This window comes from Azolla caroliniana, unplaced genomic scaffold (genome assembly GCF_043228905.1).
Source record: "Azolla caroliniana isolate FFs.n. ecotype wild unplaced genomic scaffold, voAzoCaro1.0.p SCAF_17, whole genome shotgun sequence".
Classification (NCBI taxonomy): domain Eukaryota; kingdom Viridiplantae; phylum Streptophyta; class Polypodiopsida; order Salviniales; family Salviniaceae; genus Azolla; species Azolla caroliniana.
The window spans coordinates 13,701,409-13,773,497 of record NW_028230452.1 but is presented as its reverse complement, the minus strand read 5'-3'; the positions used below and the strand labels follow the sequence as shown (position 1 = coordinate 13,773,497).

At 44.2% G+C, this 72,089-nt stretch overlaps 3 protein-coding genes across 3 annotated transcripts; 2 read left to right on the top strand and 1 right to left on the bottom strand.

Annotated features, from left to right (window-relative positions):
• Nucleotides 1-40,366: 40,366 nt before the first annotated feature.
• Nucleotides 40,367-46,607, top strand: LOC147853207 (subtilisin-like protease SBT5.3). The gene is made up of 11 exons (XM_087333586.1): nucleotides 40,367-40,809; nucleotides 40,976-41,070; nucleotides 41,222-41,319; nucleotides 41,428-41,595; nucleotides 41,851-41,962; nucleotides 42,089-42,629; nucleotides 43,373-43,467; nucleotides 43,597-43,842; nucleotides 44,008-44,125; nucleotides 45,203-45,416; nucleotides 45,776-46,607. The coding sequence occupies exons 1-11, from the start codon at nucleotides 40,693-40,695 to the stop codon at nucleotides 46,363-46,365; spliced, it is 2,394 nt and encodes a 797-aa protein (XP_087189712.1). The 5' UTR covers nucleotides 40,367-40,692; the 3' UTR covers nucleotides 46,366-46,607.
• Nucleotides 46,608-62,097: 15,490 nt separating this feature from the next.
• On the top strand, nucleotides 62,098-64,386 carry LOC147853206 (pentatricopeptide repeat-containing protein At4g21300-like). The gene has a single exon (XM_087332845.1). The coding sequence runs from the start codon at nucleotides 62,098-62,100 to the stop codon at nucleotides 64,384-64,386; it is 2,289 nt and encodes a 762-aa protein (XP_087188971.1).
• A 1,727-nt stretch (nucleotides 64,387-66,113) lies between these two features.
• LOC147853205 (uncharacterized) lies at nucleotides 66,114-68,212 on the bottom strand. The gene is made up of 3 exons (XM_087333631.1): nucleotides 67,595-68,212; nucleotides 67,068-67,197; nucleotides 66,114-66,939 (listed from the first exon to the last, which is right to left on the bottom strand). Exons 1-3 carry the CDS (start codon nucleotides 68,135-68,137, stop codon nucleotides 66,308-66,310), a joined length of 1,305 nt encoding a protein of 434 aa, XP_087189757.1. The 5' UTR covers nucleotides 68,138-68,212; the 3' UTR covers nucleotides 66,114-66,307.
• Between the last annotated feature and the right edge of the window lie 3,877 nt (nucleotides 68,213-72,089).

Here is a 72,089-nt window from a genome sequence, read left to right as displayed (position 1 = left end):
TGGGGAGGTATCCTGCTATAACAGGTTTGGAGATGAGATGGAATTTTTTTGGGTTTGGCCATGGTAAAGGTGAACATGATGGTGCAGGTGCTGTTATAAAGCGGGCACTTACCCATGAACAACTAAAGGCAAATGGTGTGCAGATGAATTGTGCAGCACATGTAGTTGAATTTTTAAGAGCTAATATGTCAACGAGTGCAACTAGTGTTTATTCCTCGCAGGTCTAAGATATCAAACGTGAATTTTGGGAAGTGAAGATAGATGAAGTAAATAGGGAGAAGACCTGGGAGTGCCAAGGAATTCCCGAATTGCGATCTCTCCATGTTGTTCGCGGTTATTCTAGGTTGGATGGTCATTGTATTGCGGTTATAGAATTTACTTGTTTTGGCTTCCATTACGTGCAGGGAAATTGGAGGTATTGTTTAAACGAAGCATATATTCAGAATTGGGAGTATCATACATTGAACGATAAGGAAGCAGTTGATGGGGAAACAGAAAAGAATGCTGACTTCACATATCAAGGACGTGGAGATACTTTGAGTGATGTCTTAAATGTTGGGGATAATTTTGCTGTAAATGCAGAAGAAGGCAATTCAGAGGGTGTTGATTTCTATATATTGAAATGCACGGTTAGTAAATAGTGTGCAACGCAGAATATATTAGATGCTTGGGGAAATGTTGTATCTATCGGGACATTCTACATCGAAGTTATTTTTTATGCAAGACTAGATGATTACGATTATGTGTATAGGCTATTAGAAGACAAACCAGTGGCGTACATGTACTCTCATTTGGTCAGGTGCATCAATGTCCCAATGTTGCAATACAATAGCTACTCAAGTTTATACATAGTTAGTGCTAATGTGTATGAAAGTATTTACAATAGTATGCCATGGAATTTGTAGCTACAAGTAGCAATTACCAATTTTCTTGTAAAACAAACAAAGCACATGTATTGCAAATAAACAGTTTAATGGACCTGTTTGGGAGTTTTTTTTTTCATATACAGTCTACTTTTTGTGCTTCTTCTATCAATCTTCTATTTGATATACTGTTTAATAATATCGTTTAGGGTTCTTCTTTCTGAGATACAGATTTACTCAAGTGAACCATGTACAAGTTAAAATAGTTTGCATAATTTTAAGAAAAAGCACTATCATGAAATCAGCAATCCTGAACATACTCTTAAAATTACACAGTACATAAGTTACTCAAAACAAGCAATTTAATTCTTCATTGATTAAGTGGTAGAAAATTACATATTTATAACATCCCATTGCCAATGTCTTGAAATGGTCTATAAATAGCTAAGATGTTGCTGGTCAGTGGAACTTCTCTACATATATGATCTGCATACTGAGCATGGTATGGAGTCCACAACCATGTAGATAGTTGGCAGCTCAATGTTTTCACCAAATAGTGTTCAGGCATTTCATCGGGTAGAATGAGACAGCATATGTGAATTCTGAAGCAATGTCGGAAATGTTCTATATCCAGAATCAACGTATTGTCGGCATTATAATCTGGTCAAGCGTCCCAAAAATAAGAAAGTCTTGAATCTTGCAACATCATTCTGCTCACAATTCTCTCGTGTCCACTGACCCTTAAAATGTTGTCGCCACTTCAGGAAGAATCTTTCTATACACTTCCACACATTTGTACGTGGTTTTTCGCTCCAAATAAACAAATCAAAATATTGCACAACCCACTCCAGAAATTGATTTGCATCTCTCCTTAGTGTCATATATCACACACTCATCAGGACTTTATCAAGCTCCAAGATCAAGGCTCTTCTTTCGACTTCTAATGGTTTAGGTTTCCATTCCTGTAACTGAGGCTCTGTTACACCAATTATTGGTAGCACACGATCAAGGTCAATCAACTCAAGTTCTGTTGGCACAATTGGTGTCCTTTCCCTCTTCAAACCCTTGGTCGATTGTGTTGGGCCTGGCTTCACATTCTGGTACTCTTGTGTTGTCGACTTAGTCATTGGCTCAGTGCATGTAGATACTGATCTGGTCGATACCAGCCCACTGGTATCACATGATGCATCTACCTACAAAATCAGATCATCTCTGCAACATGCTTAATCAACTTGCGTGACCAGATCATTTGTGTCAGTTGCTACATCTACTTTCAAGCTGTGTCCCTCTAAACACGTAGCAACATCAACAATTTTGTTGAGAGACAAGCTCAACATCGGCCGGATCGGCTGAGCAAACCGAGGACCGGATCGGTTGGGACCGATCGGTTAGGCCGGACCGGTGCGTATAACGGATGCGTAAACTGGTACGCAAACCGGTGCGTAGGAAGGCTGTATCGGTGTGTAAACCGAAAGGCCGTTAGAAAGATATTCCTCGTAAGGAATAATTTTGGGAGTAAGAGTCGAGGCTCATTTCTGAGCAGTCAAGTATTGTCAGTACTTGTGTCAGCCCGATTGTCAGGGCTTGTATAAAAGTGCTCACTGAGCACATCCTATGTATAGCTTGAGTATTACTTTTTTGAATTAAGTTATGTGTTTACTCTCTCTATCTCTCCCATGCGTACTGTTCAAACCTAAGCTCTCCATTAAACCTGCGTTTTCTGTTGTTCAGTTTTCTATATTGCTTCCGCACGCAATTCTTTTCATGGTATCAGAGCGCGAGGGTTAAGAACCTCTGTAGCCAACTTTGCTTGAAGGGAAAACCAACGAAGAAGAACAAGAAAACCGATGGACAGAGGAATGGCTAGCTCGCTTCCAACGGAGAAGCTCGACAGAACCAACTACGCATCTTGGTCCTACAAGATGCACCAGTACCTACTCGGACACAGTTACTGGAGCTATGTCGATGGAGCAAATGACACAGCACCCGATTCGACACACAAAGACTTCCCAGCGTGGGAACAATCGGCGAGCAGAGTGTTGTACTGTTTCGCGTCTTGTGTGGGCGAATAGCTGTTAAGCTACGTTCGGGATGCAAAAACGCCAAAGGGTGCGTGGGAAAATCTGAAGAAGATTTTCGCCGCGAGCACCACAGCCAAGAAGCTTCAGCTCTGACAGGAGTTGAGCAACCTACGGCAACGCGATTTGTCGGTGGCTAACTATACCTCGAGGATTAAGGACATATGCAACTCCTTAGCTTCCATCGATGTGAACATCGAGGAAAGCGAGACGGTCCAGGTCTGTCTCAGGGGTTTGGCGTCAAAGTTCGGTGCGTTCCAAACTGTTGTGTGTACCCGAGAGAATACGTCGTCCTTTTTCGACTAACAATCGATGCTCCTGGTAGAGGAGAACCACGCGGGAGCGTCAACAAGATGTTGTACGCAGAGGGAGATAGGCCCCGTGGTCGTGGCGGACGAGGCGAGTCGCTACGCAATGGAGGCGGCCGACGGGATCAAGGAAGAAGGCACCGAAGTGATGCCGACAGCAACTCTGGACCCTCCGGAAATAGGGGGAGTCGAGGCGACGAGAACCGGCAAAGGAAATCCGCCGCGGAGTGTTGGTACTGTGGCAAGAAAGGCCATAGGGAAAGCGAGTGCTGGAAAAAGCGGGCCGAGTCGGAGAGGACCGGTTCCGGATCTGGTTCTGGACATACTGACAAAGGAAACCAGCAACGATCGCACTACGCCGAAGGATCCGGAGAAGCCGGAAAAGGGTCAGTCTTCGTGACGAGACACGAAGCAAACTCAATGAAGCAATCCGCCCCGAAATCGGACGAGGTGTGGTACGTCGACTCCAGCGCGTCAAACCACAGGACGTGCTATGAGGAGTGGTTCTCATACCTTGAGAAACCAACACAACCAGGAGTAGTCGCAACCGGAGACGACACTCCGCATCTGATTGCGAATGTCGGTGAAGTTCCCTTGAGCCATGTCGGGCAGAAAGGGAAACTTATGAACGTGTTACACGTCCCGACCATCACGAAGAATCTGGTGTTGGTCGGGCAGATCGTCGACCAGGGGATGCAGGTTCGGTTTAGACACCTCGGGTGCTTCATTGAGGAAGAAGGCCGTATTATTGCGCAAGGGCGCAAAGATGGGAGGATGTTCATCCGCGACTCTACTGACGGTGGCACCGCAATGTTCACGAAGGGACAAAAATTCAAGTCGGACATCGACTTATGGCACAAGCGGATAGGCCACGTCAACTACCAACGACTCCAAGACCTGCAATCAAAACGAGTGGTGTTTGGATTGCCCAAATTTAGTGGCCGAAAGGCCCAAATTTGTGAAGCCTGCCAGCTTAGGAAGTAACACTGACTTCCCTTCCCCAACGAGCGTAATCGGAGCCGGAACAAGCTCGACTTAATACACTCCGATGTGTGGGGGGCAGCACAAAATGTTAGTCTTGGTGGGAGTTGATATTTCGTCTCCTTCATCGACGACTATACACAACACGCATGGATCTACCTCATCGAGAGGAAGAGCGAAGTCTTTGACTGTTTCTGGGACCTTAAAGGATTCGTGGAAACGGAAATAGGAAGAAAGATCAAGTGCCTACAGTCGGATGGCAGAAAAGAATACTTTTCCGGTCAATTCAACGCTTATCTACAACAGATGGGAATTCGGCGCGAATTCAGTTGTAGATACACGCCAGAGCAAAACGGCGTGGCCGAGAGGAAAAATCGGTCGGTTGTGGAAGCGGCACGGGCAATGCTGGAAGAGAAGAGCTTGCCCAAGTTCTATTGGGCTGAGGCGGTAAGGACCGCTGTATACATCCAGAATCGGATCGGAGATAAAGTGTCGGCGCATGAGCTATATTTCGGAACGAACCGAACTTGCGACACCTACGAGTTTTCGGTAGCATTGCGTATGTGCATGTGCCAAAGGAGAAAAGGAGGAAGTTGGACGCTAAAGCCGAGAAGTGTATCTTGGTCGGCTATTCGGACGAGCAGAAGGGTTATAAGTGCTATAACCCGCGTACCAAACAAGCGTGCGTGAGCCGCGACGTGTTTGATGAGTCCGCGTCCTAGTACTTGCTTCCGACTCCGGACCTCACCTCCAATCCGAGTTCTTGTTAGACGACAGTGCTCGGCCACAACCGAGAAATGGGATCAACTCACAGAAAAAAACAGGAAATAGGAAATGCACAAAACAATAGAGAGAAAGGTACACTGGATGTTTTACGTGGAAAACCCTAACTGGGAAAAACCACGGGAGTTCTCAAACTCCAACTATCACTATGAACAGAGATGTACAATGGTGAAGCTTCAAGGCAACAACCTTGAGCTCATGTCTTCGCCACAGGCGGCGGTAATACACAGAGGCAACGACCTCTTCGTCTCTCTCTCTCTCTCTCTCTCGGCTGCTCTCACTTCTCATGAAAAATTGAGCAACAACATAAAACTGTTTGCCCTAAGTCATATTTATACATATATGACTTTCGGGCTATTTACAAATATAGCCTCAAGGGCTCTTAGCAAACATATTCACAAATATGTCCCTGCATCCGGATCTCTCTCCGGGTACATTCGTCATCCGGCTCCGTAGCCGGGGTCTTCATCATCCGGATCCGTATCCGGGTACTCTTCATCCGGCTTCATGCCGGGTACTCTTCATCATCCGGATCCGCATCCGGGTACTCTTCATCCGGCTTCATGCCGGGTACTCTTCATCATCCGGTTCCGTAACCGCAACCGGGCTTGCCGTCATTCATCTCCGGACATCCCATCCGGAGGGACCGTAATCCCAACAAACTCCCCCTTCACTTCGGCATGGGATGTCTCTCCAATCCGATCCTCTTCCGGCATGCTTCCAGCTTGTCGGGTGTGAGCACCTTGGTCAGCATATCCGACCCGTTCTCGTCCGTGTGGACCTTCGTCAGCACGAACTCCTTGTCTTCTATCCTTTCCCGGATCCAGTGGTATCTTCGCTGGATGTGCTTCGTCCGGGAGTGATAGGCCGCGTTCTTCGCAAGGTGGATGGCACTCTGACTGTCGCAGTAGAGTCGGTACTCCTCCTGCCGGATACCGAGCTCTCTAATGAAGTCCTTCATCCATATTATTTCCTTGCCGGCTTCAACAGCCGCCATGTACTCCGCCTCCGTGGTTGACAACGCAACCGTCTTCTGCAGCCTCGACTGCCACGAAACGGCTCCCCCTGCATAGGTCATCACATACCCTGATGTGGACCGGCTGGTATCTGCATCAGCCGACATATCCGAATCGGTGAAGCCGTCGAGTTCGGGCTTACCGGAGCCGAATCGGAGGCACACGTTTGCAGTGCCCTTCAGGTATCGGAGTATCCACTTGACCGCGTTCCAGTGCTCTTTGCCAGGGTTGCTCATGTACCGGCTCACCACTCCGACTGCATATCCTATGTCCGGTCTCGTACACACCATGGCGTACATCAAGCTCCCGACGGCTGAGGCATATGGCACTTTCATCATATCCTCCTTTTCAGCCTTTGTCTTGGGACTTTGCTTGTTGGACAGCTTGCAGTTTGCCGGGAGGGTCGATCCGACCGGTCTTGCTTCCGACATGTTGAACCGGTGAAGCACCTTTGTCACGTACTTCTCCTGTGACAACCACAACTGCTTCTTCTTCCGGTCCCGGATGATATGCATCCCTAGTATTTGCCTCGCCGGACCCAGGTCCTTCATTGAGAAGGTTCGGTGAAGCGCTTTCTTCAGCATCCGTATCTTGACCTGATCCCGTCCGACGATCAACATGTCGTCCACGTACAGGAGGAGTATTAGAGAGTCTCCTCCTTCGAACTTCTTCACAAACACGCAGTGATCAGACTGCGTTTTGTGGTACCCTTCGTCGGTCATGAAGGAGTCGAACTTCCGGTACCATTGCCGGGGAGCCTGCTTCAGTCCGTAAAGGCTCTTCTTCAACCGGCATACCAGGTGCTCCTTCCCTTTCTTCTCGAATCCTTCCGGCTGCTGCATGTAGATCTCTTCTTCGAGGTCACCGTGAAGGAATGCCGTCTTCACGTCCATCTGTTCTACCTCGAGGTCCATGCTTGCCGCAATGCTCAGCACCATCCGGATGGAGGTCATCTTCACTACCGGGGCAAATATCTCGTCGAAGTCGACGCCCTTCTTCTGCTGGAACCCCTTCACCACGATCCTGGCTTTGTATCTCGGGGGGTTTCCGGCATCTCCCGGTTTCAGCTTGAACACCCACTTGTTACGGAGTGCCCGTTTTCCTTTCGGCAACTCCACAAGTTCATATGTGTGGTTCTCATGCAGGGAATCCATCTCGTCCTGCATGGCACTTAACCACCTGCGGCTCTGGGTGTCATGCTTTGCTTCTTCAAAGCTCTCCGGCTCCCCCTCGTCGGTTAGCAGCACGTGCTCTGGTTCCGGAAATCTCCGGGGGGCCCTTCTCTCTCTTAGAGGATATCTCCGTTCCGGAGCTTCGGTAACCGGTTCTTCCGATTCTTCTTCATCCGAATCCATTTCGGGATCGGGGCCGGTTCCGGTATCATTTTCATCTTCTTCGGCCGGTTCTGTTTCTTCACCGTCTTCGGCCGGGTCCTCGAGTGCTAACCGGTCCCTTGCCGGTTGGGACTGCTCCTCGTAGAGTTGATCCTCACCGGTCGACTTGGAGCTCTTCATCTTCTTCTCCGACTCCCAGTCGGCGAGTGTCTTGTTCTCCATGAAGATGATATCTCGACTCCTGAATATCTTCTTGTCGACCGGGTCCCATACTCGGTAGCCGAACTCGTCGTCGCCGTAACCGAGGAATATGCATGGCCGGGTCTTTGGATCTAACTTTCCTCTCCGGTCCTTTGCCACATGCACGTATGCGAGACACCCGAACACCTTCAGATGCCGGTAGGACACTTCCCTACCGGTCCACACTCTCTGCGGCGTGTCTCCGTCCAAAGGTACTGAGGGTGATCTGTTTATCACGTATGTCGCCGTCGACATCGCCTCAGCCCAAAACCCCTTGGGTAATTTCGCATGCGCCAGCATACTCCGGACCCTCTCCATTATGGTCCGGTTCATCCTCTCGGCCAGCCCGTTCAGTTCCGGCGTCTTCGGCACAGTAAACTCGAGCCGGATTCCCTTCGAGCGACAGTACTCCTGGAACTGCCCCCGGTATTCCCCTCCGTTATCCGCTCGTATCGCTTTCAGCTTCTTGCCGGTTCCCTTTCCACTCTCGCGTGGAGTTCTTTGAAGACGGACAACACTTGGTCCTTTGTCTTCAACGGTGCCGTCCACAGCTTCCGGCTGTGGTCATCAATGAATGTCACGAAGTACTGGGCTCCGCCATGTGACTTCGTTTCTACCTGACACACATCAGTGTGCACCAGCTCCAATGGTGCGCTACGTCTCGTCGGTGGCCTTGAGTGGAAGGAGGTCCGGTTTTGCTTACCGGCCAGGCAGTCGGTGCACTTCTCCAGGTGCACATGCTTCACTGGAATAAGGTTGTCTTCTGCAAGCCTCTTCATCCCCTTCTCACTCATGTGGCACAGTCTTTTGTGCCACAGCTCACCGGCAGTGTCGGCTGCCACATTCAGCTCTTCCGGACATAACCGGGCATTCATCAGGTATAGTGTGTTGACCTTCCGGGCCCGAGCCACTATCAGGCTCCCCTTGCTGAACTTCATTACGCCGTTCCGGATGCTACCTGTGTAGCCTTCATCGTCTAGCCTCCCGGCCGAAATCAGGTTCAATCGAACCTCCGGAACGTGTCTGACATCCTTCAGCAGCATTTTGCATCCGGTCGGGGTTGTTAACCACACGTCTCCTATGCCGGCAATCCGGCATGTACCTTCATTTCCCATCCGGACACAGCCGTGCTCACCGGCTGTGTAGGATGAGAAGTATTTCTTCTCCGGGGTCAGGTGGAACGACGCTCCGGAATCGACCACCCAGGTCATCTCTACTCCGGCAATGTTCAGCTCCCTCTCTTCGGTAATGAGCATGATTTCTTCTTCACTTGCCGCGAGTGCCGTCGTTCCTTTCCGGTCCTGCCCTCGCCGATCCGGACCTCTCCGGTCTGTGGCTCCCCGGTATGCACCGTTTCTCTCCGGTGACTTCTTCGAATCGGTGTCGTCGGCTCCGTTGTCTTTTCGGTAATGCCGACAATTCTTCCGGAAGTGCCCCGTCTTCCCACAGTGGAAGCATGTGGGCCTTCCTCTTGACTGCGACCGGGTCCCCGACTTCTCCCGTCTTTGCGGACTCCGGTTCCGATGTCTTCCCCATTCCGATTCGGTAAGCAGCGCCTTCGAGTCGGAGGCCGGTTCTTTATCTCTCCGACGCGCTTCTTCGTTCAAAATGCTTGTCTTTACCGTTTGTAGAGACAAGTTATCTTCGGTGCAGGAGGTGCTGAGAGTCACCACCAAGTTCTCCCAGCTGTCCGGCAAAGTACACATCAGGATGATGGCTTGCATTGCATCCTCCAACGGGAACTTGATCGCCGCAAGCTGGTTCACGAATCCCATGAACGTGCTTACGTGTTCCACCATACTCTCGCCGTCCCGGTACTTGAGGTTCACTATCTTTCTCATCAGGGAGGTCCGGTTCAACGCATTCTTCCTCTCGTAGAGGCCCGACAGCTTCCTCCACATCTCATATGCGTTGGTGTCGTTCGCCACGTGTTGTAGAACGCTCACGTCGACGTATTGCCGAATGGTTGCAACGGCTTTCCGGTTCAGAAGCCTCCACTCCGTCTCAAGTACCCCCTTGGGTATTTCCGACCTGTCGATCGGTTCATACAGGTCCCGAACAATGAGCAGATCCTCCATCTTTATCTTCCAGTCGGCGTAGTTCTGCGCGTTCAGCACCATCATGCCCGGAGGCCCACTACCGCCGCCTTCCATTTTCTGTGTTACCGTCGCTCTGATACCACTTTGTTAGACGACAGTGCTCGGCCACAACCGAGAAATGGGATCAACTCACAGAAAAAAACAGGAAATAGGAAATGCACAAAACAATAGAGAGAAAGGTACACTGGATGTTTTACGTGGAAAACCCTAACTGGGAAAAACCACGGGAGTTCTCAAACTCCAACTATCACTATGAACAGAGATGTACAATGGTGAAGCTTCAAGGCAACAACCTTGAGCTCATGTCTTCGCCACAGGCGGCGGTAATACACAGAGGCAACGACCTCTTCGTCTCTCTCTCTCTCTCTCTCTCGGCTGCTCTCACTTCTCATGAAAAATTGAGCAACAACATAAAACTGTTTGCCCTAAGTCATATTTATACATATATGACTTTCGGGCTATTTACAAATATAGCCTCAAGGGCTCTTAGCAAACATATTCACAAATATGTCCCTGCATCCGGATCTCTCTCCGGGTACATTCGTCATCCGGCTCCGTAGCCGGGGTCTTCATCATCCGGATCCGTATCCGGGTACTCTTCATCCGGCTTCATGCCGGGTACTCTTCATCATCCGGATCCGCATCCGGGTACTCTTCATCCGGCTTCATGCCGGGTACTCTTCATCATCCGGTTCCGTAACCGCAACCGGGCTTGCCGTCATTCATCTCCGGACATCCCATCCGGAGGGACCGTAATCCCAACAGTTCTGACGATAAGGTCAACAAGGCCAAAATGCCTCCGGATGAGCCGGAAATCGGGACCCGCGAAGAGAGTCTGATTTCGTTTCGTTTAAGTGGACCAAACGAACGACTGAGTCGGTATGACCAGTCCGATGAAGAGTCGGCGAGTAGTGGAGACTCGGCCGTGCATTCCCCGCGCAGGAAGCCGAGGAGACGGCTTACGCGCAAAGAGAAAGGGAAGAAGAAGGTGTCGGATTCCGGCACGGATAGGAACGAGTCAGACTGACGCGAGTCCGACTCCGAGGAAAGCGGTGACGGGCCTTCAAGAGCGATGTCCACGTCAGCCGAGAAAATCTTGACATCGGCTAATGACCGATTACGCCGATCTACCCGCCAGAAGAACCCAGGTGTGCGGTTCGGATACAACGAGTACATGGTGCATCATTATTTGTACATGACCCGTGTACCGGAATGTGTGAGCCGGAGACCTCCGCAGAAGCGGCTCAGGACGCGAATTGGCGCACTGCAATGGAGGAAGAGATGCATGCACTAGCGGAAAACGAGACCTGGGACTTGGTTGACGCACCGAAGGGTGTGAAGCCGATCGGATGTAGGTGGGTGTACAAGGTCAAGTACAACACCGACGGCTCGGTCAACCGATACAAGGCTCGGTTAGTAGCGAAAGGCTACGCGCAGAAACACGGCATCGACTACGATGAGACATTTGCGCTAGTCGCGAAGATGACGACCGTCCGTGTTTTGCTCGCGGTAGGTGCGGCAAAGGGGTGGCACTTACATCATATGGATGTAAAGAATGCGTTCCTGCAAGGTGAGCTTGAGGAACAGGTGTACATTGTACAGCCCCCCGGATTTCACTCCGGAACGAACACTTTGGCAGTGTGCCGATTAAAGAAGTCCATGTACGGACTAAAGCAAGCCCCGCGTGCCTGGAACGCGAAGATCACGCATCAACTACGTCGGATGGGCTTTGCGACGTCAAAATCGGACTCCTCACTGTTCGTTCGGAAAGGTCGACTTGGGTCAGTCAGTATTTTACTCTATGTTGATGACTTGGTCATCACCGGCGCCGATCTAGGTGAAATCAACCGCGTGAAGCTCTAGCTTGCGGCATCGTTCGACATGAAGGATCTGGGGGACCTTCAATACTTTCTCAGGATCGAAATGATCTGCACCCCCCAAGGTATACTGATCAGCCAAGTGCGACGTCATTTATCCGAATCGGCACGCTTCTTCCAGCACTCACTTTCCCTATGACCTTTCTTGCCACAATACCAGCATTCCGTGTCGGCCTTTCCTTGCTGGTTCCTGGCGTCGCTTTGACTCCCCCTACTTGTGGAGGGTCCGGAACTGTTGTCGGCACTGTCTCTGTGCCTTCGGTCTTGCTCTTGCCGGCCACCTCCATTGCGTGCCGACCCGCCTCGTCCTCCACGTCCACAGGGCCATTCTGACTCCATGTACAACATCTAATTGTCCGATTGAGTGGTCTTGGACCCACTTGCGTGGTTTTCTTTGATCATCAGCATTGATTGCATGTCGAAGAAGGACGGTGGCTTCTCCCGGGTGCAGATCGTTGTCCGGATTGGCATGTACCGTTGTGCCAGACCACCGACGCAAATTTGGACCATCTCGTCTTCGTCCACCGTCACATTTATGGACCCGAGCGCATCGAAAATCTCCTTTATGTTGGTGGTGTAGTCGGTCACGGACATGTCCCTTTGCCTGATGTTCAGCTATTGCCAAAGCTGCAACTTTCGGGTCGTGATACTCCAGGCCTCCTTCAACGTCTTTGCATCCTTGATATAGCCAACCATCGTATATTGCACACAGGATGTGAGGTAGGTACTGGTGCATTTTATATGACCAGGACACTGTCGTAGTGTAATTCGCACAATACGTGAAATATGTAAAAAATATATCTGATTGTAGTACGCATCAATAAATAAAAGAAAATATTAAAAATATTGTTACATGCATAGGGCAGGATTTGAACCCTGTACCTCCATGTTAACGATTTTAAGCCTTACCATTGTACTAGCATATTATGAGTTTTAAAGTTATACTAAACTTTATCCCATGTAAATATTCTAGATATGCATGATAGAAAAAGTTATTCATGCATACACACTCGAGTTAAAAGAAAAGATGTGATAGAAAGCTAATCATGCACATGTAGTGTGCATGAAAACTAAAGTTAGAAAAAACATGATGCTTGCATGTGATAAACTTACACTCTTCCATCACTATATAAGGAAGAGAGAAAGATGTATAAGGGTTGTTGATTTTTTATAAGGGTTGATTAATACAAAATATTCGTGGGATTCACGATTTTGCCATCTAATTCTCTCTTACAATTTAAGTATCAATTAATACACTATACTCGTGGGATTCACGAGTTTCATATCTCCATCTTGCAATCTATTCGTAACAAAACTTATCTCATATTTCTTCTTTCTCCTAGTCCAAAACCTCAGCGGTTCCCACCCGACTCACGCAACGATCCAGCGCCGAAAGGCACGACAACACGTAGTTGCTCCGATCGAGCTTCTCTGTGGGAAGTGAACTCGCCATACCTTTGTCCATATCTTTCTCTATATGTCCTTACCGGGTATCAGGGTTTGTCTTCAAAACCATTTGTCGGCTGTAGAGGTTCTCAACCCTCGTGCTCTGATACCATGTCAAAGTAAACGTGCGGAAGCATTTGACATGTTACCGGCCGGCAAAGGAGTCCAGAGTGTGAAACGGAGGAGTTAATTAATTATTAGGAATGGTTGTAAGTAAGCTATTAGTGTGGACGGACGGACCGGGATCGGTATGCCGTTCCGGATCCGGACCGATCCCGAACAAGTGCGGATGGCACCGTTTTGTACTACAGACCGGAAACCTATTTAAAGGCCCGGATACAATGTAATGAGGAGCGGTTAATTAATAAAGCTTAGTGTTTTATCTCTCTATGCTAATTGTCGTTCTGCATTCATTGTTATATCTTACGCGTATGATTATTAAGGACGATCTTGCTAAGTAGCCTAATTAAGTCGGATTAATCGTTGAGTCTAATCCTATAGCCGTAACACCCCTTTGGTGAAGTGTCTTCCATAGACACCCTGTGTTAGGACATTGTCCGGCCCTAAGAGTTAACACAGTTTTTGGCGACCACGATTCCTGTTTTTGCAGCTAACGACGGCACGAATGGATGACTAGATCAACGCACGACCTGGTTACAGATCGAACTCGACGCCTTCCCGAAAGGCAAAGGAGACGTGAGGCTTTCCAGCAAGCGGCGCAGGAAATTAGAGTGGATCGCTCGTTTTCCAACGTAATCCGGAGAGTAGCGGAGGAGTCCCTCTGGTTACAGCAAACATCGCACCCGGACAACGGCAGCAGCCTAAGCAGCCTCCGGGAAACCGAATCCCTTCTCCAGGCGTTGGCAAGCGGAGAAGGCGAAGCAGAAGCCTTTTCAGCGTATGAATCGGATTCCGAAGGGGAATACAGCGTGCACACAAACTACCGTAGTAGCAACGAAACCCCGGGCGGACCGGAGCACGAAGGATCAGACACCTTACCGACACCAGAACCAGAAGTGCTAAGGCTGCAACCTCCAGAACAAGCAGAGGAAGAGCGACCTCCGACACGGGAAGTCGAGGAGGAGAGGCCTCCGTCACCAAAAGAAGAGGAAAGACCACCGACGCCGGAGAAAAACCAGGAACGACCACCAACACCACCAACCCGCGCACCGATACCGGACAACGACATGTCGTTCCAATACTCCAAGTATAGAGATGATCCGGACGTGGAAGCTCATGTTCACGCCTTTGAACAGACATGGGAAGCAAACCATGTGTCCCAGCGATTGACTCCGGAGGAAGAGGAACACTCTAAGATAGCGGAATTTGGCGTCACATTAGAAGGACCGGCAACAAGATGGCGCCAGACGCAGGACCCGTCTACCATCACCACCTTCGCACATTTAAAAGCTAAATTCTTGCATTTTTTCCCAAAAGGAGGTGGACCAGACAGTAATGGTGGGCTTATTTTATACCATCCGACAAGAGGCAGGGGAGAGCATTCCCCAGTTTGTCATCCGGTTTCAACGGATGCATAGTCAGCTTGCCCACGCACCCCCAAAGGAGGAATTACGGACTATATTCCTAAATGCGCTCCGGGAACCCCTACGCACGGTTTGCACGGTAATTGACTTCCGCACAAGTACCATCAACCAAGTCATTGACCGGGTGAGAGAGATGGAAAAGACAAGCTCCTGGCTTACACTGGGAGCACTCCAACGGGCATTACCGTCCGATGAAGACCTCCGGTTTCGGCAAGCAATACAGTGCACAACCTGCTTGAATTCTGGACACTCGGCACTAGAATGCACTATGAGGACGCAATGTATAATCTGTCAATCCAAGGGCCATACGACGGATAGGTGCGAGTATAATCTATTGAACCGGCAAGCACCGCCCATCCGACAAATAGAGCCACGCAACAACCGGGATGAAGAGGAGGAAAGTTGGCGGCGAATGGACCGCGACCGACCGGCACAGGATGTTCGGTATGGCGATCGACGGGAGAATGATGTCCGGTACGGTGATAGGCGGGATAACTACGACCGGCATGATAGATATGATCGGTACCGGGATTACAATGACGATACGAACATTACGACCGGGAGCACTCCCCCGGGTATCGTCAGCAACGGGAGGAATACGGCAGATATAACGACCAACCTCGTCAAGAGTACCGCAATAAGAAGAACTATAACAAAAAACGGCATTTCAAAAAAGGCGGCTACCCACGGGATCCGGAACAAGGAGCTTCAAGCAGCCAACCGGCCCAAAACCCCGCGCTTACCACAGGACCGGCCTCAGGTACAACAGACAATGCCGAATCCAGCAATACCCGGAAAGCCTATTGCTACTATTGCCGACAGGAAGGCCATTATAGTAATCAATGCCCGGCGAAGAGCTATGACAAATGACCGGCAGTAAATATGGTAGTCCCTGAAGTGGCAGATCTGCAGCAGGTGACCACAAGGTCGAAGGGCATGGCCAAGGAATGGGAGACGCAGGAGACCATCCGGAAGCAAGCGACGGAATGGGTGAAGAAAGGAAACGAGCAAAATGTCACAGACTTACAGCGACAAAAGGAGAACACCGTAGGGCTTGCCGGCGGCAGTCACTCCGACAACGAGACATGGCAGGCGTTGCAAGAATGCCAGATTACGCTGCCACTAGGAAGACTCCTACAGCTCGTGCCGAGATTCACGGAAGGACTGAAGACAGCTATGACGGGAGGAGAATCATCAGCGGCACCGATACTCTTCTCAAATCCGGAGGAGGGACCAATGGTGGTGGACACCAACAGTCCGGTAATTACTACCATTGTAAAAGGGAAAGAACTCCCCGGCACAGTAATAGACGGAGGCTCCAGGGTGAATGTAATAAGCCTCTGGACGTGTGATGCCCTGGGAATCCACGAGTGGGAGCCGTGTCCGTTCTGGTTACGAATGGCCGATACAAGCTCAATGCGGCCGACAGGATTAATACGAAAATTAGAAGTCACCGTTGGCGGTCATACATTTCACATCTCGGCAGTAGTGCTACAATTACAGGCACAAGGCGCATACCCGCTATTGCTGGGGCGGCCGTGGTTGAAAACGGCACATATCAAACAGAATTGGAGGAAAAATATAATTACCTTCCGACGAGGAAAAGCCAAGGTACGGGTACCAACACAGCCAAGGACGAGCACTGGCAAGGAATGTACACCGTTGTATGCATAGTGCGTCAACATGCTAGAAGGGTTAGCTGACGAAGAAGAAGCTCAGTACTTGCGGGAAAACCCGAAGATCGTACCCCTCTTCGAAATTGACATTGCCGAAGCAGTAGCACCATACTTACCGTAGCCGGAAGAGACTGAAGCAGAACCGGATAAAGACGCAATCCGAGAGTTACGGCAAGCGCAGGAAGCGTTGGAACGGGAAATGGCCGTTTCACAACGCGTAAAAGTGTCGCAACTTAAAGAGGTGAACCTAGGGACCACGGACGAAGCAAAACCGGTGCACATCACCAAGGAGATGAAGTCCGAAGACAAAACGGCGATGATCACACTTCTCACGGAATTTCGCGACGTTTTCGCCTGGTCATACGAAGACATGTGAGGGCTCAACCCTCAGTTATACCAGCATCAGATTAACTTGAGCAAGGACGCAAAACCAGTGGCACAAAGACGGTACCGAATGAATCCCAATTATGCCGCCAAAGTCAAGGAGGAAATTGACAAACTGCTAAGAGTTGGCTTTATCAGTCCGGTAAAGAAAGCGACATGGCTGAGCCCGATCGTAGTCGTACCGAAGAAGAACGGAAAAATTCGAGTTTGTGTGGACTACCGGAAACTCAATGCGGCTACGGTAACGGATGCGTTTCCACTTCCGTTCACAGATGAAGTGTTGGATGTCGTCGCCGTCCATGAGGTCTATAGCTTTCTAGACGGATTCAGCGAGTATAATCAGATCGGGATGCACCCCGACGACCAAGAGAAAACGGCTTTCGTCACCGAATGGGGGGTGTTTGTGGCCGTGGTGATGATGTTCGGACTCAAAACCACACCGGCAACATTTCAACGAATCATCATGGAAATCTTTGGTGAATATATCCCGGCTTTTATGCAGGTCTTCCTTGACGATTTCACCGTCTATAGCCGGGAGGAGGACCATTTTCAACACCTCCATCTTTGTCTAAAAAAGTGTAGAGCGTACCGGCTAAGTTTGAATCCGGCGAAGTGTGTATTTGGCGTGTCCAATGGAACCTTACTAGGACATATTGTGAGTTAGGAAGGCATTGCAGTCGACCCAGACAAAGTGAAAGCCATATTAGAAGCACTGGCGTCGGCAAAGGCAAAGGCATTGAGCCGGTTCTTAGGCTAGATCCGGTGGCACAGCCGGATGCTCCGATACTTGGCCGACCTGGCTACACCGTTGCATGCCGACGTACATCGGACACCATTCCAGTGGACCGACACTGAGGATAAGGCGTATAGGGCCCTCAAGGTACTATTGTCGCAAGCACCGGTAGTGCAGCCTCCAGATTGGAGTAAAGAATTTCATGTGTTCGTGGACACCTCCGAAATCGCAATCGGAAGCGTACTAATGCAGCTTACGGAGCCAAAGTGGTACCGGCCAGTGTACTATGCCAGCCGAAAGCTATCCCAAGTGGAACGGAACTACGCTACCACGGAACGGGAAGCTCTAGGGATGATCTACAGTGTGACAAAGTTTCGGCATTATTTATTGGGAAGGAAGTTTTCCTTCCATGTAGATCATTCGGCACTCCTCTACCTAGTGTCCAAGGCGTCACTCACCGGTAAATTGGCCCGGTGGACCTTACTGTTACAGGAATTCGAGTTCGAAATATTCCACCAACCCGGTATACAGCATGCCGTAGCGGATTATTTAAGCCGATTAGAGTCCGGAGAGACGGGCGATGGAGTAGCGGACGAGTTTCCGGATGCGGAGCTGTTTCGAGTCACTACGGAAACGGCAGCAGATGAGACGGTGGCACAGGAAGACAAGTGGCTCACAAATATGCACAAGTTTTTGAGCACAGGACTGCCTCCAGAAGAGATGAACCGGGACGAAAGGAAACGCCTGGCGGTGCAAAGCCGACATTTCTGCTTACTGCGAGACACACTTTACCACAAGGGCACGGACGGCATATGGAGACGGGTTGTGTGCAGCGATGAAAAGGACCTCATACTGAGGGAAGCCCACTGCGGAGTTGCCGGAGGTCACTATGTCGGAGATGCGACGGCCATGAAAATATGGCAAAGTGGCCTATGGTGGCCAACTACATTAAGAGATGTTGTACGGTACGCAAGAGAATGTGACCTATGCCAGCGAATGGGCCAGCCAACAAAGCAGGCTCGGATGCCACACCAGCCTATACTACCACTCGAACCATTCCAGAAGTGGGGGCTGGACTTTGTTGGACCGTTCAAACCACCGGCAATGAGAACAGGTAATCGGTACGTCATCGTCGTGACGGATTACTGCACGAAATGGGTGGAGGCCAAAGCCTTAAGAGACAACACTGCTGCGTCAACAGCAAAATTTCTATACGAATACATCTGGTGCCGTTACGAATGCCCAATCGAATTAATAAGCGACCAAGGGGGGCACTTTCTTGGCCAAGTAGTTGAAAGCCTGACGACATTCTATGCCGTTGTCCATAAACGGAGCACACCATACTATCCGCAAGCAAACGGGTTAGCTGAATCGACGAACAAAACGCTCCAGAATATCCTCCGGAAGATCGTCAACGAAAACCGAACGGATTGGGATACCAAGCTACATAGCGTGCTTTGGGCATACCGGACAGCATATGAACTGAGCATCCGAACAACACCGTTCCGGTTAGCGTTCGGACTAGAGGCGGTAATGCCGGTGGAATTCCAAGTACCCAGGTTACGGATCCAGCTACGGGAACAGTTGAACGAGAAGGAGTCGGAGGCAATACGGTTAACAGCGCTGTGTGAACTCGAGGAACAACGACTGGCAAGCATCCTGCACTTAGAATTGGAACAACGGCGACGGAAAGCATTTGTCAACCGGCACAGGAAAGGGAATGAAAAAATGTTCGCAATCGGCAAGCCAGTGTTAGTATTTCAGACCCGGATGGGCAAGATGCCGGGAAAACTACGGTTTAGATGGACCGGCCCGTATTGGCTGACACGTGAGTATAATGGGTCCTACCAGTTAGGGACACTTGCCGGCGAAGTGCTAGGTAAATGGGTCAACGGATTCCAATTGAAGCCATATAGAGGACCGATGCCCAAGAATCCATTTGAGCAAAAGATCGACACCGGTGAGGAAACGGCAACCTGTGAGGGGAACGGCAACCACCAAGACGGAGGAGACGGCAAGCCGGTAACAGGGGAGAATGAGGTGACGGCAAACCATAATGAGGCCGGTAAGGGTCCGATAGGACCAACGGACAACTAACCTCACACCACATTAAAATTTATCAAAAAAAAAAAAAAAAAAAAAAAAGTGAAGTAATCATGCAAAAGCGAGGTATGAATGGACGAAAGAGCGAGGAGCGAAAAGGTACGTAGTGGGCATTTAAGCGCCACCACAAGACATAATGCTATTTTAGTACACAACGTGCACACACTCGAAAAAGGCGCCAGAATGCACAGAGAAAAACCACTGCGCGTGGAGACCCTCTACTTTCGCGAACCCAAGAGCACAAAAGCACCAACGCGCTGGAAGATCATCAGACGAGAACCTACGCACAGAGAACCCCCGCTTTCTGAACTCTCTCTCTCTCTCAATCTCACTCTCATCACCAGCCAACCTCGCCACCACAATCCGACCTCGACACAGACATGGACCCACAAACGTTGTCGGAAGCCACTAAGAAATGGCTAAAGCAACACGGGCTCGAGGGCTTCTTGACGATTATGGAGGTACCGCCACACAAAGAAGCTGACAAGGTGATCAAAGAAATCGACACAGAGGTCATAACAGATGAGGCGATCCGTGCGTTAACAGGCCTTTCGGAGGGAGGCATATTCACGATCGACAATCCGACCTCGGAGCAACTCATCAAGTATTTTGGTGAGTACTCCCTAGCCAGCAAGGGCTACCGGACACAGGGCGGCGGAGATATGTTGTTCCGCGAGATTGCTCGTGTGCTCCACGAATACGGCCATGTGTACCCTAGACCCCCTGTCATGCCGCAGAACCGGGCAGGGATGATCATTGCCACCTATGAAGGTATCAAGGTGGATTGGCCGGTATTGATCGCAGACGGTTTGTGTGCGGCGATCGAGATCGTCAGAGGAAAAGACGGCAAAGAAGGCCGAAAAGGACGAAGGATATGCCACGCAGTAACGCAGTGGTTCACCTTGCTTGTGCCACCCGTCCAGCCCGTCCAGCCTAAGAAGCGGGGAAGAGTGGCGGACGGCACCCCAAAGACTGCTTCCAAAAGACAACAGTTGTTGGCCTCTAAGGCCACTAAGGGGAAGGCGGCGGACGCAGAACAGGCGGGAAAGGAGAGCGCCAGCCAGAAGCGGCCAACGGATGCGTAGGAGGAACCACCGGTACGGCCTGTAAAGGTTACACTCCACCAACCGGTGAATAGAGAAGCGGACCCCTTGGCGGCAAAACTCAATGCCGGGACTCAGGAAGAGGAAATAGAGGAGGAGCCTACGGAGCACCTCCAGCGACGGTCGTCGACAAGGACCGTTGAGGCAGCCGGGAAACGTTCAGACCCTCAGACGGAGGGAACACCGACTCCCCATACTGAGACTCCCACGCCAAGGGAGGAACCGGAACCGGTGCGCATGGCACCGGAATCAGAAGCCCCTGCACCACCGGCAGCACCGGCAAGTCCCATTCCGCCAGAGCCGGAAAGGTCAATACAGCCTCCCTCGGCCAACCAAGAAGAAGCACAAGGGGAACCAGGACAGCAGGGTGGTCCACGGGCAGAACGGAATTGCAACTCGGCGCAATCAGGCGGGACCACCCATCTACAAGCGAGCCCATTCGTCAAACCTCCGTGCAAGCGCAACAACAATGCACCGGTAGCCTGTGGCTCTGGTGGATAGGCGAACAGATTGTCGGAGCAGTGGGGTATATTGAGGCGGAAGAAAGAGCGCACAGCGAACGGTTGCTCATCACAACCAAACAACTACAGACGGCCCAGTCCAGAATCCGGTGCCTTGAAAAAGACTTGGATCAGGTCACGGCAGAAATGGCCAAAATGGCCTTAACGGCAACACAGATCCAATCACCGGTGACTCCGGTAAGTGTACAGAATAAAGAACCCGACCAACCTGTACATACTAATAAGACCCCGGCAACGGAAACCGTTCCAGAGAGAGATGCGGCGCAAGCCCAGGAGCTTGCGGAATTGAGAGATGAACTTGTCGCACAAGAAGCGCTAAGGAGCCGGGAACGGGAATTGAAGACAGCGGCCGAAGCAGAATTAAAGAAGACTGTTGAGAACCTCCGCCGGGCAGAGGAGAGCCTCCGGAAAGGCCATCAAGCATACGACCGGCTAATGGAGGAAAAAGACAAAGTGCTGCAGGAAAAGGACAAGTTGCGGAAGACGGCGGAAACAGAAATTGAACGGCTAAAGGAGGAGCTCCGCCAGCAGAAGGACCGCGAGGACCGTGCCCGTCGACAGATCAACGCACGGCTCAAGCAAAAGACGGATGATTTTGAGCACCTACACCGGACCGGGACTACAAATGGCTGGAAACAGAGCATAAGGAACGGGTGGCCGAGCTCCAGCAAGAAGTTGATCAGGCGGCGACGACGCTTGCCGACGAACGAGCGGAAAATACAAGAAGGTTGGACGAGGCGAAGAAGGTCCAGATGGAGCTCCAAAGGTAGCAACAGGAAGAAAAGGAGAGAGCGTCAACAGTATTGCAAAAATTACAAAGCACATATCAAAGGCAATTGATGCATTACAAGGAGCAGGTGGATGACAACCTCAAAATCATCAAGCAATTGAAGGAGGAACGGCAAGCGGCAGAGATCAAATTGCAATTGGGAACGGGCCGGATTCAGTGCATCCTCCGGGCATGGTTGAATCAGACAAAACGCTTGATTGACGAAAGCTCCGTAAGATGGTGGACAAAGTGGGCACAAAATGCGGCGGAACTCCAATTGCTACGGGCAGACGTGGCAAACCGGCGGAAGGAAGAAGATGATGTTTACACGTTGACTTCCGAGGACTTCACCGCCATACGGGACAAGCTGGCCAAAGACTTCCAAGTCCTGGCGAATGAACAGCCGGCGCAGGTCCGGCAACTCATAGCTCAGCTAGACGATGATAGGTTGGATGCTCAAATCCAGTTTGAAAGCTACGAGCGGTCCCAGGTTCGGGAAGAAAAAGCACGGGAAGCGGCAACGGTTAACCTTAGTGATGAGGAACCGTCGTCGGCTGAGGGCCAGGCCGGAACCAGTCAACCGGAGACCACTACGACGGAGGGAGCAACGACGGGAACGCCGGTGTCAGAGCAACAAACGGAGGAGCAGCCGCAACAGCCACCAAAGGACCAGTCGCAGCAGCCATCAACGGAGCAACAACAGCAACAGCAGTAACCACAACAACAACAACAACCAATTCCAGATGAACCATTGGAGACTCTCGAACAAAGCATTCTGGATATTTTGGACGAAGAATAGCAAGGGTCGGATGGTGGATTCGACGTACAAGGTATTGTCCCACGGGCGTGCCATGTGTTACCGGTCGGCAAAGGAGTCCAGAGTGTGAAATGGAGGAGTTAATTAATTATTAGGAATGGTTGTATGTAAGCTATTAGTGTGGATGGACGGACCGGGATCGGTATGCCGTTCCGGATCCGGATCGATCCCGAACAAGTGCGGATGGCACCGTTTTGTACTACAGACCGGAAACCTATTTAAAGGCCCGGATACAATGTAATGAGGAGCGGTTAATTAATAAAGCTTAGTGTTTTATCTCTCTGTGTTAATTGTCGTTCTGCATTCATTGTTATATCTTACGCGTGTGATTATTAAGGAAGATCTTGCTAAGTACCCTAATTAAGTCGGATTAATCGTTGAGTCTAATCCTATTGCCGTAACACCCCTTTGGTGAAGTGTCTTCCGTAGACACCCTGTGTTAGGCCATTGTCCGGCCCTAAGAGTTAACATGACAAACCGGCTCAGCCGGATAGCAACAGAAGATGAAATGAAAAACTCAACACACATAGAGAATACGCGTACGCGGGGGAGAGAGAGAGAGAGAGAGAGCGGAACATAAACTCTATTCAAAATAGTACACTCAATACTCTGTACATACAACGTGCTAAAGAGCACTATTTATACAAGTCCTCAAAAGGACTGACAGAAGTAGTATGTACTTCAATGCTCATACGAGTGACTGACACTAACTACGAGACAATGATTACCTAGTAGTCTAGGTTACTACTAGGCTTCCGGTTCGCACTCAAATCCGGCTCTCCGATCCGGCCGGTTGTTTCCAGATACCGATCAGGCTCGTCCTTCCGGATGCCGATCCAGCTCTCTGTTCTGGATACCGATCCTGCTCTGGCTTATTCAGCCGATTCGGATCCGGTTGAGCTTTCTTGCTCAACACGGGAAAATCAGCAACAGCCGAAAAAGCCATATGAAGGCAATTAACAAGAGCTGAATCAGCTGACTTAGGCAAAGCCGAGAAGGGTCGAGTCAAAAATGATAGAGTTGAAAGAGATAGAGTCGATTCGATTGATCCACACAATAAGGCTCAAGGGACGAACAATCGAATTAATTCAGCCAAGTCCCCTACCCGAAAGAAAGGGAGTATGGTTCGACATCGCCGAAATCCTATTGCAGGGGCAAATCATCCAAAAGGACTCTTCAAAACGGTTCAAGTAACATAGACTCACTGATAGCGCAGATCAAATAATCTGAACCAACAAATTTGACACTCAGGAGATCCGGATAAGTCCGAAGGCCGACAAAGTTTTATCAATCGAGTGTCGACTACATCAACTACACAAATGCAGGCAAACCAAGCTCTGTTGAGGATGCTATAGTTGCACCAAATGCCGACACATGGCTAGAAACCATGCAATCCAAGATGGATTTGATTAAAGAGAATAACACATGGGAGTTGGTCGAGTTACTAGCTAGAAGGAAACCATTGCCCTGCAAATGGGTCTTCATGTACAAATATGTATCCGATTTGGAGAAGCGCAAATATAAAGCCTGGTTCGTCGCCAAAGGTTTCAAATGGGAACATGGGGTCAACTACAACGAGATATTCTCGTCGATAGTCAAGGAGACCACCCTTCAGCTCCTACTTGGGGTCGTGGCGACAGAAGACCTAGAGCTCGAACAACTTACAGAAAACCTAGAGCTCGAAAAACTTGATGTTAAGACAACCTTCCTACACGGAGATCTCGACAAAGACATCTTCATGTCTCAACTAGCAAGCTTCACGGCGACAGGGGAGCAAGGTCACCTCATCTACAAGTTGAAGAAGAGCCTATATGGCCTCAAGCAAGCGTCGAGAATGTGCTATCAAAAGTTCGATACCTACATCCAGCAACTCAGCTACAGCCGATCCCAACCCATGCATGTATATTCGAAAATTGGCCGATGCGTCCCGAATCTATCTGATCTTGTATGTTGATGGCGTGCTCATTACTAGAAGTAATCAAGCAAAGATCGGAGAATTAATGCAGAGCCTTCATGACAAGTTTGTGATGAAGGAACTCGGATAAGCCCAACACATATTGGGCATGCGGATAGAGTGAAATCGGATGGCAAAGAGCCTCTGACTCTCCTAGTCCGACGACATAAAAAAGGTGCTAAGATGGTTCAACATGGAGAATGCAAAACCGGCATCAACCCCACTTCCGATGTCATTTAGACTATCAGACAGAGACTCTCCTTTGACGGAAGAGGAGAGACAGCTCACAAGCCTAATACTACACATCAATCGTAGGAAGTATTATGTACATAATGGTCGTGACCCAACCCGCCCTTGCATATGTTGTAGGGCTTGTCAACCGATACATGTCCGATTATATCCCGATACCTTGCATCAAACTAGGACAACTAGAGAGAGCTAAATAGAAAGATACCCTACACATCAGTTGTAGGAAGTATCATGTACGCAATGGTGGCGACCCAACCTTAGGGGTCGTCAGCTGGTACATGTTGAACCCATGACATAAGCATTGGGAGGTTGTCAAGAACATCTTCAAGTATTTGCTAGGAAACAAAGATGTACAACTGACTTTCAGATGGGCCAATACGACCTAAGTCAAAGGCTATACAAACTCTGACTATGCCGGCAATCCGGATAATCGAAAGTCGGCATTAGGCTATATATTCACCTATGTCGGTAGTGCCATATCATGGAGATCGAAATTACAAGATTGCACATCCCTATTGACCATAGAGGCCGAGTACATAGCCACGTCGAAAGCGGCCAAGGAAGCAATCTTGTTGCATTGAATATTGGTCGTTTTTCGGCGACAAGCCGAATTGACTATCCAGTGTCAACCATCTATTGTGATTCACAAAGTGCAATACACCTCATTCGAACCCAGTCTATCATGCGAAGATGAAACACATTGAGGTGCAGTTGCATCATATCCAAGAGCTCGTAATGGAGAAGAAGCTTGAAGTCCAGAAGATAGATACGGAGGTGAATATTACTAATTTCCTAACGAAGCCACTCTTAGAACAGCGCTTCGGAACGCTGAGGAACACAATGGGACGACAAGCGACAAAGCAAAAGAGAGCCAAACAAACAATCGCAGTTATTACCCGTAGGAATTGTACGGGGCGATATAAGGGTAAAACACTTTAAAGGAGTTGTTCGGTATGTGTAATGTATATGAGTGTGAAGATGAGTATGTGTGAGAGCTTCCAAGCAACACTCTGCCATGATTACTTCGCTACCGAAAGCGCGGAGAATGAAGTGAAGTTATGCGAGGAGGACGAAAGGTCTATGTCAAATGCCCCTTCCTACCCCCAACAAACACACAGACCCAAACTCATTAAACCTTATCAAACTTTACTCCCTCTATTTTTTATCTCTGTCACTTAGCATCATTACTATGGTTTATTCTCCCTCTTTTTCTATCCGTAGCCACACCTAGCTCTCTCTCTACTTCCTCCCCTTTTTTCTTATACTATTTAATTAATCCATCTCATATTGTCTCCCTATCTCCCTCCCTCTCCTTTCAGATCAAGCCCATTAAATCCATCTCATATTGTCTCCCTATCTCCCTCCCTCTCCTTTCAGATCAAGCCCATTAAATCCATCTCATATTCTCTCCCTATCTCCCTCCCTCTCCTTTCAGATCAAGCCCATGGATCCAACAGCCAGACAGCCCATGGATCCAATAGGCACGACCGCCGAACAGTGCCAGTCGGATGGTGACGGCCGACAAACAGCGACAGCCGGACAAACGGCGAGGACTACCGTATGATATAGTCGGTCGCCATTCATCAGCGGCCAAACCGGCTGTCGACGGAGACAGCGGATAGGGCTGGTCGGACAGAAGGTCCGACAAAGAAGGAGACAACGAAGAACAAGGATAGTAAGAAAGAAACTGAAGCCATGGAGGCGGCAGTGCCTGCTGCAAGAAGGAAAGAGAAAGAGAAGGAGAAGGAGAAGAAGAACGAGGAGGGAGAGGACGAGGATCGAGTAGAAGAACGCATCAAAAGACAAAGCAGAAAGAGAAAGGAAGAACAACAAAAGGAAGACAAGACAAAGAAGAAGGTATAGAAAGAGGAGTAAGGAGAAGAAACAGAGAGAGGACGACCACAGATAGAAAGAGAGAGAAGAAAAACATCAGGGGCATTCTACAAAATTTTAGAAACCTAAGGGCAAAGAAGATGAAATTTCAAAAGCATGAGGACTTCCAAGTGGATTTCAAAAAGTGGAGGGCAGAAAGCAGAATTTCGAAAACTCAAGGAGCAAAAAAAAAAAAAAAAAAAAAATTCAAAATTTCAATAAACTTTTGAGGGTAAAAATTTTAGAGACCAAGGGTACAAAATACAAAGCTCAATTCACATGACAAAAACCGAAAAATACACATATAGAATCATGAAAGGCCCATGTCGCAATGGAGGAGCCAATTGGTGTGTGATCCAATTGAGCAACATGCTGACCAAACGAGAAGGTTCGAGTCAAGCAATGCTCCGATCGAAGTTATCAATCGTAGAGCTAGGATCCGGTCAATAGATTTTCGATCGTTGAGACGATCGATGGAGTTCCGATCGTTAATAATTGCCATGGCGAGTGGGTTCACCGTGCGATGCATTGTCCCACAGGCATGCCATGTGTTACCTGTAGGAATTGTACGGGGCGGTATAAGGGTAAAACACATTAAAGGAGTTGTTCGGTATGTATAATGTATATGAGTGTGAAGATAAGTATGTGTGAGCACGTGCACAATTATGTGCATGTGACAAGAATGTAACGGTCTCTTTTTTGTAACGGACATATTTACCGTTACATTATGTACTATAAAAACCCCTTCTAAGGGCACATAAGGGATAGTGTTTTTTCCCCTCTCATTTGGTGTCATTTCCTATTTGTCTTTCTCTCTTGCTCTCTCTCTCTCTAACGTAACCCCCTTGGGAGGGGGGTGAAGCCTTTCTAGGCTTCACCCCCCACCCCAATAACAGCAGTAGGTAAGTCAAAAAACGGTCCAGCTAGACAAGCCGAAAAGGCAAAGTCGAAGGAGTTGGAATGCCTAAGGGCTAGAGATGCAGCACTAAGCGAGGATGTTGATTAGAGGAGACAATGGAGAGGCGAGCGAAGCCGAAGACAGAACAACGACCCAACAAGGAGCACAAGTGCTAGCGCGAGTAGGAAGCAAACAATCGACCAATGGCTGGGAATCGGAATTGGACATGAGCCGATCCGAACCAACCAACCAAATCGGACACAAGTCGATCCGATCGACTCAAACAAGCTGACCCTTACGACATACAATTCGGATGACTAGCTGAATCCGACTAGATCCTAACTTTACCTCTGCAGATTCGGCCAAATGCCGATTTCCTTGTATGTATACAATTGTAACTTTAGATTAAAATTGTGATCTAGGTTCACAGGGGAGATAACCCCAATTATTAGTATACATAGGAAGAGTAGCCCTTTTACGGGGGAGTTTGTTGGCATAAAAGGCTGACTCCTTCCAACTTGTATCCTTAAGTGTGAACATGTTCCCAAGTTAGGGCTTAAGTATATAATCTCAACAATAACATTGTAAACAAGGAAGAGAGAGATAGTTATAGAAGAGAATAAGAAGTTTCCATTAGAGCTTCAACTGATTTCTCTTGCTTCTTACTTCCTTGGACATGTTATTTGCCTGACATCTCCTTGTAGGTCCTCACATATTCTTCTGCTTATTATCTTCAACAGATAGTAAGTTAGGGTAAATTTGTATTCTTGTAGTGCGAATGCCCACCACAGGAGTCATATTGATGGGTGACTTTTGTTGATCATGGAGTGGAGTGTTGATGGTCTGTCTCGACTTGAATTGTGGTATCGTGCAAATAAAGGTGGAATTTTTGGAAGAACCAGACCACTGCCAAGAATTCCTTCTTTGTCGTTGAGTAATTTTGTTCTATTGTTGTTAGTGCTTGGTTGATGAAAGCAATAGGCTACCACTCATCTGTGTGGTCTTGTTGTAACAATATTGCAGCTATACCCGTGTTAGACACATTAGTCTACATGCAAATTGTCCGACTGAAATCAGGAAAAGCTAATGTGGTTGCATCCTTGATGAGTTGTTTGATTTGATTAAAATTGTTTACGCAAGCAGTGGACCACGTAAATTGTATTCCCTTCTTCAAAAGCATTCGAAGAGGTTGTGTGATCGTGGCCAATGTGGTACAAACCGTAATGAAAAAATCACTAGGCCTAGGAAACTTTTTAGTGTTTTGACGTTAGATGGGGTTGGATAATGTGTTATGGCCTTTATTTTTGTAGGATCCATGCTAATGTTGGTGCCTCAAATGATAAATCCCAAGAACTTCAATGAGGTCATTCACAGAGGTTGTGTGATCGTGGCCAATGTGGTACAAACCGTAATGAAAAAATCACTAGGCCTAGGAAACTTTGCAATGTTTTGATGTTAGATGGGGTTGGATAATGTGTTATGGCCTTTATTTTTGCAGGATCCATGCTAATGTTGGTGCCTCAAATGATAAATCCCAAGAACTTCAATGAGGTCACACCCCACTGACATTTTTTCCATTGTAGTTGCATTGGGTGCATCGGAGCACCTCTCCCAAGACTAGGGTGTGTCGTTGCTAATCATATGTATGGATCAGGATATCGTCGAGATAGACGAGTACCACTCCCTCTTTGACGAGGTCTTGAAAGATTGTATTTGCCATTCTTTGGAACGTGCTTCCAACATCAAATGGACCGAATGGCATTCTTTTAAATTGGAATAAACCATGTTGTGTGCGAAAAGTTGTTTTGTGTTTGTCGGCAGGGTCTAATGGGAACTGCCAGTACCCTGACGCTAGATCCAACAATGTGAAGTATCTTGACTTCTCGACTTGATCCAATAAGTCGTCGATGTGCGGCAATGGATAGAGTTCATGCTTTGTGATCTTGTTTAAGGGCCTGAAATTGATACAGAAACAAAATGTACCATCGTCTTTACAGACGAGATGTGGCTCCGAAACCCAATCGCTACTTGATGACTCGATGATGTCTTTCTCTAGCATGTCTTGTAGTGCTTGATTGATTCGATGATTATCTAACAGTGATCGTCGTCGAGGTGTTGTTCGAGGAGGTGTTGAATCAATTTTGGGAATAGCATGTTGCACCAGAAGATTGATCTTGGTTGTCTTTGTAGGCTTGTGAAATAGCTCGGGGAACTGCTGGAGGATACGGCGTCTCATAGTATGTATCGAAGTGCAGTTGTGTGCCATTCTTTATAAACCAATCGCAACCTAACGTAATTGGAAATATTTTGTGCAATAAGACGTAGAAGGAATGAAAGAAGATGTGTTGTGCAAGGTTGAATGTACAATGTGTGTCTGGCGGATTGGTATATCTTTTGCTTGTTGCAGCCCTGCAAGTGAAGTAAGTGGGTAAATTCAGTGACTTAACTAAATCTACACTAATTGAAGATATGGTGCTTCTTGAATCTAAGAGAACTTCGTGTGATGTGTGATTTATTTGTGCTATTGTGGAGCATACCATGCGTCCGGAAGAGGTTGCCGCTTGAATGTGCGGGAGATTCTCTTCCATCAACGTCCCACTTGGTTATTTCCCTATTCCATGGTGAGTGATGCAGCGTCTACCAATTGAATTTGTGCCTTCTGATGATGCCTAGGGGCTACAAACTTCCTACAATACTTTTTAACATGGTCGTACCCATTACAATAGAAACAATGTGGCTTACCATAACTATCTCTATCTGGTAATCTCTTTTTAGTGCAAAATTGTGCATTTTGGACATCTATATCCATCGGGCTAGCAGTGGGCTCAATTACTATCTTTTGAATATTGTTATTTGTAGGTGGTGTCAATTGAGATAGGTTGAAGTAATCAATTGCCTCAATTCGTTGTGTGATTTTCAAGGCCATCTGGAATGTAGTTAGGCCCTAGTCCCTAACACGGTGGTATATGTCGTGGTGTAATCGTGGAAGCAGAAAATAGAGCTTCATGGTCTCCTTCATATTGTGGTCGACACGCAGTAACAAGGGTGCAACATCCCAACAAATGATGACCGCATCGCCCCTTGTCGATTCAAGAGGCTCTCTCAAGAATAAAATTAATGTTTTTATTTTAGCACATACCACGCTTTTATATTTTTCACTTGCATGCACTACTTTCCCCCCGTGGTGGTGCTTTTCCCTTGCATGTGCTACTTTCCCCTCTTGGTGTCTAATGCTAGCAAAAAAATAATGGTAATGTCCACCATTACATTCATTATGCACATAATCTTCTATTGTCCAAGTATGGCCCAAACCTTTGACCTCCTACTTATCCACATGCTTTTACCAATTGAGTAGGCTCGATCTACCATTCAACCCTTTTAATATTCCTCGTTTAACTTAATTCCTCCTATGCATTTCCCACATAAAGACGTCAATGAGTAGAGAGGCACCTCTTTCCCTTTCATGGAAGTTTTCCATGGATCTGAGCCTTTGTGGATTCAATCCATATAGAGAGTCTCTTCCGCAAAGAATTTGGAAAGCATATGTTCACACATGATCTTCGTGTTTGCACATTTTCCTAGAATTTTCAATACAAACATTGTCAGGTTGATGGGACATATGAGTTCCCAAGTTCAGTGTTTTGTATTCAACTCCACATCCGCCAATTTTCTTCACTTGTAATTTCCCTTATGGTGCTCAAATTCACGATCCAATTTTTTTTCACAAGCCTCATGAAGATCTCAAGCCATTGACATGCCAAGCACTTCAATGTTCTAGATTTGGAATCCATCTTCCAACAAAATTCAGGCAATTTATCGTGTTGATTCTTGATTCTTGCTCAAATTTTCAAACTGAAAATTCTATTGCGATCTTTGTTTGATTGTGAATCAAATGACCCCAAGTTTATGATTCCTTCCTTTTTGTCGAATACAAGAAATTTTGATACATAATGTTTTGAGAAAATCCTCAACAACTTACATTAAACTTTTGAAAAGCTCAAGGTCAAGATACATATCAATTTAACAATATGCCCTAATACCATAATTCCTAAGGGGCAAGATTTCAAGATACATCAAGTATGAGAGACTAAGATAATGGGAAAAGAAGGATCAAAAGATTGTTGGGAGGAGATCCACAAGTTTTAATGTTGCGATTCTATCATCGACAGCCACATCGCCTCTTGTTTTCATAGTTCTCTTACATTCATCTTGATTCACTATCCAACAATAAAGCATTTGATGACAAAGTTTGGACATCTCTCAAAAATCCCCCCTTCCCCCAAACTGACGGGTTGAGATTGAGACTCCCAAGTGGAACCAAATTGTTGTTGATTGCTAATTTTGGCCAATATTAAAAAAATTGAATGTATTACATAAGACTTAAATGATTTTTTATTGTATTCAAATGCATCAAATTTATTCTTTAGAATAACAAAATCCACTATAATCTCATACGATGGTTGTCTAAATTTTGATAATATTTATGTTCCGCATGTAATGCTAATAGTAGCAAGTTGTGTGAGTGAGGTGATTCAAGCCCTAGTGAATGCATCAAGGTATGTAGACAAGTTTGAGTTCTTAAAAGTGATCACGGGGAATTCCATGAAGATTCCAATTGTATCAAAATCGGCAAACATTTGGCTTGGGAATTCTCTTCAGTGATTACATACAATACGTAATAGCATGGGTTGAACATCCCTATAATAGGGGGGAAAGTATTAAGCTATCACAAGGTTTTTCAAATTGAAATGGAAATGTGCGCTCCTTTATTGTGTTAAGCACCTCAACAAAGACCTAAGGTTGAGCAACCCTATAAGATATAATGTTTTCAATGGGATTTGTTATCGAGGTAAGGACCGTTTTCCCCCTTCAAAAACAACTCTTAGCAACCACAAGGGTTGAACACTACTACAACAGGGAAATTTGTGACATTTCCATAGCCTCAATATGGAATCAAAGAGAAAGCCTTGTGACCATCTTGATTTAATCAAAGTTAGGGTCATTTCCGAAATGGTCCCTTCACAACCTTTTCGTACAACACACACGATCTATTGAGTCACACACAATCTTAAAGAGTAAAATGTTTGTTACAATTTTTGCTCAATCATGCTAGGGCTGTTTCCCCCTTTCAAAATAACTTTGTCTCAAATTCTAGCATAGAAATGTTTGTATTACCAAAACGACATAGAAATTTTCAACTTTTTGACATAAACATTTTCAAAATTTTATAGTTTCAAAGCAAATTTTGTTATTACATTCTCTCCCAAATCTTGAAAGGTGTACAAAGTAATAATCTAATCTAAAGATACATTACATTCACCCAATGCCTCTCCCCAATTGACCTTGAAAATGGAATATTTATTCATAGCAACACGTGGATGGGCACTTTCTATTTCTCTCAATATATATATATCACATTGTGGAGCAGTTACACATGTATGAAGACTCATACTAAGTCTACACCATCCTTCTTGTTGACATTATGGATATGCACGTACTTATTTGACATGATTTTCTTGTATTGTGTCTTATGTGTTGCTAATTATTTTCTACATCACAATATGGCTCAAGATTTGCAAACTATGATAGTGCACTCGAACATTTTGCTTTGGTTGTGGGATAACTTATCAATTTTTATAAATCTAAGTTTCCCTCGTAAATATTTGTGCCACAACATTCCCTCCAATGGGCCTTGGAAAATATTTCTTGTCAATCATATTGTTCGACATATCACATACGCTATAGCATAGAATGTTTCAACAAATCAAATAGATCAAATACTTGTAAAAATTGAATATGAGTTGCAATATTGGAAATTAGATGCTTTTTCTATGCATGCAAGCATGTAGATGGTGTGATTGTTGATTTTTTTCCCAATAAAACCTAGAAAAACTTCATGTTTGATCTTCTTAATCCATTTAGCAAGCTACACACATTAAAAAATAGAGTATGTTATAGATCCTAATTTTTTTGGATGCACAAAGGAATCCCTTAGTTCAAGAAGCAATTTGCCCCTTGACTTTGTTGCTCAAATTTGGCTTGGATGCAAACTATTGACGCTTATGAACTTAGAAAGAAACTTTTTGGAACTATTGATGCTTATGGAACAAACTTAAGAAGAAACTTTTTGGAACTAGACAATGGCCTTAAGACATATAGTGTTTCTAGTCATTATAAAGATAAATTCACTATGTGGCCAATTTAACAACTTGGTGCTTGTTAGAGAAAGATGATGGAACACATCAATGGTCAAGGAAAGATAGTAATACAAGCAACACTATTAGAGTTTAATGTACTTTCTTTTTTCTTTTTTCTTTTTTCCATAAAAAATATCCTCCATTGGTATTAAAATTAAAGGAACAATATACATATATTGTCTTGCATCTGTTCAAAACTAATACAACACCTCCCTGGCATATCCATAATCTCTATAGCCTCTTTTGAGTGCATTCCATGAGACGATATTTGAAACCATAATTGTGCTAAATGTTTTCTGCACAGTTTCTACGTTTCAAGCATATCTCGAAATTAAACTAGACCATTCAAAAAGACTTCTTGCTTGTCTTATGGCAAAGACTTGTTAAGCTTCAAGCATACTTCTCAATAAGGGCACTTGTTTCTGTGGCCTCCATGTTTTGCGAGGACATTTGAACATGGAAGTTGTTCCCTTTCTCTTTCTGTATATCTCCCATGTTGCCACATGCTTTCAACATAGCAGAAAATGTCATCATATTAGGTAAGAGGCCTTGCACAAGCATTTGAAGATAGAGTTGTATAGCATCCTCATTCTTATCATGCTCAGTATAGCCCAATAACATGGCAGTCCTTTGTACCACATCTCCAACCAACAATAATCCATCAAAAAGCTCTCAGGCTTCAATTATTGGTTCACATTTACGGTACCAACACAAGGATCTTTTTCAAATCCTTCTTTTGCAGTATCACCATGTAATTCCCCTCCTCTTGTTACAGACCCTACTCCAAAACAAGCTTTCAAGAAGTAGACAAATCAAGCTTTCAATTATTGGTTCACATTTATGGTACCAACACAAGGATCTTTTTCAAATCCTTCTTTTGCAGTATCACCATGTAATTCCCCTCCTCTTGTTGCAGACTCTACTCCAAAACAAGCTTTCAAGAAGTAGACAAATCAAGCAGAGTCGAGAGAAATTTCTTCTACTTGCATTTGTTCCAGACAATAAAACACTTGCTTTTCGAGCGCATAGTCAGCATAAGATTCCATTATCAGACCATATTTGATGTACATATTGTTGAGAATCAAGCTCAACCTAGTGCAACGTGTGAACACATCCTTTGAGAATCTATGATCACTCAAAGGTCAAGAGTCACACCACTACTCTCTACACATTAACTATGTGTTCTAGAATCATATTCTATGACATATAACTAACAAACATCTGTTCTAACAACTAACAAACATAGGGCGTCTTTAGTTGACCCATATTTAGCATATCCACTAATAAGGGTATGCCACGATATCACATGTTATATTCTATGACATATAACTAACAAACATAGGGCGTCTTTAGTTGACCCATATTTAGCATATCCACTAATAAGGGTATGCCACGATATCACATGTTATATTCTATGACATATAACTAACAAACATAGGGCGTCTTTAGTTGACCCATATTTAGCATATCCACTAATAAGGGTATGCCACGATATCACATGTTATATTCTATGACATATAACTAACAAACATAGGGCGTCTTTAGTTGACCCATATTTAGCATATCCACTAATAAGGGTATGCCACGATATCACATGTTATATTCTATGACATATAACTAACAAACATAGGGCGTCTTTAGTTGACCCATATTTAGCATATCCACTAATAAGGGTATGCCACGATATCACATGTTATATTCTATGACATATAACTAACAAACATAGGGCGTCTTTAGTTGACCCATATTTAGCATATCCACTAATAAGGGTTTCCATCTATTCTAACAACTAACAAACATAGGGCGTCTTTAGTTGACCCATATTTAGCATATCCACTAATAAGGGTTTCCATCTATTCTAACAACTAACAAACATAGGGCGTCTTTAGTTGACCCATATTTAGCATATCCACTAATAAGGGTATTCCACGATATCACATGTTGACTTGGTCGATCCTCGACTACATCCCATGCTAGAGTAAGAGAGCCACATTTTGCGTACATGTCTATCAAAGCATTACCAAGAAACAGATCTCTTTCAATCTCCAAATGTAATTCTTGACCTTCATCCCAATTACCATCTTTGAGCAAGCTCTCAAGTTGCTTAGATAAGTGACAACATCATGAATAAACCCCTCCATGTGCAGATGCTCAACAAAATTAAGAGTTTCTTCACAAAACCCAATTCCACATTACCTTGATCTTGCATAAACTGAACATAATTCAATGATTTTTTATTTTGGCCATTCTCTACATATCCTCTAGTGCTTTTGCAAGGAAGCAAAAAAATATGTGACAGTATTTGGGGCAATGCCATCATTCTGAATCTATTTAAAACGGTTCAACTTTGTGGCCTTGACCGTATTTAGCATACTCACCAATAAGTGCATTCCAAGAGACTATATCTCGAATAGGAAGCTCTTGAAGCACATTTTGAGATTTTACAAACTCTCCACATTTGGCATACATATTCAATAAAGTATTTCCAAGCATAAAATCATTTTTCAGCAACCTTGACCTGAGAATCATATTATGCCTTTGTGTAAACATAGAAGCTCTATACTAGAGTTTAATGTACTTATTGAAGTCTTCATTTGCAAGAGATGTTAACAAAATTGGAAGGGTATAAATATCATAGCTAGTGTAGTTGTAGATGGCGGAAAAAATTGACTACCATGGATGCAAGACAAAGACATGGACTTGGTGTGGTTACGCTTCCTTATTGGATGAAAACATGTTTTGAGGAGACCTAATTGGCCACTACAAACCCTATTAGCCAAAAGGCATATATTGACTTCAAGTTTGAACCACGGTTATATACAATTTGTCATGGTATTTGGCATAGGCAAAAGTAATTGGTTTTATGAAAGTAACAAATAGGTGTAGATGAATTAACTAGCCATTAAGGAACATTTAATTATCGAGTGGCATCTACATTTTGGGATCCTACCTATTAGTAAGTTAGGATCAAGGAAATTTTATAAGGCCATTTTGTAGGAGGTGTGAACATTAAGCAATTAAAACCCTTCTTGGTCTACTTTGAACTTGTTCCCATACAATACTTTTTCCTATTGCCAAGTTACCCATCAACTACATTGTTAGGTCTCTTTGGCTCATGAATCCTAAAAATTATTTTGCCTCTTTGGCATTTTACAAAGGGGCCTTGAGGTGCATTCCATGTTTTTACATGGGTTTGATTTTGGGCTCTATGGATTGAATATTGTATTCATAATTAGGATTGTTTGTGGAATCAACTTCTAAACTATATCACTAGATAGGGTTTCTCTTCAATAATCCCCTTACGGTCTTCATATCTCACATGCATTTGCAAAAATGTTTGAATATTTCTTAATATGTCAATGTTAAATAATCTTTATGGGTTTTCGTCACACTTTGAGGTTTCCCACCAATAATACAATGCATTGCTCGATAAAAGGTACTTATGTATGTGAATGTGCATAAGCACTTTGGGAAAGCGCGAGATCCAAATTGTGTTAGGATGATTGCGTAAGTCATCAAGCTTATTGGATGCTTATGTCAAAAACAAAGGACCCATCACTAAATGGGGTTAGAAAAAATTGGGTCATTAAAAGTAGTTTTCCATTATGACAAAAACATTGAGGTCCAAATTTCTTCTCAAAATGCGGAATGTTAAAATTCCATTGTAAAACACCTAACATTTTGAACTTATTAAGTATTCCTATTGGTTTCTTTGCATCTTATTATGGGGTGAGGAACGAAAGCTAATGGAAAATATGTCTTTCATCAAATTAAAGGCACTAACAATCATAGAAATATCGTGACACTACAAATTTTGATGGGATAGCAAGTTTTCTAGACTAGTGTGGCCACCCTCAGTTTGAGGAAAGACGATAAATTCTTGGGTAGGTGATATCCACCTAGTAACCTACTTATCTCAATTTTACGAAATGATTTCTCTTTTCACTCCTAGTCTAATAAGAACCGTATTTTTTATTGACCTATATACAATATATATATATATATAATCATTTGAGGAAGAAAATAAAAGAAGAAATTAAACAGCCTTTTTCTAATAGGAAATGAATGTACATGTCAATGCTATAAATAGGAGGTGTAAATGAATAAAAGAGAGAGGGCTTACGGGGTGTAATAGGGGTGAAATCCATTGAGTGATGAGAAAGCATTTGATGAGTAAAACTATGATGTACATTGTCAATATGAAATCACATCGGAGGGATACTTCAACTTATGTTTCAACAGTAGTTAAACATGAAAAGGAACCAATGTATGAAGGCTCTAATATTCTTTGCTTTTTCGGTGACAATGTGTCAAAGTGACACAATTGGAAGTACATTGGAGCCCTGCTTAAATTGGACCCGAAAAACATCTAGAATTCGAGGAATAATATTATGAACCTTAGTTCAAAGTGGAGCCTTGTTGCCTTTTTCATGGTGTAGTTACACACTCACATAGAGTCGAGAAAGTACCTTACATTGATAAATGAATATTATAGTTCTCATATGTACCTAGATAATTATATATTTGAATCTTGATATAAACATGGAACATTTAAAAGATAGATTAGATACTTCGAGAATCATAAGAGATTTATGTGTAGGAAAAACTTTGTGCAAATGTGGACCATAAAGATAGAAAATAAGAATGCATATAATTGATGAAGAGTTAAGTAAAGATGAAAGAGATTGAAAATGAGGATCCAAAAACATACATGGGTATGATTGAGGGATTGTGTGGTAGAAAAAAAAAATATATTGTCAAACATTTGCATGTTCAAGTTAGATGAGAGAGCTCAAAGTCATGCAAGTAAGATACACAATGTCACTAATGTTACGTATTGATTAGGAGGTGTCGTACTGGAAGAAAATTCCTTAGCTATAGGCCTCTCCTTGTAACCGGTTAAAAGCTTGATGGCGTTTTTTGTGTGCGGCTCTTTCAATAATGTTTCCTAACAATGTTCAGCCTCCTCACGGGCTCAATACATTACCACAATAAAACAATGTACTAAGCGCATTGCTCAATGTTGCAGACGCCACAAAAGTAATGAGAAAGTGAATTTTTTGTCTCGACCTTGTTATTGATCACGCTGCTAGAGCCCTTTAACTGGATGGGTCAAATGGAAAAATAATGGGTATTCACAACATCCTTGGGACCATATGGGTTGTTGAAAAGGTAGCATATCTTAGCTTGTGTCAGCTCTATTGACATTTGTCCATTCTCAATGTAAAACTATTTTACCACATTCATGACATAAATGTTATCTAAAATGGTGCAAAAAACTATTATAATATGAAGCTTTTAACTATTTTGTGAATATAGTGGAAGCTACGAAGAAGCCAAATGTACTTAGCCCCACTACTCCTCATATGATTAAATGCAAGAAATATGTTAAAAGAGGATAGCGGCATATAGCATGAAGGATTGGAAATCTAGATTCACACTTGCTCATCATCAAATAAATATGAAAAAGTTCAAATCTAGGTCCCCACAACACTTTTCCTTGGATCGGAGAATATCCATGTTCCTAGCATCACTTATTTGTTGCATCCAGACACATTAGACTAACCAACATTGCACCCACAAACCTTGCCTAACACATTACCTTTATTGCCCATTGCTAGTTGGGTGGTGAATGCCAATCAAGTCACGTGAACACCTAGGCCACAAATTCATTTTCCAAATGACAAGAAATGCCTATGATTAACAAATCCTTTGGTAGAAGTAATCCAAAATCTTCGAAATTGTCACACACACATTGGGCTAAACCAACTCAACATAACCAACACCAGAATGTTTGCACTCCTAATGTTGCCAAGACATGATTTACCTTTTTACGAGATGTTGCTATCAGGATGGCAAGGCGAGCGAGTGTGAATCTAAGCAAATGACACTTAGGTTGTGCTCAAGACACTACAAACCCATTTTCTCCATTCGATTGGATAATTGTCCAAGTTGGACGTATCACGTGGCAAAAGTTGGTCCAATCAAGACACACACACACACACACACACACACACACACAGAAAAACCTCTAGTTTCATCATGCACATCAGGCTAAAACGAGCTCGATGAGCCATACACAAACTCACACAAACAAACAAACAAACAAACCAATGGTTGCATCAAGGACATCAGTGTTGAGTTACAAACGTTTTGTCGCTTGACACTGGCCATCGTTACGAGTCACGAGCATCGTGCAAACCAACAATCTTAGTACATAAGGGTCTTGTCCATGGGCAAGGTCATGTGAAACCCAACCACAAATCAAGGGTGTGTGTGTGTGCATGAGAGAGAGTATGGTTTTTCCTCTCTTAAAATGTCAATCCCTAAAGATAGTCTAGAGAGAGAGAGAGAGAGAGAGTATAGTTTTTCCTCTCTTAAAATGTCAATCCCTAAAGATAGTCTAGTAGAGAGGCGTTTTCTATTGATTGGATTGGAGGCGAAAATTATATTTAAGAATAGAGGAGGTGTATGTAGGCTTATGAACTAAAAAAGAACACACACACACACACATATGTATATATATATATATATAGAGAGAGAGAGAGACTGAAGAGAAGAGGAGAGAGGAAAGAAGGAGAGTGTTTTTTTGTCCTCCTTTTCCTACCCATGGTGCCAAGAAGATGATGATGAAAATGCTCCTTAATCACTCTGCCTAATTCAATCCACATCTATCCACACACACACACATACATATGCATATACATATATAATCATACATATATATATATATATACATATATACATATGTATAATCATATGATTTAATTGTGTACCGATCCTTCGTTTCGATCGCATTACGACACCGACCACCATCTTGATTGATTGATTGATTATATATTCAATCATGGCTTCCTGGTGCAGGATTCCTGTCAATGATTTCTCCGGCTCTTTCTCGGCTCTTTCGATCCTTCTCTTCTTCCTCCTTCAATCTCATCAAGCTCAACTTGTTAGAGCTCTTGAGGTCATTCTTTCATGCATTTCTCACTCTCTCTTTCTCAAATGTTATTCTCTAGATGTGAAGGTTAAGGTAATCTAAAAATGTAGGGAAAACTGAAGAGTTTTTGTTTGATTGTTGAGTGTTTTATTTTCTTTCTTCTTCTTCTTGTGTCTGTTTGTACTGTGTGCAGTCTTATGTTGTTTACATGGGCAGCCATTCTGGAGATTTAGAGCCTCAAAGTGTCCATGATTTCCATCATGGAATGCTCACCAGTGTGATGGACAGGTTAAAAAAAAACCAATACATTCTATAATCCTGCTCCACATATATCACTAGTGGATTGATTAATTCATCCATAGATTTATCCCACCACATTGTATAAATCTTTTAAATTTGCTCCCCTCATTTGTGGTATAATACCTGATTCGGTGCGCAGCGAAGAAATGGCGAGCGATTCGTTGCTGTATAGCTACACGCATTATATCAATGGATTCGCGGCCATTCTAGATCCACATCATGTCACTGCCATATCAGGTAAGGAAATTGAAATGGATCAATTAGCCCTAATGGTGATAATTAGGGTACATATAAATGATGGATCAATGATTTGGTTTTCTGTTTACTTCCTTTTTCTTCTTCCAGAGATGCCTGGGGTAATCTCCATTTTCCCAAACAGAGCCCATCAATTACACACCACTCGGTCATGGGAATTTCTGGGCCTGCAGCACCCATCAGGAGCAGTCTCTCCTCATTCTCTATGGAAGAAGGCCAAGTATGGTGATGGGGTCATTGTAGGATTGCTAGACACAGGTAAAATTTGCTAACAAAATACCCCCCCCCCCCCCCTCCCAATCAAATAAATTCCCACATACCAAAGATGGAAGAAAGAAGGGCTTAGGGTTTAGGGTTTAGGGTTTAAAGAAGAAGAAGAAATCAACAGAGAAAAGTGATTGTCAGCACAAATTCTTAGTGGCATTGTGCATGCAGTGGATTCCAAAATGGGTACAGTAATCTGAAGGGCACTGATTATGTGATCTGCTGCATTTTTTTTGTGTCCGGAGCCAGGCGTGTGGCCGGAATCAGAGAGCTTCGATGACACTGGCCTCGGCCCAATCCCGGGACGATGGAAGGGCAGCTGCGAGAGCGGGGATGATTTCAGCTCGGCGAATTGCAACCGGTAAAGAAAGAGAGTGAGATCTGTTTCCGAATTCTTCCGGACTCTTCTGGGGGGATTCTTCAATACATAAGTTCGAGAGATTTGATTGCGGATTATTCCTCCGGGGTTTTTTTTAATCGTTAATAGGAAGCTGATCGGGGCGAGGTACTTCGTGAAGGGGCTTGAGGCGGCCAACGGGCCCTTCAACGAGAGCGCGAAGGGTGACTTCCGGTCGGCACGGGACAAGGAAGGCCACGGGAGCCACACGGCATCGACCGCGGCCGGGAGCCGTGTGGCGGGCGCCAATGAGTTCGGGTTCGCACGGGGCACGGCCTCGGGCGGGGCCCCGCTCGCCCGCGTGGCCATCTACAAGGTCTGCTGGTCCCCCGGGTGCTTCGATGCCGACATCCTGGCGGCCATCGACTCGGCCCTCCACGACGGCGTGGACGTGCTGTCCATGTCATTGGGGGCGAGCCCCCCGCTCCTCGACTACTTCTCGGATGGGATCGCGATCGGGAGCTTCCACGCAACCGCCCAAGGCCGGATCGTGGTGTGCTCGGCAGGGAACGACGGCCCCAGCCCCGGGTCCATCTCCAATGTGGCCCCGTGGATTTTCACCATCGCCGCCAGTAGCATCGACCGCGACTTCCCAGCCCGTGTCTCCCTCGGCGATGGCTCCTCGTACACGGTAAAGAACAAATAAAATTGTGCTTGATCATCCACTCACCACCAGCATGGGTTGGAGGGTATTGATTTCTTTTTGGCTTCAAGCAAAATGACCACCATGGGTTGGAGGACATTGGCTTCTTTGTGCTTCAAGCAAATATGCTATCCTCACAACTTGAGGCTTATATGGATCAAAATGTGAGCCTTACTTGGGGTTTAGGCCGTTTTCAAATCCACGCCCAAACATGCTCACACTTTGGCTCTCCTTAGTTCTAATCATTTGTTAAGGCATTGTTGTTGTCAATGCCAACTCTTTGTTGTTGAAAGAGAGAGTGTGTCTCTGTGGGTCGGTGCCCGAGTTCTCATCAAATGTTCGTTGTCATAGAAACATAGTTGGGTAACCCATGTCCAATATAGTTCTCTAATTCTACGGAAAGGTTAGATTCAATGGAAGTGAGTTGTTCATCTCCACATTTTGCCTAAGCCCAGTGTAGCCGTCGGATCTCTTCTCTCATGTTTCGCTCAAACATTTTGGCCCCTCCTATATGCTAGAAGCCCATAAATGTTCTTAGATCCAGAGCCACAATGACCAAGACTAGGGGATATTGTCGTGGGTCAAAGTTTGTATGATGCCCATGGGAATGCTAGAGTGAAAATGGTTTCGTAAGACTTTGAGTGATAGAAAAGTGAGCAAGCAAGTATATTTAAACATGTTTCTTTTTTTGCTTTAACATCGTTATATTGTGCATGTTTGGGTGTGCCTAGGGTTTCAGCCTTTCAGAATATAAGCTCAAAAAGAAAATGTACGAGCTCGTGTTTGGAGGTGATGTCCAGCTAGCAACTGCCAATTTGACAGCAGGGTTGGTAACATTTTGGCAATATATTCATCAATAGCTATAATTGTGTGTAGTAATCCACGCTCGTTAATACAAATATGAGCACAAGCTTGAGTTTAGTTTGACGATATTGTTTTCGTTGGTATCATATAGACACATGTGTTTCCCTGGGTCTTTAGATCCTACCAAAGTGAAGGGCAAAATCGTTGCGTGCATTCGTGGTGTGAATGCTCGTGTTGAGAAAGGGGCGGTGGTGAAGCGAGCGGGTGGTGTTGGCCTCCTTCTCCTCAACAAGGCCTCGGATGGTAATGAGATCCTTTCGGACCCGCATGTCCTCCCTGCCTCCCATCTCAATGCTGCAGATTCCATCTCTGTTCTCGAGTACATTAATAAGAGCAGGTACATCCCAAGTACCCCTTGCTAGATTCTTAGAGAAGCTGAATGTGTCAAAACATTGTACAAAATTTGGATGCACAAGAGAGAGTGTGAGCTTTTTCTCCACATGGTAAGAATATGTTCTTATATCTTACGATCTAATCTTGTTCCGTTGGTTCCCTTTTGTAGGTCTAGTGCGCTTGCTTACATTTCTTACCCAAGGTCCGAGTTGAATGCTAAACCAGCTCCCCAAATGGCCTCCTTCTCGTCACAGGGCCCCAATACGCTTACACCCGACATACTTAAGGTGACACACCCTCATCCCCCTTTGTCTAATCTTTGCAATACTTTCACAAAAAATAGGCCGATTTTGAGGAAATTTTAAGAGGACAAGTTTAAAGCTTTAAATCACTTGACTTCTCGTGACTTGAGAGCTCTTTGCTCTCAAAATAATACAAATCCATATGTTGTTTAGATAAATTGTAACGTGTTTTCTATTGCCACGTACTTGTCTTTCTTCACACTGTACCTATGCATGATTGAACTTACCTCTTAGGTGCCATTTTTACAAAAAATATGCCTTCCAACATCACTTCCCCTCGGGAACAATGTCCAAATGGTTGGGGACCACATTTTCCAATTTAAGTCATATTTTTGTGGGCCTTCCGACGTTGTCTCACCTCATGAAATTACGTGATATGTTCCTTCTATTAATATGACATTTAATCGGAACTAACTTAGTCCCCAAAACCCCTTACATTATGAACTAATATAATAAAACCCATGGAAGTGTGGTTACCTTTTACGATTCTAAAATATTGGGGAAGTTTGATTTCTTTTGGAAAAGGCAATAGTTTCAATTTAAGCAAGACCATTTTCAACGTAAGATGTTGTATCTTGTGGAGTAAAGTCTGACAAGGTTTGGACATGCGTGCAAACCTATTTTGACTTTTCCATCAATCGACAAAGTGATCTCTTTTATTTGCACATCGAAGAAATCGACAATGGCAATCGAAACATGTAAATTTCAACACATACTTTGCAAGTGTTGTTAAAATTAATGTTGACATGCAACAGAACGCCTTGCATGTCACATCCATTGAAAGAGCTAACTTACTTTAAATCCTAGCTCCACCACTTTACACCTAATATTGTTAATTGATATTTTGAGCTATCCTAAATTGTGTTGAAATCCACATCCAGTGTTGGGTGAGACACTTTTTCGAACATTTGTTTGTATGTGGAGGTCTCATAATTGCTCTACAACACACAAGTTGGAGGGCAATTTTTTACTTATGTTTCTAGAGAGTTTCTATTGTATTCTCTAAAGTTTTAGCTATTTTTGAGAAACCACCTAATTGTGCAACCATGTTTTCGAGTGCAGCCCGACATCACAGCCCCAGGCTTGAACATTCTAGCAGCATGGACACAAGCGTCGGGCCCAACGTCGGTGCTAGAGGATCACCGGGTCGTGAAGTACAATGTGATTTCGGGCACGTCGATGTCGTGCCCTCACGTGTCAGGCATCGTGGCCCTAATGAGGGCACTCTACCCAACATGGAGCCCAGCTGCAATAAAGTCGGCACTCATGACCTCAGGTGAGCGACAATAGGCTACGTATACTACTACTACCAACTTTGTTGCTGAAGTTAGGTAGATTCGATGCTTCCAAACATGTGGTGGTTATTACACACTACCCATTAATTATTTGTACATATAGAGATAGATAAATTAATATACATACATTACTTATATGTACATATATGTTTATGTATATGAATAGAAAAGGTAAATAAAAATAGTTCTCTTTATGGGGGCAAAGTACAAAAGCCTCATTTATTGAAAAGTACCAGAAAGAAACTATAGAAAAAAAGGAAAATGTTAATGTAAATTAACTAAAGGAAACAATCAATATATATGTATATGTTTTTATTTAATATTGTGGTTTCACGTGCAGCCTCACATCATGACAACACACTCCATGCCATCCGAAATGCGTCCTTGTCACGTGCCACCCCCTTCAACTATGGGTCGGGTCATGTGAACCCCAATGCGGCGGCCGACCCGGGCCTCATTTATGACACAACCCCCACAGACTATGTCACATTCCTTCGTTGTAGCCTTGGCTACAACGCCTCGGCCCTCACCAATGTCACCGGTCAAGCTACACTGAGCAACTTCAACACATCGTCATGCCCACACCACAGGAACCACCCCATGTCCCCCTCTGATCTCAACTACCCCTCGGTGTCCCTCCAGCTCCTAGGCCGCCGTGGTGCTAGAGTGTCTCGGACGGTGACCTACGTGGGCGGGGGGCCCACTTATGAGGCATCCCTGTCGCCCATCCACGGCTTTGATGTGGAGGTCTCCCCTTCGACCCTCCACTTCACCCACCTCGACCAAACCAAGAAGTTTCGGCTCAAGTTCCGCGTGTCAAGCAAAGGGAACTATTCATCTCCATCGTCGTTGTCCACGTGGGTGTTTGGCTACCTAACGTGGACCGATGGGGTCCGACGTGTTAGCAGCCCAATTGCAGTACAACCGTGACAACTCACGACCACGTCACTTCTAATTCTTTCTCTACTTGGTACACTTTTTTTTGCCTTGTGTATTATTAATGATGTTACAAAAATTTGGAAGCGTGAAGCATTTTTTCACCATTGATCAAAGAACACCTTTTTTTTTATCATCTTCTAACCTCAAAGCAGCAAATGGGAAGATTCATTAATAATATGTAAAAGTAAAAAAGAAAACGAATCATGGATAACACAAGAAGTCTTGTTTTTGGACATCGAAACCTAGTTCTTGGGTTCATTCAATCTCGATCCTCATATCTAGATTTCGTATGTTTTCGAATTTGACTCGACGCATGTGATCAACCCCTTTCTAAGACTTTTCTTTCTATCCAAGAATGCCGTATAGTTGGGGAGACATGACCCTTTCATCAACTTTTTGCTTATCATCGCCACATGTGGATATGCATTACATGTATTTTTGGAAGATAGTGACCCATCATATGGGACCTCACTTGTGACCTGACAATATAATAACGTGCAACAACTTGTCTTTATTGTAGTGATGGAAGATGTTTCTTCAAAAGAAACTTTGTAACAAAACACATAAAGGTTTCAAGTACATGCATATGTGCCAGTGAGGTATTACTTCCTTTTATGAAATTCACATTAATAATGAGTTCAATGAAGGTAAGATGTACATGGTCCTGCATGTGAATTGCTTCATGAGTAGGGTGGTATCTTATGCTATGTAGGATTTGTCCTACATTTGACGTGGATTACTAGGACCATCCAAAAACATTAATTGTCGAAGAATTGTTTCTTCTTTTGGCTGTATATGCTAATTCATTTGTTTAAAATTGATGATGAGAACTTAGAAGCTTCATGTAGCTTTGCAATAAACCTCACCTTCTACATAAGATTTTTCCAAAAGTTGAAATATTGAGAATTTACAAGTTTTACGTATATGATGCTTTCAACATATCATACCACATATATGTATATATTATTCCAAAGAATCCTTGGAATATATATATGTGCATTGCTCGAAAGCCAATGGGTCAATCAAAAGGGAATTGGCGTATCAACTTTGGCTCGTGGCAGATGGTAGATAAAATGATACATTGGCATTTGCGTACTGAATGAGTAATGTTTTAGAGTTCCCATTAAAGAAAAAGCTAAAAAAACACTTAATGCGACTCACTTTTGGAAAAGTGCACTATTATCTCGCGTTGTACATCCATCTATAATTGGATGCCACATTATTGAGATTTTTTATTTCTAGAAAATTGGGTTCTCCTTAAGTTATGCTAAACATTGTACGCAATTAATGGTCGTGAATATTTGGACAACATGTCAATTTTAATTGCAATCACACTAAACATTATTTCTCTTTTGTGAACAACATTCACTATTACTTTCAAAATTCGTACATATAATAAAGATCATATTTCTGGTGTCATCAAACTCTCTAATCAATTTCATGAACCAGAATAAAAATACAAAGTCATTTCAATGCTTTGTTTTTCTTTTGAGGACGACAAATATAATAATTGCCACATAGAAGATTTTATATATAAATTATTGTTTCTAAGTAAACCCAACACCATATTGAAGCTACAAACCCTAGCCTAAGAGTCAATCAAAAACCTTTGACTCACTACCAAGGCATCCTATATAACCACAATGGTCTTGATACACACATTGAATTGTTAATGCGACAAACCCTAGTCTATAAGACTTGATTAAACAACTCTAACACACTATCAAAAACATTTGACATAAACATGGTGGCCCCAAAAGTTGGGAGGAATGTGAAGCCTCATGCTTCACCCAATATGTTAAACATGTTGCATTGAAATACAAAATCGTCTACATCTCGGAATGAGCATTACATCACTCACCAACCACTTAGGCATCAGAGAACTCATCTCCTTATCCACCATCCGCACACCATTGTTTCATTGGGTTTTCTTCCACTTCTTTTCCATACGAGGCTAGGCATTGGCTCCTCGATGTGGAGACTCGTCAACTATATGCATTTTTCCCACCTAAAAAAGGTTCGTGGGTCGAGGTATCATATCCACAATGAAGTTAGCTTTGTCACACCCTCTTTCGACTCCCACACACACACACCCACACGCACACACACACACACACACACACACACACACACACACACTCTCTCTCTCTCTCTCTCTCTCTCTCTCTCTCTCTCTCTCTCTCTCTCTCTCTCTCAGGTGTGGATGCCACAAGTTTTGGCCATCATCTACTTGAACTTGGAAGTCGACACCAGATGGTCATATATAATGGTTAGCCAAGTTACCGAGCTCGGAAGAGCTCACATGTTTCCCACATGGAGGAGGGGAAAGCACAATTGATTACCTAATAGGATGCCCTAAAGCTACCCACATGATTAACGCCTTCCGGGTGGCCCCATGCCCTATTGGAATTTGGTACAGATCATATCTTCCTATACTTTGAACTAAAATGTGACACCTTCGACACCACCAACTCTAGTCAACCAAACTATCACACCACAATACATTTCACACATGAGCTCTCTTACATCTACTCCCGACATGTTCAAGCCCATCTCTCCTCTCTTGATTCTTCCCTGCCTTTAGAGAAACTCACTACAAAACTCACACACATCCTTCACTCAACAACAATTAGTAGCTTCCCATACATGAAACAATCCAATCAAAGTAGAATAGGGTCTATGCCACAGAATAGGTGGTATGATGAGGATTGTAGAGACTTGTATAGACAACTTAAAGTGTTGTGACATAATGATACTATTTCCTTAGTATAGGCTCGCAAAGAGATGCACAAGATGACACATTGTAAAAGACGATCTTGGGAAGCATCTCAATATTGGGAACTCTACCACATGCTCATGAGTAGGGACTATGCCCTTGCATGGAAGATACTAGGGAACTGAGACCACAAAAACCCATCGAGGATCCCAACACTTGGCACACATATACAGAGAGACTCTACCACGTCCCGAACTGTAAAAGTTAATATGCAGAAGCTTAGATAAACCGGCTCAGTTGGATAACAACAGTAAAACAGAAATGAAGGTTTAATGGAAGCTTAAGAATACACAATACACGGGAGAGACAGAGAGAGAGAGCAGAATAGCATAAACTCAATTCGAAATAATAACACTCTATACACACAATTTTCCTACAAAACACTTTTTATACAAGTCCTTAAAAGGACTGATAGAAGTACTAATACCATGTAAAATTAATATGTGGAATCTTAAGAATACACAATACACGAGAGAGATAGAGAGAGAGAGAGCAAAACAACATAAACTCAATTTGAAATAATAACACTTTGTACACACAATTTTCCTATAAAACACTTTTTATACAAGTCCTTAAAATGACTGACAGAAGTACTAATACCATATAATAGTTAATATGTGGAAGCTTAGATAAATCTGCTCAACCGGATAACAATAGTAAAACAGAAATGAAGGTTTAATGGAAGCTTAAGAATGCACAATACACGGGAGAGAGAGAGAGAGAGAGAGTAGAATAGCATAAACTCAATTCAAAATAATAACACTTTGTACACACAATTGTCCTACAAAACACTTTTTATACAAGTCCTTAAAAGGACTGACAAAATTACTAACAAGTACTTCAATGCTCATACGAGCGACTTACACTAACTCCAAGGAATATGCCTACGTACTAGGCTAAGATTGTAGGCCTTTAACGGCCTACGAGTTACAATCCGATCTGGTTCTCCGTTTCGGATACCGATCCGGCTCCAGTTGAGGTTGTCCACTCAACACAAACCAACCACCCATTCCAACGCCTTCCACACCTTGACCTACCACGGGGACACCTTTCACAACCTCTAGGGTCACAAAGGTCATAAAAAAAATACAACATAGGAAGTCCATGGACCACACAGGATTGCGAGCCAAACACATCATATATGCTCGAGAGTGCCAAACTCCTTTTCTCACTCTAATTTTCAACCAGTCCCTTGCTGAGGGTTTTCCACCACAATGCACCATGAACACAAAGGAGGGGACCAATGGACCCAAATACATATAGGACCATTATGATAGGTCATACGCTCGCTAAATTATATGGTGTAGTAATGGAAGTAGAGCTCAATGATTATATGGAAACCTTAAGTCTTCGAGCACTTGAGCAACTATCTTTAGACGAGCCTTCTCCACTATTGACCATATCTTCACACTTAGATGCTTAATTGACTAGACGAAGGCTCGCCAGAAGAAACTATATTGTTGCTTTGTGGACTTCCACAAAGCCTTTGACATAGTTCCTAGGGAGCGATTATTTGATAGGCTTAAAATCTTGGAGATACCCAATGACATGATCTGGGCCATCATGTTCTATATGAGCAAGTGGCCTATCCGATTGCTTCACCAACACCATTGGTGTAAAACAAGGTTGCCCCCTATTACCGACTCTTTTTGGGATCTACATTGATGAGATCATTGACTTTGTTGCTTATAAGGCAGGCAATGGAACTGTAGCCATTGGGGGTACTCAAGTTAGTCTCTTACTCTATGCAAATGACATAGTTTTGCTCTCGGAGTCTGAACACGACCTACAAAACAACCTTAATGGCCTAGATGACTTTTGCACACAACGAGGATGGGTAGTGAATCTAGCAAAAACTAAAGTCATTATCTTTCATACATAATCTTGAGTTAGGAGTAAATGTCACCTAATCCTCTCTCATAACCCAATCGAGGTAGTTGGATCATATGTATATATGGGAGTCACTTGTAGTGCTCGTTCAGGTAAATTCTCAATGACCCAAGCAACCAAAGATAGGCTAACGAGAGGGTATGCATTCCTCTCACTCTTAGAGAGACAATGCAACCATGCATACTTTCAAGAGCCACAGACTAAGGGATGGCTCTTCGACTCATTAGTGATCCCTTCCCTCATGTATGCATCAGTAGTATGGGCTCCCCGTCTACCGTCTTTCATGTGGACGCAATTAGAGAGACCTTTGGTGACGATGTTATCACATTAGCTCCGATGCAAATTGACAGTACCACATGACATTATTAGAGGAGAGTTCAGTTTGCCCTCGATGTTAGTAGAAGCACTTTGTCAAGATTCGAACTCTTGACACGACCATGTTATAATCTAGTATTATGAGTTAACCAAGATATCTAGTACATAGTTATGTATGTAATTGGTCCTTATTATTTTGCTAGCATCATGTGCATAGTTGCTCCCTTGTAGTATTTACACTTGGCACATGCATGCATACCTACATGCTCTATTGTAGATTCACATGCATGCAACAAGTATGCATGCCATGTAGTATAAATAGAGGAGTTCACCTTGAAGGAATTCAAGGTGAACAACACTAGTTATGGAGTCTTTCCTTTAATACTATCTTCTTTCTTGTCCATTTGGTTATCTTCTTGCTTGTCTCTTGAGCTTATGATCCGTGACACTCTTTTCCAATTGCAGTTTTTATTCATAGGATACATGTTAATAATTCGGTAAGTAATTAAGCAAGGGTTAATAAGTACCTAATTATGTGATTAAGCTAAGCAAAAGATTATGTGATATGTGTGTGTATGTGTGTGAGAGGAAGAGAGAGAGAGAGAGACACTTATGAACAACACAAGATGGGTAACTATATTAAATTAGCATTATCATCATCAAATACAAAAATACCCACAATAAGGTATATATATATCTCATGTGCAAAGGTGCACATGTGTGAGTAGAATATAGGTACTAAGGTGTAAGTCCTATATTAAATGTACATAGGAGTGTGATCTAGAATATCCCACTTAAGTACAAGGTCATATTTAAGGCGTTATAGTCAACACTTCTAACTAGATTCTATCTAGGTAACTATGAAGTTACATGGTTGACTAACTAACTAAACTAAGTTGAGCTTGATCTCTCAACAATACATAACCAACCACAAGATAGGATATCCCGTCAAGCTTTTAAGGCATCCCAATCCCTATATGCGTCCGGAGATACTAGCTCTTGGTATAACAATGTAGTGAGTTGGTTACTTGCAAATGGCATAGACATTAATAACCTACCTCCCCTTAAGTACAACCATGGGACTGATCAAAATTTAATCTCTCATGAGGACTGTAATAAAGTAATACGCCAAGAAATATGGCAAATTTAAACCCAATATAAATGGATCACCCCACGAGAGCCACTTCCATCTAAAATATTGTACTATAAGGAACACTTCATGCACTTCTCTAAGTTAGGTTTTATTACACGACCAAAATATCTAGATACATTCTTATCAAATGCACTAAGGGTGGCCATTGGACAACTTAGGCTATCATCTCACCAACTTGAGATTGAGAATGGTCGTGCTAATAGAGTCCCTAGAGGGGAAAGACTATGTAGGTTATGTCACATAGAGATGAAGGATGAGTATCACTTTGCATGCAAGTGTCCAACTTATGCCAAGATAAGGGCAAAATACCAAGACATACTAGGACCCTCTCCCACCCTCTCCAAACTATTAGATACCTCGATATAAAGAAACTAGGCAGGTATATCTTAGAGCTAAAACAACATAGGGAGAATAAACTACAAAGTGTTAACCATAACCGTTTTAATATTCACCAACATGTAACTAATGTAAATTTTCAGGAACAAGGGGAGATGATGAATGTGGACACACCTACACCACTTGACCTCTCTCTTGATGAAGCAGAAATGCAAAGAACAACCAAACACATTCCGATGACGAGCTTCAAAGCAAATCGACGTGGAGTAGAAACAATTAAGAAGATAAGGGAATGTGAACTACGCCACCTAGAAGCTATGGTTGGGGTACCTTTTACATTGGGACCACGGGCCACATCCACACCGAAACCCTTTGACATCCCGCTTCTTTTCGAGAAACTTGGATGGAAATGAAACTAGGCCTAGTATAAAGCCGTCAAACATGTATTTTTATTAGAACTCTTTAGCTTAAGTTCTATTTTATTTATTTTTATTTTTATTTTTACTTTCAATGAATGGGTAAATACCCCAGTTTTGTTGTAAACCAATTGTCTCATCCCAATTTTGGTCTTAGAAGACGTCAATACATCTTCTCTCTCTCTCTCAAGGATGCAAGAGGATATGCAAATGTATAGTAGATCTTCTAGCGATGAAAAAGATCCGGACCAATTTGGGAAACCACTCGTACAAATGTGCAATATACAGGATTGCTTATTGCAAATGGTGTTTCCTTATGGCCCAATACTAACGGCTTTACATGTAGAAAACACAATGGAAATAGTGTGATTGACTATGTGCTACTTTCCGAAGGTATTTTGGATCGTATACATAAATTCTCACTAGGGGAATGGACACCAGAATCCGATCATAGGAATTTATGTATTGATCTCAAATGTATGCATAGGTTTGATTGCGAGAAGGTCATTGAAGATAGTAAACAAATGCACTTGAGCATGAATCTTAAGCGAGCGCCCATGTATTTGAAGATGGTTGAGGATATGTTACAAATGACAAAGACACAACATGGTGTCACACTAGAATGCAAATGGGAAGCTTTTAAGAATGTCATTCTCTCTTGTACAAACAAATGTTTTTCGACCAATTGCACATCATGGAAATGCACCAAGAAATGTAAGAAAAAATGGTTTGATAAAGAATTGTAAGGAATCGCTGCTTCGATTCTCCTTCTTCCCTCGGCCACAACCGAGTAAGCGCGAATCAATGCAGCAGAAAATAGGAAACCACAGAGAGAAACACGAATACGCAGGGATTAACGTGGAAAACCCTAAACGGGAAAAACCACGGGAGTGCAAGACTCCAAACCACCACTATACACAGAGAAGTATACAATGGCGAGCTTCAAGGCGACGACCTTGAGCTCGCTGTCCTCGCCACAGGCGGCGGAAATACAAAGAGGCGTCGTTCTCTTCCTCTCTCACGCTCTATCTCTCTCTCTTTCTCACGGCTGCTCACTCTTCACTCCTCTTGAGTGGAAAAAAAACAGAAAAATGATAAGCAAAAAAAAACTTAAAACTGTTTGCCCTAAGTCATATTTATACACATATGACTTTCGGGCTATTTACAACTATAGCCTCAAGGGCTCTTGGCAAACATATTCACAGATATGTCCCCGCATCCGGATCTCTCTCCGGGTACATTCGTCATCCGGCTCCGAAGCCGGGTCTTCATCATCCGGTTCCGAAACCGCAACCGGGCTTGTTGGCATTCATCCCCGACATCCGACCATCCCATCCGAAAGGGACCGTAATCCCAACAAACTCCCCCTTCACTTCGGCATGGGATGTCTCTCCAATCCGATCCTCTTCCGGCATGCTTCCAGCTTGTCGGGTGTGAGCACCTTGGTCAGCATATCCGACCCGTTCTCGTCCGTGTGGATCTTTGTCAGCACGAACTCCTTGTCTTCTATCCTTTCCCGGATCCAGTGATATCTTCGCTGGATGTGCTTCGTCCGGGAGTGATAGGCCGCGTTCTTCGCAAGGTGGATTGCACTCTGACTGTCGCAGTAGAGTCGGTACTCCTCCTGCCGGATACCGAGCTCTCTAATGAAGTCCTTCATCCATATTATTTCCTTGCCGGCTTCAACAGCCGCCATGTACTCCGCCTCCGTGGTTGACAACGCAACCGTCTTCTGCAGCCTCGACTGCCATGAAACGGCTCCCCCTGCATACGTCATCACATACCCTGATGTGGACCGGCTGGTATCTGCATCAGCCGACATATCCGAATCGGTGAAGCCGTCGAGTTCGGGCTTACCGGAGCCGAATCGGAGGCACACGTTTGCCGTGCCCTTCAGGTATTGGAGTATCCACTTGGCCGCGTTCCAATGCTCTTTGCCGGGATTGCTAATGTACCGGCTCACCACTCCGACTGCATATCCGATGTCCGGTCTCGTACACACCATGGCGTACATCAAGCTCCCGACGGCTGAGGCATACGACACTTTCATCATATCCTCCTTTTCAGCCTTTGTCTTGGGACTTTGCTTGCTGGACAGCTTGCAGTTTGCCGGGAGGGTCGATCCGACCGGTCTTGCTTCCGACATGTTGAACCGTTTAAGCACCTTTGTCACGTACTTCTCCTGTGACAGCCACAACTGCTTCTTGCTCCGGTCCCGGATGATGTGCATCCCTAGTATTTGTCTCGCCGGACCCAAGTCCTTCATTGAGAAGGTTCGGTGAAGAGCCTTCTTCAGCATCCGTATCTTGACCTGGTCCCGTCCGACGATCAACATGTCGTCCACGTACAGGAGGAGTATTAGAAAGTCTCCTCCTTCGAACTTCTTCACAAACACGCAGTGGTCGGACTGCGTTTTGAGATACCCTTCGTCGGTCATGAAGGAGTCGAACTTCCGGTACCATTGCCGGGGAGCCTGCTTCAGTCCGTAAAGGCTCTTCTTCAACCGGCATACCAGGTGCTCCTTCCCTTTCTTCTCGAATCCTTCCGGTTGCTGCATGTAGATCTCTTCATCGAGGTCACCGTGAAGGAATGCCGTCTTCACGTCCATCTGTTCTACCTCGAGGTCCATGCTTGCCGCTATGCTCAGCACCGTCCGGATGGAGGTCATCTTCACTACCGGGGCAAATATCTCGTCGAAGTCGACGCCCTTCTTCTGCTGAAACCCCTTCACCACGATCCTGGCTTTGTATCTCGGGGGGTTTCCGGCATCTCCCGGTTTCAGCTTGAACACCCACTTGTTTCGAAGTGCCCGCTTTCCTTTCGGCAACTCCACAAGTTCATATGTGTGGTTCTCATGCAGGGAATCCATCTCGTCCTGCATGGCACTCAACCACCTGCGGCTCTGGGTGTCGTGCTTTGCTTCTTCAAAGCTCTCCGGCTCCCCCTCGTCGGTTAGCAGCACGTGCTCTGGATCCGGAAATCTCCGGGGGGCCCTCCTCTCTCTTAGAGGATATCTCCGTTCGGGAGCTTCGGTAACCGGTTCTTCTGATTCTTCTTCTTCATCCGAATCCATTTCGGGATCGGGGCCGGTTCCGGTATCATTTTCATCTTCTTCGGCCGGTTCTGTTTCTTCACCGTCTTCGGCCGGATCCTCGAGTGCTAACCGGTCCCTTGCCGGTCGGGACTGCTCCTCATAAAGTTGATCCTCACCGGTTGACTTGGAGCTCTTCATCTTCTTCTCCGACTCCCAGTCGGCGAGTGTCTTGTTCTCCATGAAGATGATATCACGACTCCGGAATATCTTCTTGTCAACCGGGTCCCATACTCGGTAGCCGAACTCGTCATCGCCGTAACCGAGGAATATGCATGGCCGGGTCTTTGGATCTAGCTTTCCTCTCCGGTCCTTTGCCACATGCACGTATGCGAGACACCCGAACACCTTCAGATGCCGGTAGGACACTTCCTTACCGGTCCACACTTTCTGCGGCGTGTCTCCGTCCAAAGGTACTGAGGGTGATCTGTTTATCACGTATGTCGCTGTCGACATTGCCTCAGCCCAAAACCCCTTGGGTAATTTCGCATGTGCCAGCATACTCCGGACCCTCTCCATTATGGTCCGGTTCATCCTCTCGGCCAGCCCGTTCAGTTCCGGCGTCTTCGGCACAGTAAACTCGAGTCGGATTCCCTTCGAGCGACAGTACTCCTGGAACTGCCCCCGGTATTCCCCTCCGTTATCCGCTCGTATCGCTTTCAACTTCTTGCCGGATTCCCTTTCCACTCTCGCGTGGAGTTCTTTGAAGACGCACAACACTTGGTCCTTTGTCTTCAACGGTGCCGTCCACAGCTTCCGGCTGTGATCATCAATGAATGTTACGAAGTACTGGGCTCCGCCATGTGACTTCGTTTCTACCTGACACACATCAGTGTGCACCAACTCCAATGGTGCGCTACGTCTCGTCGGTGGCCTTGAGTGGAAGGAGGTTCGGTTCTGCTTACCGGCCAGGCAATCGGTGCACTTCTCCAGGTGCACATGCTTCACTGGAATAAGGTTGTCTTCTGCAAGCCTCTTCATCCCCTTCTCACTCATGTGGCACAGTCTTTTGTGCCACAGCTCACCGGCAGTGTCGGCTGCCACATTCAGCTCTTCCGGACATAACCGGGCATTCATCAGGTACAGTGTGTTGTCTTTCCGGGCCCGAGCCACTATCAGGCTCCCCTTGCTGAACTTCATTACGCCGTTCCGGATGCTACCTGTGTAGCCTTCATCGTCTAGCCTCCCGGCCGAAATCAGGTTCAATCGAACCTCCGGAACGTGTCGGACATCCTTCAGCAGCATTTTGCATCCGGTCGGGGTTGTCAACCACACGTCTCCGATGCCGGCAATCCGGCACGTACCTTCATTTCCCATTCGAACACAGCCATGCTCACCGGCTGTGTAGGATGAGAAGTATCTTCTCTCCGGGGTCAGGTGGAACGATGCTCCGGAATCGACCACCCAGGTCGTCTCATCGCCGGCAATGTTTACTTCACTTTCTTCGGTGATGAGCATGATTTCTTCCTCACTTGCCGCGAGTGCCGTTGTTCCTTTCCGGTCCTGCCCTCGCCGATCCGAACCTCTCCGGTCCGTGGCTCCCCGGTATGCACCGTTTCTCTCCGGTGACTTCTTCGAATCGGTGTCGTCGGCTCCGTTGTCTTTTCGGTAATGCCGACAATTCTTTCGGAAGTGCCCCGGCTTCCCACAGTGGAAGCATGTGGGCCTTCCTCTTGACTGCGACCGGGTCCCCGACTTCTCCCGTCTTTGTGGACTCCGGTTCCATTGTCTTCCCCGATCCGATTCGGTAAGCAGCGCCTTCGAGTCGGAGGCCGGTTCTTTATCTCTCCGACGCGCTTCTTCGTTCAAAATACTTGTCTTTACCGTTTGTAAGGACAAGTTATCTTCTGTGCAGGAGGTGCTGAGAGTCACCACCAAGTTCTCCCAGCTTTCCGGCAATGTACACATCAGGATGATGGCTTGCATTGCATCCTCCAATGGGAACTTGATCGCCGCAAGCTGATTCACGAATCCCATGAACGTGCTTACGTGTTCCACCATACTCTCGCCGTCCCGGTACTTGAGATTCACTATCTTCCTCATCAGGGAGGTCCGGTTCAACGCATTTTTCCTCTCGTAGAGGCCCGACAGCTTCCGCCACATCTCATATGCGTTGGTGTCGTTCGCCACATGTTGTAGAACGCTCACGTCGACGTATTGCCGAATGGTTGCAACGGCTTTCCGGTTCAGAAGCCTCCATTCCGACTCAAGTACCCCTTTCGGTATTTCCGACCTGTCAATCGGTTCGTACAGGTCCCGAACAATCAGAAGATCCTCCATCTTGATCTTCCAGTCGGCGTAATTCTGCGCAGTCAGCACCATCATCCCCGGCTGCCCGCTGCCGCCGCCTTCCATTTTCTGCAGCAACTCGCTCTGATACCAGTTTGTAAGCAATCGCCGCTTCGATTCTCCTTCTTCCCTCGGCCACAACCGAGTAAGCGCGAATCAATGCAGCAGAAAATAGGAAACCACAGAGAGAAACACGAATACGCAGGGATTAACGTGGAAAACCCTAAACGGGAAAAACCACGGGAGTGCAAGACTCCAAACCACCACTATACACAGAGAAGTATACAATGGCGAGCTGCAAGGCGACGACCTTGAGCTCGCTGTCCTCGCCACAGGCGGCGGAAATACAAAGAGGCGTCGTTCTCTTCCTCTCTCACGCTCTATCTCTCTCTCTTTCTCACGGCTGCTCACTCTTCACTCCTCTTGAGTGGAAAAAAAACAGAAAAATGATAAGCAAAAAAAAACTTAAAACTGTTTGCCCTAAGTCATATTTATACACATATGACTTTCGGGCTATTTACAACTATAGCCTCAAGGGCTCTTGGCAAACATATTCACAGATATGTCCCCGCATCCGGATCTCTCTCCGGGTACATTCGTCATCCGGCTCCGAAGCCGGGTCTTCATCATCCGGTTCCGAAACCGCAACCGGGCTTGTCGGCATTCATCCCCGACATCCGACCATCCCATCCGAAAGGGACCGTAATCCCAACAAATGTTTTTCGACCAATTGCACATCATGGAAATGCACCAAGAAATGTAAGAAAAAATGGTTTGATAAAGAATGTCATGAAGGTCGAAAGTGCCTTATGGTTTTGGATGTAGTTAAGGATAAAGAAAATTACCAAAAGCATTTGCATGACTATAAAAGGCTTATTCAAAGAAAGAGACGAATATGGGAAGTTACTTAACAACTTCTCCAAACGCAAGAGAAAGCACATGCATGTGCTAAATTTTGGGGAAATCTAAAGGGGAAACGTGTTGAGAGTTATGGTATGGTGACTTAACTCTTCATGACTTGTCTATGCATTGTAAGAATTTATATGACTTATGTCTTGCCGGAAAGATGATGTGTTATGGTTCTCTTTCACATATGTCTCCCTTCTTTACAATTGAAGTTATATGCATAGGACTTAAGAAATTGGCCTCTCGAAAGGCAAGCGATCTTCAATGTATAAAAGCTGAAATGCTCAAATGGACGGGAAATGAAGCACATATATGGATATGCAATATGTTTAATGATGCATTGCAACATGGTATGCCATATGATTGGACTACAAATTGGATCAAACCTTTACATAAAGGCGGAGATGTAAATAATGTAAACAACTATCGAACCATTATGGTTGGCTCATTAATGACAAAATTATTTGGATGTATAATGGAATCAAAGATAAGTGTATGGGTAGAAAAAAATGGTAAGAGAGCTTATGGACAAGTTGGTTTTCAAAAACACCATAGCACCATTGATCATCTTGTCACTCTTCGAGTATTAATGGAGGAAAGTCACCTTAGAGGAAAAGGTTTATATTGTTGCTTTGTAGACTTCAAGAAAGCTTTTGATATGGTACCTCGTGAGCATCTTTGGAGGTAGATGGAAGAACTTGAGGTGCCAAGTGAATATATGCTTGCAATTTCCTGAATATATGAGAAGGTTATATGTTGTGTGCATATGAGAGATAGCACTATTGGTGTTAAGCAAGGATGCCCACTCTCACCAACATTATTTGGTCTATGCATTGATGAATTAGAAGAAATGGTTATCAAGTTTGTAAAGGAAGAATGTGTTGAAGAAGTTGCCACTGGGAATGTTGTGATTATGCTTTTGTTATATGCGGATGATGTAGTGCTTTTTGCAAATACTTTAAGAGATGCACAAAAGCTTATGAAGGCATTGGAATTTTTTTGCATGCATACTAGATTAAGTGTCAATAGCTCTAAAACAAAGATTATGGTTGTGAAGAGTCAAAAAAGAGATAAACCATGCATTATGTACAACAATGAGCCACTTGAATGTGTGGAAAGCTTCAAATATCTTGGCCTTGAAGTTCCTTCAAATCATAAATGGAATGAATGTGCTACATGCCGCTTAGAGGCGGGTAAGCGAGCATATTATGCATTTGAGAACACATGCAATCTTGGAGATATTAAGTGTTGGGTCCTTAAGAAATATATTTTTGACACTTTGGTGACCCCAATTCTTCTCTATGGGGTGGAAGTATGGGGCGGTAGCATCCCTAAGTCTATGTGGAAAGAGTTTGAAAATGTCCAAAAAAATTTCTTACAAAGTTTCTACAAGTTAAGAAACAAACACCCTACACCCTCCTACTTGAGACGGGATCACTTCCCATTGAAATCATGGCCATGGAAAGGGTTGTTGAATACATGCTTAAGGTTCAAAAAAGCCCCTCACATCGACTTCCTAGAATTGCATGGGAAGCAAGCAAAAAGATCCAAAAGAGGCATAAAAGCAAAATTTTGTGTTGCGGTTGGATGCAAGATTTAGAAAAATGGTTTGGTAGATGGGATGCAAGACACTTGCTTCATGATGCGTCACTAGACTCCTTTGTAAATGAGGCATTTTTGCAACGCCAATGTATCATGGCATAGGACAAATGTGGTGGCTCACGCTTCACACATTATACTACAAATGTTGCACCTAACTACAAAACCATATTCTTCGCGGAACAGGGAAGCCGTACACATCGATACATGTTAGAGCCCATCCCGATATCTGCCATTCGAACCATTGCTTCCATGCGACTTAGCTCGCACGCATTGAGATGTGAGACGGGGCGTTGGGGCACAAGTGATGAGAGTGGCCGACTATGCACACTTTGCCCTAAACAAGTTTGAGAGTCTGAGTATCACACTTTGATACAATGCTCTGCCTTTGATCATATTCGACCATGCTTTCCGCATCTCTTCGATCGAGCCCAATCCTTGCACGAATTTCTCTCACAATCACGATGTGCACTCTCGATTGCAACATTCATTGGTAAAGTTCTTGAACATCGAGAGTCGCTACTCACCTTCACACATCACGTGAAATGTAATATTTTTGGTCTCATAGGTCATATTTGACCTCCGAAGACGATAATATAATCTCTCTCTCTCTCTCTCTCTCTCTCTCTCTCTCTCTCTTTTGACTCTTGGCATGGCCCTTCACACATACCTCTCATGTTCAAGATTGTGAGCTCTTGATCGCACTGTTGAGCAGGAAGGCTTTATTTGAACACATCCAAAACTTGCTTGCCGAACGCACGCAAAGGAGAAGGTTTGCATTCCATGGTGATAGACAAGAGTTAAGACCCTCAAGAGGGTTATTTCTGGGAATTTCATAAAATCATGAAGTAAGGGTATTATTCATGTCAATTTCCAAAACCTCCAAGAACGAGCCATGGATGCTGTCCTTCCGCAGGTTTAGCCTTTAGGCCCAGAATGTAGAATGCACAGGATGGAGCTTCACCATGGAAGGAGAAAAGAACAGAACATTCTCAGTGGAGAAGCTCATCATTTTGTGAGCTTATTGAGGTCTTGCGCCAAGAGAAAGGACCTATCCACTGGAACTAAGCTTCATGCTGATGTCTTTCAACGAGGGTTACTTGACCTAGACTTCCCTTATCTAGGAAACTCTCTGATCACTATGTATGCTAAATGTGGATCTCTTGCTAAAGCAAAGCATGTCCTTTTGGATCTTCGATCTCGCAACATTGTCTCTTGGAATGCATTGATGTCAGGATATGTCCGACAAGGTCTCACTGAAGAAACTTTCGCCTGTTTCAATCAAATGCAAAGAGATGGCATCGCTCCAGATGTGATCACTTTCACTTACATCTTGAATGCTTGTGACACTCTTGAGAGGGGCAAACAAATTCACGACAAAATTGATGCTAGAAACTTGTTAGGGAAAGATGCTATTCTCGGTACCGCATTGGTGGATATGTATATTAGACATGGTGAGTTGGGAAAAGCACAAGAGGTTCTTGAGAAACTCCCTGTTCGGGATATAGTCATGTGGTCTACATTAATGTCTGGATATGTTCGTCACGGACAAGGTGAGACTGCCTTGAATTGCTTCGAAAGGATGCAACATGAGGGTCTCTCTCCTAACAATATCATCTTGACTTTTGCCTTGAAGGCTTGTGGCATTGCAAAGGCGATTGACAAAGGTAAAGAAATACATGATGACATTGTCTCAAATGGATTACTGGAAAATGACATTGTTCTCGGAACTGCATTGGTGGATATGTATTGTAGATGTGGTGCACTTGTAAAAGCACAAGAAATACTCAATGGATTTCTTGTCCGGGATATCGTCCTTTGGAACACATTAATCTCTGAATATGTCAAGAACGGGCAAGTTGAAGATGTATTTAGATCTTACGAACGGATGCAAAATGAAGGTTTATGTCCAGACACAATCACTTTAGCTCGCATCTTGAAGGCATGTGGCATCAAAGGAGAATTGGAAAGGGGCAAATATGTTCATAGTGTGATTTATAGTATGGGTTTTCTAGGGAAAGGGGCTACTATACTGGGATCTGCATTGGTTGATATGTATGGAAAATGTGCTGCTGTAATGTTAGCACAACAAGTGTTTGATGAACTTCCCTTCAGAGATGTAGTATCTTGGTCCGCACTAATCTCTGGATATGTTCAACAAGGCCAATGTGAGGATTCATTGAAATGTTTTGAACAAATGGAAAAGGAGTCTCTATGTCCGAATGAGATCACTTTCACTTGCATCTTGAAGGCTTGTGGAAGCATAGGAGCAATCAACAAGGGAAGAGAAATCCATGGAAAGATGGTCACTAAGGGGTTACTAGGAAAAGATAATGCACTTGGCAATGCTTTGGTTGATATGTATGCTATATGTGGCGATTTATTAGAAGCAAAGCAGGTGTTTGATGAGCTTCTTATTCGAGATGCTGTTGCATGGTCTGCTTTAATCGCAGGATACACCCGAAAAGGTCATGTTGAAGAAGTTTTAAACTGTTTTGAAGATATGAAAAGTGAGGGTTGGTCTCCAGATTTGATAACTTTCGTTTGCATTTTGAAGGCTTGTGCTAGCATTGGACTTGTTGGCAAGGGAAAAGAGATTCACTATGAGATTTCCAGGAAGGGACTGCATAGAAAAGACATCGTGCTAGACACTGCCATTGTGGATATGTATGCCAAATGTGGTATGCCGGAGAGAGCATTGAGATTACACATTGATCTTCCTCATCGAGATGTATTCTCTTGGTCATCACTAATCTCTGGATATGCGCAGCATGGCATGGATCAAAAGGCAATAGTTTGTTTGGAAGAGATGCAATATGAGGGTCTCTCAAAGAATCCGGTCGCCTATCTTGGTGTATTGAATGCACTTTGCCACTCTGGTCTCGTGGATCAGGCTCAAATGCTTTTTGCGAAAATGGTGAAGGAATATGGCATTATACCAGAACTAGAGCACTACATTTGCATCGTTGATCTTTTTGGTCGTGCCGGACAAATTGAAAAAGCAATTGCTGTGATTAAGGAGATGCCATTTTCTGAGTGTCCAGCAGTTTGGGGTTCTTTACTGGGTGCATGTCAGAAATGGGGGAATGTGAACCTTGGGAGGTTGGCCTTCAAAAACATACTACAACTAAACATTTACAATGATGCAGCTTATATCAGTATGGGTAGTATATATGCAGTCACCAATATGTTAGAGAATGTGAAAACTATCAAGGACATGAGAGCAAAGCTATATCTATAATGACAATGCAGCATTGAAGCAATGACTGTAAAACATTGTCGACACTTCGCACACTGGTACATGCTTTGGAGTATGAAGCTTTGATAAAAATCGATGTGAAAAATCTCAAGGACATGAGAGCAAGGGTATTCTATAATGAAAATGCAACATTGAGGCAGATTAAGAAACATGCTCAACAATTTTCTCACCGGTACATGCTTTGGAGTATGAAACTTCGATAAAAATTGATGCAACCATTGGTTTCAATGTTGTGGAAATCCAACTTGAATTATACCACTGCATTGTTTTCGCTATAGCAGTGCGTAAACATTGAAATGGGAAGGTCCAATCATATGATGCAAACATGCATTTCAATACTTTGGGAACATAATTGGGAGAAAATGCCTCTTCATTGTTGTGACCCATGGGATCTCAAACAAGACAACAGATGTGGTGTGGCAGAGGGTATCAAACTCAGAATAGTATGGGAAGCTGAAAACGGTCGTCGATCATGAGTAACAATCGGCAAACGGTTTGAACCAAACCGTGAAACCGCAGTTTAACGGTTTAACCGGTTCAGGTTTATTTTTATTTAAAATTTAAAATTTAAAATTTTAAAAAATTGTTTTTAAACAATCTTTTCATTTTCATGCCTTATTCTCACATTTTGGAAAAATTTTAAAATATATATAATGAAAATTTTAAAATGTGACTTTTGACCTAAGCCAAAAACTGAAACTGAACCACGAAATCGTGGCTTTACCGGTTTAATGGCTTAACGGTTTGGAAAAAAGTTTAATGGTTTCGTGGTTCGGGTCAGTTCAAGTTTCAGAAATTGTAAACGGTTCGGTTTCAAACCGGTTGGGTTTTGGCCCTCTTGAATCAAACCGAACTGAACCGTTGCCGACTGTTATATGACTAAGGTTCGCAAGTCATGATAGTTGTCTCTTGCACAAGCAACTAGTCTGTTGTGTACAAGTGGGGAATGGTTTGCACACATTTTGGGTACATTTTATCTTAGACTATAACTTATTTGATATAAGAATTAGATGCTTCTCCATAAGTGAGATGTTCTCTCTTTATCCAAGTGTGGCTGCAAACTGACACATTATTCTTGAGATGGTATTAAGCCATTAGTGATTATCTATCTAATCATATCCTGACAACACTTTAAAACTTTATGGAATTGTAAAATCTGGATGGAGCATGTTTGGAAGCAATGGCTTGATTCCCATACAAATGAGTGACGGCAGCCTTGAACTATAAAACAATTTTTAAGTAAACTATGGAAGTTGGAACCACTTTTTAAGGATCTAATTCACTGCACATGATTGATGTAAACAGTTTGCAACTTTTTGATAGATTGGCAAAAGCACTAGACCATACAAATGAGCATGTACAGCCTTCAACTACTAAAAGTATTTTAAATGAACTATAAAATCATTTTTTAAAGGATCTAACTTGCTTAAAATGACAATGCATTCCGAGTGTTACAAACGTAGATCGCCATGGTTGTATGCCATTCAAACAAACAATCTAGGGGATACATAATAAAGGCTTTCTACCCCCCATCTTAAAAGGGAGAAATTTCAATCACGCAACACAACCATACACACCATGGAATAAAGAGCACATTGAATATATCCATGGCTAAGGATGTCACTCCATTATTCCAGATAACAAGAAATGAGTTAACTCTCATATGTGACTATAATTACTGATTTCCATCAACCGTAGTCACAAAAACGACAAGATAAATGCTGTGTATTCCAAGCCCTGGTTTCCTTTCACGTTCAAATATCCAAAGAAATTCAAAGAGCTCAACTTATGAATGCGCAAAAAGAATTGAGATTTACTCCCAAAATGTATAATCGTTGCCTCAATTGATGATAAGTCCAAACTGTAGTAAATTTGCGAATTTTGGTAATATGCAACAATGGCTTCAGTTGTTTTTCTCTTCCAGCTTCATCGGTTTCACTGTTTTTCTAGATGCCAGTGAAGAACCTATCAGCCTCCTCTCTGATGGTTTACCCTTCTTTGATGTGTTCGATAAACTTGAAACTCCATTGTCCGCAAGCTTCCTCGACTCTGGTGCTCGTTTTCTCCTATATGTTGGTTTTGGCTTTTTATGATTTGATTGTGGCTCATCCACTCTATTGGCATCTACATGATCATTTGGTTTTACTTTTCTTTTTGCGATGGCTGATCTTCTTATCCTTCCTGGATATGGCCCTTCATTCGCATCATCTACATCGGTTTCATTATCTGAAGATAGGGACTCAACATGAAGACGTGTATTGAGGGGATCATCTTTTCCACAAATTGCTTGCCTTTTATGAAATATCTCATTCTTTAACCTCTTAGATTTGGCTGTAGGCATCTCTACATCCTTGACGATTTCACACACAGGCATTGTTCTTTCGGAGTGCAGAAGCTCATAATCAACTTCAAGATCTTGGACCAAAACCCGATCGCCTATCTCAAGAACCGTCATATCTACAACTATTTTTGGAGGAACTTCAGAGGCCTTGCAATTATAGACAACATACTTTGCAAGCCTCTTCAGCGTTCCACCTGCGGGGGGGTAAAGCATACTGAGTATTAACTACTAGTTAAGATACATTTTTTCTTAAACCAAAAACATAATCATGCAAAGAAGAAAACAAGATCCCCACAAGAGTATCGAAAATGAGTTGATATACCCTTTTCTAAGCCAGGACAAGTGTCAAGGCCAATATACTCTAGAGGAACCCCAAGCTTTAATGTCCGGTCGGGATTTGCTCGGATAAACTGAATGTTGAGGATGTTAGTTTTCCCCTCGCCATAATTCAACTGCAGGGATCGATTAATCAAAGATCGAATCAACACAACAACATTGCATAGCTATATAGAGTCACACAGTGTCCAGGTAAAAGGAACCCTTTCACTCATCGCAATGCTGATCAGATATTTCCAATTTCCAATTGCAAACATTCAAAAACTAATCCAAAATGATCGTATAAAAATTTGACTAAAGTTCCGGATCATTTTCTGGTGTTCTCTCATTGTTTTCCTATTATTCTCATGCATGAAAAGGAACCTTTGCCAATTGGTAAAGGAAAATTCTTGGAGCAGGAAAAAAGATCTTCTCATCCATTAAATTTCTCGCCTAATTAAATTCAACGGAATAAACACAACATTTCTGCTTAATGCCTAAAACTGTGTAAATGTCTATGTATTATATACTCACATTACGAGGTAGGACTTGAAGGCTTTCTTTGATCTCCTCCGACTCAGGATGGCGATAAATGTTCATATCGAAGACGCGAGAAATGAAGTCTCGCTTTCCAAGGAACTTAAGGATAGCCGCCACAGGCTCCGCATCAAGCGAAAGGAAAACATTCCTGGATTCATTCTTAGAAGACCTTCCTGTGCTTCCATGATCATTACTGTCATCATTGACAAGAACTGCAGGGACCCGTCCCTGTTCCCGGACCCGAGAAACACAACGAGATCTCCGGCTCCTTAAATATGCCCGGAGAACCTTTGGCACAGTAAAAGAAGAAGAATCTGATTCTTCCTCTTCCTCTTCTTCTTCTCCTCCTCCTTCTTCATTAATGGTTCCCTGTAATAGGTAGGAGTCTTTTCGACGCCAGCTATGGCTTCTTTCTTCTTCTTCGTCTTCGTCTTCCAATTCTTCTTCTTTATGGGTGTGCTGGGCCTGGAGGATCCTTGAAGAGCAGATGCGTCGATGAGGGAAGAGGAGTGCAGAGAAGAGCCTCCTTGCTAGCATGGCGGTGTATGGTCTGAGAGGCCAGGAACAGGGGAGGGGGTTTAAGGAGATGGGGCTATGGTTCTTCTTCTCATGTCTTTGCTGCTTCTTCTTCTTCTTACATTTCTAGTCTTCTTCTTCTTCTTCTTCTCATTTTTACATTTCTATTCTTTTTCTTCTTCTTCTTCTTCTTCTTCTTCTTCTATTTTTGTCTATGTTTGTATTCAAGCAAGATAGACAATCCAAAAACCTCAGCTACCTCTAACTAGTTCTTCGCTGCGAAGTGAGGTGGCAGAGCCATCACTATTTGGCGACCTAATCAAATCCTCTCGGGTGCTCTAATACTAGATTGCCATATACATCTAATAATCGCTCTTCTAGGGATAACATGCCCTCATACACCATGGTTGTGAGAACTGTTGAATCAACTCTCCTTCCCGCTTGCATATTTGTTTGGGATACCCCACTGAGATCCATCGAACAAAGAACTTGTTGCTTGGGCTCCAATTATACCACATCCCCCAATATCTCAGACAATCAAGCACCGCCTGATATCATGGGGTGGGTAGAGCTCTAACACCCTGAACGAAAACCCATTTAAAAGGTGACAATAGACTCATAGCTAATGATGCCTGAATAAGCGATGTCATGGCCCAAATGGTTGTATCAACTATGCATGTAATGAACCTGGTTTATCATCTTCCGCAATCATTTGTCAAGAAAAAAATTGTACCATTTGAAACATGTCTTCGTTTTAAAGCCATTGCCAAAGGCAACCCACTGACCATCGTATACCAAAGAAACATCTTTGCACGAAATGGAAGATGAGAATGCCATCCTGCATCGTAAACTTGAAACCACCATTTTATCCATCGGGTAATGTGCCATGTATTGTTTTAAAGCCATTGCCAAAGGCAACCTCCTGATCGTCGCACACCAAAGAAACACATTTTCATGAAATGGAATATGAGAATGCCATCCGACATCCAAAACTTGAAACCACCATTTACACATTGAATAATGTGCCATACATCCAAAACCTTCTCAAGCTCTATCTTCAACCAACTTATGATATGCATCATTAATGTGCATCACAAATATCGATTTTTCACTACTGAATGACCAATCTTTCCAATGTTCCTCAAACACCAACTTTGGAATTGGGGATTCTAGAATAGGCAATGCCAAGATTGATTGTCAAATATAACTATATCCATGTAGTTTATGAAACCTACTTCACACTATCCAAAAGGTCATCATTTGCCCATGTATGCTAAAATAACATCTTCCATAGTTACCAACCCAACTGTTGCCATTCGACTAAACTTTGACTTGAGATTTTCTTTTCCATCCCAATGTAAATTTCTCGAGGTTGACATCTTTTCTATTGCCAAGGAATTACTATCTTTTCTACACTCAAGGGCTTTCTAGTTGAACAATTTCAAGCATTGTTGTTGCCAAGAGAGCACCAATTGTTGAACCATAATAAATTTTGAACATTTAAATGCCCACATAATATTAACAACATGCCACCACGAAGCTCAGATTCATGTTTTTCCATGGTATATACTCACCTTTTGCCCAAAATGACAACTTATTTCTACCCAAGGTTAAGTGCCCATATTGTGTATACCTTTTAAGAGGTTTAATATTGGAGAAACCATATGATCTCCTAAATGTAGTAAGGTTGTTGTCACATCAAAGTGCATACTACACGAACAGGTTTGCAAGAGATTTGAACCAAAGAACACATGATGTTGGCGAAAAGGTTCCTACAATGGCTGTTGAGCGGACAAGCTGATCCAGATCGGCTGAATAAGCCAAGACCCGGATCGATGAGCTGGAATGCAAGTTCGATTCAGCCACCTTGGGTGCTTCATCAAGGAAGAGGGTTAGATCATTGCACAAGGGCGCCGGGACGAGAGGATGTTTATCCTCGACACCAATAACATTGGCACCACTCTATTCGCCAAAGGACAAAAAGTTGAGTCGGATATCGACTTATGGCACAAGCGGATCGGTCACGGTCATGTCAACTACCAAAGGCTTCTGGATTTGCAGTCAAAACAAGTAGTATTCGGCTTGCCAAGATTTAGTGGTCGGAACTCCTTCATCAACGACTATAGCCAACACACATGGATCTACCTCATCGTAAAGAAGAATGAAGTCTTCGACAATTTTCGGAACCTTCAAAGTTTCGTCGAAAGGGAAATCGAGAAGAAGATAAAGTGCTCGCAGTCAGATGGCGAAAAATAATACTTTTCTAGCCAATTCATTTGTTATTTACAGTAGAAGGGAATTCGGAGAGAATTCAGCTTCAAATATACGCCGGAATAAAACGGCGTAGCCGAAAGGAAGAATTGTCCAATTGTGGAAGCGGCATGGGCAATGATGGAGGAGAAGAGCATGCCCAAATTCTATTGGGCCGAGGCAATCTGGACGACCGTTTACATCCAAAATCGGATCGGGGAGAAGGTGTCAGCATAGAGTTGTATTTCAGGCGGAAGCCAAACTTAAGACACCTTAGGGTATTTGGTAGCATTGGCTATGTGCATGTACCGGATGAGAAGCGGAAAAAGCTGGACCCGAAGTTTGAGAAGTGTATTCTAGTCAACTACTCACACGAACAGAAGGGGTATAAGTGTTATAATCCTCGCACCAAAGAAGTTTGAGTACATTGAGATGTCGAATTTGACTAGTTAGCATCATGGTACTCCTTACCGACTCCAACTCCAACACTTGACCACACCGAACACACGATTACTTAGGATGAGGCCAATGAGCCCAAAATGATCTGGGCAAAAGAGGAAGAAGAGTTCGGCACTCTAAAAAAGAGTCTGATTTCATTCCGACTAAGTGGGTTGAATGAAAGACTAAGTCAGAATGACCAGCCGGATGAAGAACTAGTGAGTAATGGAGACTCGGTCGTGTTATCCCCGCGCAACAAACCAAGGAGACGGTTCATGTGTAAAGTGAAGGGAAAGAAGAAGATGCTAGAATACGACGTTGTTGAGCGGACAAGCTCAACCAGATCCGTATCGGCTGAGTAAGCCAGAGCCGGATCAGAGAGTCAAATTCGGAGAGCAATATCGATGAGTTGGACTCACGTTGTCGTAGTGTATTTCGTACACTACGTGAAAAACGTATGGAGTACCCGACTCAATAAAATATACGGAAATAGAAGAAAAATATTTTACATGCATAGGGCAAGATTCAAACCTTGTACCTCAATGTTAATAATTTGGAACCTTGCCATTATCTAACACATTATGAACGTTAAAAAATATCCCACATAGAAAGGTTACTTCATGCATATTTTCTAGGAAAAGCTTTAGTTAGAAGAAAAACACATGATAGAAAAAAGCTACACATGCACATCTAGTGTGCATGAACACTATAGTTTATAAAACAAACGCATGAGGTTAGAAAAAGCATGATCACTTTTAGAAGAATCATGTTAGAGAAAGTATATAGTCTATAGATAGCAAAAGCCTGGAGTCCATCGAAAAAGCATGAATTGCTAAGCCTCTCCCATCACTATATAAGGATGGGAGAAAGATGAAATAGGGGGGGTGGAATCTTTGGAAATTGAATATGATTCTAAATACCGATTAATAAACTATACTGATGTGATTCACGAGGTTTCTATATCCTTCTCTTTCAATCTAAATTCATATTCTTACCTAAATATTCATTAATAAAATACATTATACTTGTGGGACTCACAAGTTTTCTATCTCTCTTTCTTATAATCTATTAATAACTAGAATCGTCTCAAATTCTTCCTCCTCCTAGTCCAAAACCCCAACGGTTCCCACCCGACTCATGCAACGATCCGGCGCCAAAAGGCACGACACATTTGGTATACTCGGCGTGAAAGTGGGTGGCAAGGAGATGGAGAATCAACAAGTGGCGATGAACATGATGATGCTGATGTTCAACTGGATACTGCAAGAACAACACGCGATGTCAG

Excerpts from the sequence above, each read along its gene's own strand:
- LOC147853205 (XM_087333631.1), bottom strand. The coding sequence starts at position 68,137 with ATGCTAGCAAGGAGGCTCTTCTCTGCACTCCTCTTCCCTCATCGACGC. Across the intron at positions 67,198-67,594 it reads TTCAAGTCCTACCTCGTAAT|TTGAATTATGGCGAGGGGAA; the intron begins GTGAGTATATAA and ends CGATCCCTGCAG. Across the intron at positions 66,940-67,067 it reads TTGTCCTGGCTTAGAAAAGG|GTGGAACGCTGAAGAGGCTT; the intron begins GTATATCAACTC and ends ACCCCCCCGCAG.
- LOC147853206 (XM_087332845.1), top strand. The coding sequence starts at position 62,098 with ATGGAGCTTCACCATGGAAGGAGAAAAGAACAGAACATTCTCAGTGGA.
- LOC147853207 (XM_087333586.1), top strand. The coding sequence starts at position 40,693 with ATGGCTTCCTGGTGCAGGATTCCTGTCAATGATTTCTCCGGCTCTTTC. Across the intron at positions 40,810-40,975 it reads AACTTGTTAGAGCTCTTGAG|TCTTATGTTGTTTACATGGG; the intron begins GTCATTCTTTCA and ends TACTGTGTGCAG. Across the intron at positions 43,843-44,007 it reads GAGTACATTAATAAGAGCAG|GTCTAGTGCGCTTGCTTACA; the intron begins GTACATCCCAAG and ends TCCCTTTTGTAG.